Source organism: Tachyglossus aculeatus, chromosome 9 (assembly GCF_015852505.1).
Source record: "Tachyglossus aculeatus isolate mTacAcu1 chromosome 9, mTacAcu1.pri, whole genome shotgun sequence".
Classification (NCBI taxonomy): Eukaryota; Metazoa; Chordata; class Mammalia; order Monotremata; family Tachyglossidae; genus Tachyglossus; species Tachyglossus aculeatus.
Genome location: NC_052074.1, coordinates 21,222,647 through 21,277,809, shown reverse-complemented (window position 1 = coordinate 21,277,809; position 55,163 = coordinate 21,222,647). Strand labels below are relative to the sequence as shown.

At 44.1% G+C, this 55,163-nt stretch overlaps 1 protein-coding gene across 3 annotated transcripts; it reads right to left on the bottom strand.

Annotated features, from left to right (window-relative positions):
* Window positions 1–18,604: 18,604 nt before the first annotated feature.
* BANF2 (BANF family member 2) lies at window positions 18,605–40,031 on the bottom strand. 3 transcript variants are annotated; one of them, XM_038751756.1, is made up of 4 exons: window positions 39,962–40,031; window positions 31,285–31,347; window positions 22,920–23,048; window positions 18,605–18,844 (listed from the first exon to the last, which is right to left on the bottom strand). In XM_038751756.1, the coding sequence occupies exons 1-4, from the start codon at window positions 40,016–40,018 to the stop codon at window positions 18,698–18,700; spliced, it is 396 nt and encodes a 131-aa protein (XP_038607684.1). In that variant the 5' UTR covers window positions 40,019–40,031; the 3' UTR covers window positions 18,605–18,697. The 3 variants fall into 3 exon arrangements, with proteins under 3 accessions (XP_038607684.1, XP_038607686.1, XP_038607685.1); XM_038751758.1 differs by lacking the exon at window positions 18,605–18,844 and adding an exon at window positions 20,151–20,271; XM_038751757.1 differs by lacking the exon at window positions 18,605–18,844 and adding an exon at window positions 20,151–20,268.
* Between the last annotated feature and the right edge of the window lie 15,132 nt (window positions 40,032–55,163).

Genomic DNA, 55,163 nt, shown 5'->3' with positions numbered 1-55,163 from the left:
TCAGGGTGGCCTTGCCCCCACATCACGAGGAAGTTCAGGCCACTGGGCTCAGTGATGGGAAAGAAAAACACCCACCTTGAAATCATTCACACTAAAATTGGAGCGCTGGCACTTATTCCTCTACCAGTGTCCCCTTCTGGACTGTTCTGGCTTACTTCTCCCATAGTTCTGTTATAACACAATCTGCAAGTTGGCACAAGTCGATTCAACGTAGGAAGAAACAACTGGGCACATGTGAGCGGTGCCAGTCAAGGAGTGATGCTGTTCAGCTTATTAGCCTCTGCCTTATGGTTCAGTACCAAATAGTCCTTTGGATTTCCACGTGTTTTCATGATTTTACAGAATTTAATACAGTGAAATGGCTGAGAGGTAAGGGTGTCAGCAGTCTACTAGTGTTGGAAAGAGCGACAGAGAAATTCATCCTGAAAAATGTCAGTCATGGTGGTATCATTACCCCTTTATCTGTAATTTCCACTGAGTCAGTGATTACTAGAACATGATTTTCCCATAACACACAAGCCCTGCATTACAAGAGAATGCCATATATTAAAGACTTAAATCCAGGATTGCATGACTGAGAGGCCAAACAAAGAATTCATCTCAAAGACAAACTCTGGGTTTTCTTTTGGGTTCTATTAGATTAATGCCACACACACTTCAGGCCTCAATTTCCTCACCTTTCAAGCAGGCCCCATGATGATTCCCCAGGACTGTAGGGAAGATTAAACAATGAATGGTCATCTCAAATTTTGCAGATCGAATAACAGTTCTGGGCATAGTGGTTTTCAAACATCACTGCAAGGCCGTAGTAGGGCGTTTGGTCATTTGTATTTATTTATCGGAAGTTGTCTTACCTAAATGTGGGAAAACCAGTTTTGATCACCTGTCAACCCTACAGCCAAGCTTTCACTATCCAGTGGACACTGTTTCAGTAACTGTAGTTCAAGGAATCAGAATTGACCTACTACTTAAACATCAAATTTTAAAGTTTTGTTTTTATAATACTGCATGCTTCTTGGAGCCATCTGGAAAGCTTTACTTTCTGCAGGAAGGTTCAACCTTTGTAGAGAGTCCTTTCCTTGAGATAATTGGTTTCAAGTTTAAAAGGGAAGTTTCTTTCCTTTAAAACAGGGAAACTGCCTGAATGGAGACTAACCAGGAATATTGCAGTATTTCTAAGGTATATGAATCAGACTCTGCATTTCTAAAGTGATACTGAGTCCAATTGAAGTCCATGCAGGACTGATGATAATCCAAAAGTTTCCCCAGTTTTAATTCCTTAAATAAACTCAAACTCTATTTAGCCAGAAGATGTGATTGGAGCCTCATGTGAGGAAGAAATTGAGAGGGCAGTCAGAAGGAAGCAGGGGGGTCGGGGAAAGGGACCTTTGAGACAAACCTATGCTATATCCTGACAAGTTACTCTCCAGTTGTTCAGGCCTGGTTTCTTTCCCTAGAGTCTTGAACCCCTGAAATGCCTGGGATTTGCAGTCCTTGCCCTGACAGACAAGCCTCTGAAGGCAGGAACGATTTCCTAGAATGAACTCTCCCTTCCCAGCACCCATTTTGGTGAAGGCCTGTGGGGGACTTCATCACTGAATATGAACTCAAGCAGCCCTTCCTAGTAGGCAGCTGCCCCTGTGGGTGAAATCTCTTATCCTGTTCCAAAGACAGAGTGGGGAGGGATACCGGGCGGGGCTCCAAGCGATCCAGAGTCCTCTTTGCTTCTTTAGGGGAGGTGCTGGCTTCCCTGCCATGTGGCGGATGAATGGGTTTGAAGCAGACTGCCAAGCCATAATGGGAAGTGACTGACCACCTCTTGGCTCTCCTTGCTTTCAAGCCCCTGATCGGATCTGGCATTTAATCATGCCCTCCTGCTCCTGTGGTATTTGGTCTTTTCTGAGAATAGCTTTAAAGGATTTTGGCCCTCTGAGCTTATGGCTATGACTCTTGGGGCTTTTATGCCTAGATTTTAAAATGTGTCTTTATAATGATATGTGTTAAGTGCTTACTATGTGCCAAGCACTGTGCTAAGCCCTGGGGAAATGAGACCATCAGGTTGGCCACAGTTCTTGGTCCACATGAGGCTCACAGTCTAATTAGATGCTTGCTGCTTTTGGCTTTCTAAAGCAGCCAATGGACAGCAGCTTTGTCCCCTATTTTACTTTTCTCTTCTTACCCTGGCTCTTCAACTTCTTTTCACTGACTTCTTCAAGCTTCCTGGGCAAGTCCAGGTTCTTGTCTTCCCACAGTAGGCTTTCAGCATCTTTGCTCCTGCACCCTGCCTCCTCACCCATCTCCTACGGCCCCTCTTGCTCCCTTTAGATTGAGCCCACTTCCATTTACCCACCTTGCCCCCTTTTTATGTCTTTCAGTGCTGCACCTCAGGCCTGATCCATTCTCCCCCTACTACTCAACAGGCTCCAGAGCCTGCATATTTCATGACTCATTTCTTTTATGCGGCCTTCCCTGGGCCTCATGGCTATTCTGAGATGAAGTGGATGGAGGTGGGAGTTTGAGAAACCAAGAAATAGGATATCCTGATTTGAGAAGAAATTGAAGCAGTTGAAACCCAGTGCCCATTGCTTCTCAACCTCTCTCTCGCTCGCTCCACCTCTTTCTCCCTTCTCCCCCTCACCCCAATTTCCCCTTCTCTCCCCCTCTCCCCGCTCCCCACTGCCTCCTCCTCATTGAGACTATAACCCTTGTAGGCAAGGAGCTGGAGTGGGTTTCTATTCTGTACTGCACCTAACTGGTTAACTAGGCTCAATAACGGTTCATAAAAATGCTGGCCCTTAGACTTTTGTTGCTCTGACAAGACCTGAAAAATCTTTTGCCTTAGGAGCATTAAGGGAAGCAAAGTTTTTAGGTTAGGAAGCATTATTTCTTTAATGTAAGCCAGGCTGGTGTGGAAACAACCTTTGCAGCTGGAGAAAGTGAAGGGAAATAGAGCAGAAAGTTGGGGGAATGGGGAAAGATTTTTGTTTCTAATTGCATGGGTTAGCTGCAGCTGCCTCAGAAATGCATTTGAAAATGGGCGGCTCCTAGAAATTCTGACCAAAAACAGCTGAACAATGTAATCCCTCAATTAAAGCATTCCTGAGTCCCTCCAATCTAGAGTTAGCAAAATTCATCTATATCGGGAAAATTTGAGCAGATAAAATGAAGCAAAAATAGCCCAAGGTCCACTGGCTCTTGCCATTACCCATTTCCTCCTTAGAGTTACTTTTTTTTCAACTTCAGCTTGCAAGACTGCTTCTGGAGGTTGATTATTATTATTGTCATTATCACTATTTACTGTTATCATTATTATTACTATTAGTAGTATATTTGTTAAGTCCTTACTGTGTGCCAAGCATTGTTCTAAACCTGGGGTAGATACAAGTTAATCAGGTTGGACACAGTCCTTGTCCCACACAGGGCTCACAGTCTAAAGAGAGAACATTGTTGGCTGAGTGCTGTATACAGAATTCCTGGGAAGCACAGCTGGACATGGGTTTTTGGCAAAGAGCACAAGTGGCTCGGATTATTTTCTGGGTTTCAGAAACCTAAGTGTTCACAAAGACTTCATTGTTTTCTCCCTTAGAGATACACTGATAAACTGCTTGGAGAAGCAGTGTGGCCTTGTGGAAAGAGCATGGGCCTGGGAATCAGTGAGATCTGGGTTCCAATCCTGGCTCTGCCAATTGCTTGCTGTGTGACCTCGGACAAGTTACTTAATTTCTCTGTGCCATATGGGACAGGGATTGGGTCCAACCTAATTAATTTGTACCTACATCAGTGCTTAGAACAGTGTTTGACACACACATAGTAACCACTTCACAAATACCATAAAAAAAAGCAAAACACATAACTTTGGGCCAACATTTTCTGGCAATGGGAGTATCAGACACACTACCCAGTCCATTTTCTGACTCCACCTCTGGCAAACGATCTATCTCGATTAGGAGCTTTCATAGGCGTTCACTGTGGGCAGAGAATGTGTCAGTTTATTGTTATACTGTACTCTCCCAAGTGCTAAGTACAGTACTTAGCACACAGTAAGCACTCGATAAATACTACTGAATGAATGAATGATTGGAAGATTAGAACACTCCACACAAAAACTCAGAGTATCATCTTTGGTCTTTTTGTTCTTCCCTTTTTTTCTTCTCCCTCTTTCCTGTGTTTCAGTTTAATGGAGATTGGTCGGTTCTTGAGGGGAGGGGCTATGTCTGTTTTGATGTTACATACAGCACTGGTCAGAGTTTGGGTTTATGAAAGTGGGTAAATAATAGCGTTAGAATGTTGTCTGTTGGAATGCATTAGCAGTCTCCCACTTAAAAGGAAGAAGAGAGTGGAAAACCATTTTGGTTAGAATTAGACTCTAATCTTAGTGCTGACATTATGAAGCTGGGCGACGGTGCTCATTGGGCAGTAAATGTGTCTTTTGTTATGTTGTACTCTCCCAAACCCTTAGTGCAGTGCTTGGCCCACAGTAAGCACTCAAAAAATACGATGGAATGAATGAATGAACAATGGCCCAGTTTCCCCTCTGGAAAAATGAATGAACGCTTGGGCTTGTCTCCCCTTCAAACCCAGGAAGTAGTTAGCTATGTGCCCTGCTGGATTGATTGATTATCTGGATAGAAGGGCTGGTTTTGGATGGTAAACCAGTGAAGAGCTGCCTCAGGAGCACTATCCGAGGGGGCAGTCTGGGGGTGGCAGTGTCGGAAAAATGTGAACGTGAGGAGCCTCCCTCCACCCACCTTATAAACAGAGACCTGGGAGAGGAATGCAATCACTCTAGAGCAAGGGTGGGAGGGAGTCAAGGGATCCTCCAGGCCAAACACTCTAGATTTGAGGGTGGAAGATGTCCCCATCATATCATTATGCCAGGCTGTGTGACTGGGATATGCACCTGGTTTAATGCAATGATATCATGTAGAACAGGATGAGGTAGCATGTTTTTTTCTACCTCAGGGTGACCAAATATCTGATGCCAGTCCTGTCGGGGAAGGAGGTGTTACAGCACAGACCGTGTGTGATGCCTCATAGCTGCTAGGAGATGGGGATCAGCTTTACCCACTTTGAAGGGATCTCCCCCTCTAGACTTTAAGCTCATTGTAGGCAGGGAATATTTCTGTTATACTCTCCCAAGTGCTTGGTGCAGTACGCTGCACACTGTAAGCACTCAATAAATATGATATAACTGAGGGAGCTCCCTTATCATCTTTCTAGATTGCCTGTGTAGGTCCACTGGGGATTTGTGGAAAGAACATGGGCCAAGTTCTCATCCCACTTTGCCACTTTCCTGCTGTGGGCTGTCAAGAAGTCACCTAATGTCTCTTGACCCGGTTTCTTCATCTGTAAAATAGGATTAACTACCTGTTCTTCCCCCCTCTTAGCCTGTGAGCCCTTATGTCTGATCTGACAGCATCATATCTACCCCAGCACTTGCACATTGTAAGTGTTTTAACAAATACCTCAGTTATTACTATTATTATCATTATTAGTTCCTCCCAAGGATGTAGACAAATAGTATCAAATGTACACATTTCCTTAATATTATTTTGGAGGACCACCAGCTCAGGGAGAAAAACTTTTTCTCATAAGGATGAGAGAAACAGCATCATCTAGTGGAAACAGCACGAGCCTGAGAGTCAGAAGACCTGGGTTCTAATCCCTCCTCTGCCACTGTATGACCTTGGGCAAGCTACTTAACTTGTCTGTGCCTCAATTCTTTTTCTCTTCAATGAATATTTAATCCTCTTCCCTCTGACTTAGACTGTAAGCCCTATGTGGGACAGGGAATGCGTCCAACCTGATTATTTGGTATCTACCCCAGTGATTAGAACAGTACTTGATACATAGTTAGTGCTTAACAAATACCATTAAAATAATAATAATAATATAAATTCCTTTTACTAAGCTGCAAGAGGTCTCCAGATTTGCCCCCACTTAAAACATCTCTAGTTCTTCAAAAGAAGGTGCCAGCATGTTCCGGGTGACCCGGAAAAGGCAGGATGATACGATTCCCTCTGCAAACTCTGGCTCCTCTACCCTGTCTGCTGGTTCCCAACATCCTCGGGGAAGGCTTGGTGCACTCTGAAAAGCAGGGAACCAAGCTAAGATGCAAAAGAGTGAGAGAGAGAAGGGGACCAAGACATAGTGATGTAATGTGGCCCTGATGTTCACAAAGCTTTCGTGCCAGCGGCAGCTGATGGCAGGCCTGCTACATTTCCTCACTGCAGCTGGCCTCATGAAATGGAGATGCCTCACTGGCCTTCCCCCAGCCCAGCCAGTGCAATCTGAGAACATCATATTTCTTCGGCTTCTGGGATCATGATCATTTCATTTCGTTAAAGTTCCTCCGCTCTAATGGTCAGCGTGCAAACAGCCAGTGTAACCATACACGGCTCTGAGCCTTCACAGGGAGCTTTGGGCTGCTGGGTTTTGTAATCTTTCTCTTGGGAACTGACAGGCGGGTTCATGCAAAATATAGGAGGCTGGGAAGAGGTTATGCTACTCTTACTGGAGTAAATAATTGATAATGACACTGTAGGATTTAATACTCAATATTATCACTCTCCTTGAAAGCTCAGCACTCATGCTTCAGTGCTCCAGTGGGATTCTCCTTTGCACGGACTCAGCGTTCACCTCTTTTGCAGGGGAATTCCCGTCTTCCCCCATCTCTTGACGGGAGGAAGCTTGTCGCTGGGGCCTATTTTTAGCTTTCCTTTCATTTGACCTGCCTAAAACAATTTGAGAAGCAATCCTTCAGATACTTCTTTTCTACCAACCCACCCTTTCATCTTCCAAAGTCATCTGAACTAAGGGAAAGCAATAGATAGAATCTGTCTAGACTGCAGTGAGCCTTTTGAGTCTATTCCCCTCTCCCGAATGCCCTGTGGCTTTCTCATAGGCAAGCTGGGAAGGTTGAGGCTTGGACATTTACTGTGAATTAAACATATACTCACATAACCTAGTGAAAAGATCTTGGGATTGGGAGTAAAGCGACTGGGGTCCTAGCCTTGGTTCTGCCACTTTTCTGCTATGCAAACGTGGACAAATTACTAAACTTCTCTGTGCTTCAGTTTCCACATCTGTAATATGGGAATAAATTACCTGCCCTCCCACCCTCTTAGACTATGAGCACCATGTGCAGTAGGGACTGTATCCACTCAGATGGCCTTGCATCTACCCCAGTGTTGGGCACATAGTCAGCACTTAATAAATACATTATTATTCTAGAGTTTTACTCAAGGAGTAGCTATGAATGCTTCTGTTATCTTGCAGGGACATATCAAATGATATCTCACAGGGATTAATCCTGGGGCCAGTTCAGTTAAAAATCTTGCCTGATCCTCTGAAGGAAGGAATTGAAAGGATGCTGATCAAGTTTTCAAGAACCTATATTGGGAGGGGCTAATGGCGCTTTGTAAGATAGAACTGAAATTCCGAATGAACTTGGTAAATTAGATAAAACTTAGGAACCAGGATGAAATTCAGTGTAGTCAAAAACCAGGAAGTGAGTTTAGGGGCTAAAAGTGCCCCCCCCACCCCCCGACTTTAAGCTCTCTGTGGGCACGGAATGTGTCTTTGAACTCTGTTGTATTGTACTCTCCCAAGCGCTTAGTACAGTGCTGTGCATTGAATGATTTACAAAAATGGAGAAAAACTGAATGGGCACCACAGGACAGAAAAGAATAGAAGTTTTCTCCGAGCTGAATACAAGTCAGCAATGTACTTTCCTTATCAGGATTTCTTAACTGGATGATGAGGTACAAAACGAGGTTATACTTCCTCTGTTCTCTCCACTGATTAGACCTTACTTCACATACTGGGTCCAGTTTGAGAGGGTTTTTAAAATATATAGAAAAACTGGAGAGAGCCCACCAAAGGATGATCAGAATGATTATAGGGTTGGAAAATAAGTCCCATGAGAAAAGCTGAAATGTTTTAGGGCCATTTAGACCAGAGAAGAGAGGCTTTACAAGGACATCTTTGAGTATATGAAGGTTTTTTATGAAGTAAGTGGCTCTCTCTGGTCCACAAGGGGTTAGACAAGAGGGAATGACTTAAATTGCAGCAGAAGAGAGTTCAGGGTGGACTTCAGGAAGAACATTTTTCCTAGAAAGGTCCAAAAACTAAAACAGCTAACCTAAGGATATTGTGGAGGCTCTGTGCTGGTAGCACCGCAAAAGGAACAGGCAACTATTGGTCAGTTAACTTTGTTGCATTCCTGGCTGGAGCCAAAGGGCTGGACCAGAGGAATAATAACTTAGTACAGTGCCCTGTACACAGCACTCAATAAATACCGTTGATTGATTGACCAGGTGACTTTTGCCAGTGACCTCCTTAGATCTCTGCAATTCTGGATTCTAGGATTTAAGTTAAGTCGATAATCCTGAAAAATCACTGGCATGGATCCAAGTGATAGAAAGCAAATTAATTCCAATTTGGTGGGTTTTTTTCTGTATGTTTTTTGCTCTTTCTGCATGGGCCTTGAGCTGGTTAGGTAAAGCCATTTGAAAGTTTTAATATGGGAGTGTATAAAGCTGACTGGGGTTCCCTTAGAGAACAGTGATTTACATTATTACATAGGGCCCCGGGCCCTTGGGAATTGCAGAAGCCCTCAAAGGTTAACCCTGCTAAGATAGGTATGCAAATTACACAGTGATGCTATGGTTTGTTTACTTTTTAGAAAGCCTGTTGGTTTATATAAAGGGTGAGTTCAAATGTGTTACTGTGGCATCTGCTTCATTCAGGGTAAAAAGCAGAAGGGAAAAAGATCCATCTACTATAATCTACCCTGCATTGTTGCTTTATAGTCTTTAATTTATTTTCTTACCTTTTCTCTTTCTTCCTCTATTATATTCTAGTGGTGATATCTTTGGTGGAAGGTGAGGACTTTCAAACCATTTTATAGCTGGGAAACTGGAGGTATTCATTCATTCAATCATATTTATTGAGCGCTTACTGTGTGCAGAGCACTGTACTAAGTGCTTGGGAAGTACAAATCGGCAAATTTGTTCCAAAAGTCATGGAAAAGAACCCGAATGGAGGGCCAGAAGGATGTGAGGAAGCCAGCACAGAAAATTCTTCATCAACATTGAAACTATAAGCCCAGAGCCCTGCTACTCCCTCTTCCCAGATGGGTGATTGTTAAAAGTCCTGCACAGGGACCAGTGATGGGGAAAGTTTTGCAGGCTGAACCTTTGAACCTTTCAGGAAGGCTGGCTTAGAGGTGAAATGATCTGATAAGGTCACTCAGCACATCAGTGGAAGAACTAGGAGCAGAAACCAATCAATCGTATTTATTGAGCACTTACTATGTGCAGAGCACTGTACTAAGCATTTGGGGGAGAACAGAATTAGCAGACACATTCCATAAGCATACAGTTAAGAGGGGGAGACGGTCATTAATATGAATAAATAAGTAATTTATAATGTATCATTTAAAGTTATGTACATATGTCCTTTGGGGGTGGGTGAATGTCAAAAAGGTCGCAGATCCAGGTGCAAAGATGATAAAGAGGGAGAGTGAGCCCGGGGAAAAGCAGGCTTATTCGGGGAAGGCTTCTTAGTATTTGTGGTGTTTTTTAAGCTCTTGCTATGTGCCAGGCACTGTTCTAAGCGCTCAAGATAATGAGGTTGGACACAGTCTCTGTCCCACATAGGTCTCACCATCTTAATCCCCATTGTACAGATGAGGGAATTGAGGCCCAGAGAAGTGAAATGACTTGCCTGAGGTCACACAGCATACAAGTGGCAGGCCTGGGATTAGAACCCAGGTCCTTCTGAATCCCAGGCCCGTGCTCTATCCATTAATTAAGCCATGCTGCTTCTCTGGAGGAGATGTGACCTTTGAAGGTGGAGACAGTGGTGGTCTGGTGTATATGGAGTGGGAGGGAGTTTCAGGCTAGTGGGGGGGACGTGGGAAAGGGATCGGTTTCTGACGCTCTGTTTAGTGCATCTCTGGAGCCAGGTCTGGATCTCCCTGGCCTCGGTGGGGTGGGGATGGGGTGGGGGGTGAGTGGGAGTGGCCATGACTCACCCTCTAGCAATGGGGGTTTGATCAGACCCTGAATCATGATGTGTTCTACTGCTGGGCCTGCAAATGTCGGTGTGACCTGGGATCTGATCTTCAGGTTTCCCTTTATCATTTGCTGCTGTCTCACACAGCCTATTGGTATTCAGAAACGCCCTGGAGAAGAAGTTTCTCTTTGCCCTTCCTCTCTGAAGCATTCTGAAGCCCTGAAGTTATCCTTAATTGGGATTCCAGCTTTGCCTGTTCAATACCTCTCAGTTTTCTGGCCCTAAAGCCAAAATCCAGGTGTGAGTCTGGCAATTCAGCAAGGACAGAAAAGCAGAGTGCTGCCTGGGACCAGTTTAGTTCCATTCAAGCCTCCTCCGAAGGTAAAACAAAGCCCTGATTATTTCCCTGCATTTGGTGGGTTTCTTTATTTTCTCCATGCAGGAAACAATCCTTACATGCCAGAGCTGGAGTCTAAGCATTGCACTCTCTGTTTCTGTTGTTTTTTGGAAATGTTCACTAACGAAAACCAAAAGATTCAATTAGAGATTGTTGGTTTTCTTGGGTTTTCCCACCCTCAATTTCCCTGTCCCTACTTTGTTTCTGCTCTCACTATTCTTAGGGGCTGCAGAAATGAGATCCTTGAAGTCCTTCTCATATTGGCATTTCCACTGTTCTTTCCCTCTCCAGTTTCCACACTCCTTTATCTTCCAGGTCCTCTTCCTACCTCGATTCCGTCTGTTAATCACCCACCTAGAGCAGAGGATTTCTTATCTAAGATAGTAAGGCCCACTACCTGACCACCTGGTACACCCAAAAATCAATCGGTGGTTTTTATTGAGCACTTGACTGTGTACAGAGCATTGTACTAATTGCTTGGGAAAGTACAGTACTATAATGCTGGTAGAAACATCCCGGGGTCCACAAACAGCCAACAGTCTAGGGGACTGTACATCACACAATACCCCACAATTAGGCACTCACTCCATCAGCTAGCTTTGTTTCCACTTTCTGTGTTTAATTTTGAGACCCATGAGGTGGTTACAATGGAGAATGGTAAATGCTAGAGAGAAGACTCTCCTAATTACATTCCTGGTCCTTCTCTCCACTCTGACAGAGCCAATTGATTTAACATCCTTCTCACAGAACTCTCCCACCTGACATGGCCAGTTGTACTGACGATCCAACTAAACTCTTGAGCTCAACAGAGAGAACACATCCTACTGGCTTCTTTGTTCGACTCTATTTTTTTCAGCATAACCGTAGCCTTCTAACACATAGTTCCCCCCCCCCCAATATTACTCTTTGTTTCAAAGCTATTAAAGATTTTTTATTTTGAAAACTTTTTGTGTGTGGGTTTTTTTGGCAAAGCCTACAGTTGGTTATTCAGTTGGAAGGCTGTGAACTCTCCCAGATCACAGGAAGATTTTGAAGCAGATTTAGAGGAGTTCCTCAAGAGGGAAGGGACCAATGAAAGAATAGGACATTAAAAAAAGCCACCACCACAAACTGTAAAGGGCATTAAGCTTCCTCACCTGATACCTTCTGGGACAATCTTTAAGCCACTCATTAAACCAGTTTTTTGTTTTTCTTTAATAGAGAAAATAAATGTTTGGATTGCCTTTTGCCTTTTTTTCTTGTTCATCTAAAGAAGCCGGACTAGCCACCAAGAGAGTTATAGTGTCCCATAACTATGTCTTTAAACAGCTAGGGCTCAGAGTTGTACCAGGCCACTAAATAAACCGTTACTTTTGCAGCAATTTTTAACTAAATACATGGAAGCTATAATTACATATATCAGAAAATTATGGTCTTGAGCTCTTCTCTAAATGGACTACTTAATTAATACAATTTTACCCAAGGCTTCCCAGATGAAAGAGAGTGAGGAGTTTCAAGTGAACTGTATTTGGCCAAGAGGTAGCATGCAATGATATTTAGCAGCTTATCAGGCATTAAACCATTGCAATAGCGGATCAAGGTGTAAAAAAGGGTTTTGAAGTGACTTTCCCAAGCTCTTAGTACAGGGCTCAGCACTCAGTAAATGCTCAATAAATATGATCGACTGACTGACTGGAGACTTGGCCTAGGTGAGAGTCCTGTGATCTTATATAGGCCCAGGGGGACTTATATAAGACTCGACTAAACTTCTCCCTCACTCCTTAAAGGGGATAAATCAGCCTTGTAGATAAGTTCAAAAAGTGTCTCAGCCTAAAAGAGAGTTGGGTATTTGTGGAACTTTTCCCCAGCCTTCCCTACCTAGTTGGGGATTTGTCATTAAGCTGCCTTAGGTATTGAACGTCTTCAATCCCTGAGTTTTATTACAAAATTATCATATTTCATTATGAACTTAATTTGAAATTTGCCCAGCATGACTTGCCTTCCTTTCATCTGAAGAACTGGTGATGTCATAGGCGATTGACAGTAGTTCATTCACAACACCGCTCATTATGGGCAGAGAACATATCTGCTGACTCTGTTATACTCTCCTAAGCGCTTGGAACAGTGCTCTGAACCCAGTAAGCACTCAATACCATTGATTGATCTACTCACAGCTCTTATCTTATTTCTCCAGATTTATTTTTGGCCTTTTCTATTTGAATTCATGGATCAATAATTTTGCAAGAAGTAATGCTTACCCCCTGATGAAAACCCAAGTTTCTGCTTTGTAGCCCAGTGTCTCCCTCCTGTTTCTGTTGAAGTGGTGTAAACCCAGTATGATAGATTCCTACTATAAGACAGCAACAGTGCAGCCTATCGAAAGAACACAGGCCCGGGACTCCAGATCTGAGTTCTAATCCTGACTCTGCCGCTTGCCTGCTGAGTAGCCTGAACTTTGCCTATTCAATTCTGTTTTGAATTGCCTGTATACTTAGGTCTCTAATCAATCAGTCAATCAATCATATTTATTGAGTGCTTACTGTGTGAAGACTACTGTACTAAGTTCTTGGGAGAGTACAATATAACAGTATTGGTAGACACGTTCTCTGCCCAACGATCTTATAGTCTAGAGAGGGAGAGACAGAGATTAACTTAAATAAATAAATTATGGGTGTGTACAGAAGTGTTGTGGGGCTGAAGGAGGGGTGAAAAAAGGGTGCAGAGTTCAAGTACTAATAAGCAGGCCAACTAACCTTTCCATGACGGAGCTTTTTGGCCAAGATTAGGCATGTGCCCAATTAGCTGGGCTCTCCCAGAAACATCTGGGTACTAAACAACTGCACTACTTCACTGGTTTAAAAAAAGGGCACCTAATCCTATGTGTCTGGAGTCCATACTCCACTTCATAGCACACACCAAATGCACTAAATCTGCAAGCCCTGGAGATTCCTCCCAGCAGGGGCTGCTAATGTATTCAGCAGCAAGAGCTGATTCAATCAGGGGTCAGGTCCAGAATTATTGCCACAGAAACCCGGTGTTTGCTTCGCTGGCGTCCAGTCCCCAGAGACGGCCTCGGGCGGGCAACTTCCTCAGATATGATGATCATGGTGCCCTGGGACCGAGCCGTGGCTATAAATGAATATGCAAAACAAATTAAACCTTCAGGTCTTTGAGTGAGAAATTAGTTCTGCTTGTAGCTACCTCATCTGGTTTCTGTCTTAGTTTTCTAAGGAGCCAGGCCCAGTCAACAGGTCAGGCAGGTGTGTCAGCTGACTTTCAAGTGGCAGGGGAGGCTGTGGGATGGTTTGAACCATGGAAAGCAGCGTGACCTAGTAGAAAGAGCACAGCCCTGGGAATCAGAGCACCTGGGTTCTAATCCCCACTCTGGCACTTGCCTGCCGTGTGACCTTGGGTAATTCTCTGGGCCTCAGTTTCAACTGTAAAATGGGGTTTCAATACCTATTCCCCCTCCTACTGCAAGGCTCATATGGGACAGGAACTGTGTCTGACCTGATTAACTTGTATCTATCCCAGCATTTAGAGCAGTGCTTTAGGCAGTAAGCGCTTAAAAAATATAATGATAATGATAAAGGTGATGTAGCCATTTGGAGGGAGTTGGGGCAGGGACTGGGGGGGGGGGGGGGAATATGACTGATGTCTCTTTCTGAAAAGATTGTTCCTATTTCTACCACTGCTGTGGAGAATATAAATCTTCTTTTAAAAAGGCGAGCCAAATTTGACTGTGGGAGCCACTTCCAATCCAGTGTTTGGGGCAGTGCCTGTCACTCAGGAGTTGGCCCTTGGTGAACTAGGCAGGGCAGGCTAGGCAGTGAATTGTTACAGAAGGGGTTGTGGTTTTGCCAATGCAGTAATTGTGAAGTGCTTACTAAGTGCCAGGCACTGTTCGATGAGCTAGAATAGTTACAAACTAATCGGGTTGGACACAGCCCATGTCCCACATGGGGCTCATGGTCTTAATCCCCATTTCTCCTAACTGAGGCAGAGAGAAATTAAGTGACTTACCCAAGGTCACACAGCAGACAAGTGGTGAAGCAGAAATTCGAACACAGGCCCTTCTGACTTCCAGCCCTGTGCTCTTTCCACTAGGCTGTACTGCTGCTCACAGTCTTGGCCAAAAAATGTCCGTCCAGGGCTCTCAAAACTCTCCCTACACCAAGATCTGGTGCAGTCTTCTCCAGATCTCCAGAGAAACAGACACTGTACCTTGTCCAGGGAGTACAGAAAATTGAGCAATAGAACTGTGATTAGAGCACAGTTGTAGAAATTCCCACATGTGGGACCAGGCACAGTCCACGAGGGGGGAAAATCCCCTTGTCCTTTTGCTATAACCCTGACTATTTTAGAAGCAGTGGGCGTGTGATGGAACACAGGTGGCCTGATGATTAGGGTGGTAATTGGAAAGGCAGCTGAACGAGAAGCTTCCAGGAAGGAATAAATCCTGCTGACAAGAGCTGGATGGAAAATAAGCGTGGCCTAGTGGATAGAGCATGGGTGGAGTCAGAAAGACCTGGGTTCTAATCCCGGCTCTGCCATTTGTCTGCTGTGTGACCTTGGGCAAGTCACTTAACTTATCTGTGCCTTAGTTATCTCATCTATAAAATGAGGATAAAGATCATGAGCCCGCTCTGGGACAGGGAGTATGTCCAACCTGATTAACGGGTATCTACCCCAGGGCTAAGTACAGTGCCTAGCACATAGTAAGAGCTTAATACCATTAAAAAAAAGTGGGATGATGAGGTGAGCCTAGGTAATCCTGGTGTGACCTTTGATCCTGTTTCTGTCGGGGCAACAGTATACTTCACTCCTAGGTCCTGGTCCCTCTCCGTGGGTGTGCGGGGATTTGGTCCTGGCCGGCTCTGGCAGTAGCTACAGCTCTAGGACACTCAGGGAGGAGCGATAACTGGAACAGGAAGCAATAAATGGTAGCAGGTAGGCCTGGCAACTGAGCAGCCAACTCCCCTGAGTTCTTGCCTCTGCCACCCCCAGGGAAGGGCTGTACAAGTTTCCGTGCTAAGCAGCGCCACTGCAGCTGCTGTTCCCTTTTTCCTCCTCACTTTCCTCATCCCACTGCCTCTGGCAAAGTGTACCTGTCTAGGTAAACACGGATGCCGATGAGTGTGAGTGGATGGGGATACATCTCAGTGCATCTGCCTCTCCCTCTTGCCCCCTTTCCCAGAAAATACAGCCATGTAGGTGAATCTGTGGCCCCCTTTTGAAGAAGTTCCCCGGGAAGCCCGAATTAGAAGGGTATGTCAGGTTGAGGCATCTGGAGAGCTGTAACAGGATGTCCGGCTAGGACTGCCCCAAGCCCTGCTTGGGAAAGGGAAAGGCCACTGGTGCTTGGATACCCTCCATCTCAGGTAGGGATCAGCCTGAGAACTGGTGCCCGAAACCAAGGAGCGATGGGTACAGACCCCAGGTTTACAGATGAAGGTAATATTTCAACCTATGTGATGAATAAGACAGCCCCAGTAGGAATGGGTGTTAAATGTATTGATTTCCTGTAACGTTCTGCCTGCGAGACTGGGGAGGGAGACAGGCTGGTAAGACTTGGATGCTTGGTGACACATAAAGGCTTTGTAGTTAACTTTCAAATCTGTACTAGACTCAAGATGTAGGGATTCTTACTTCAAAGCTTGAACCAAAAGACCTCTGCTTCATCTTGGAGAATTGGGTTTCTTCAGAACACAGAAAGTTATCCAAACTCCTGTTGAAAACTCTTTGGCGTGGGCTAAATGCAAACCTAGCTTGGGAGACTTATAGTCGTGCCAAGTTAAATATCAAAGCATTTTTTTTCTCTCTCCTCCCTTCCCTCCTACCACCCCCATTTTGCTTTGGATTCAAAACATGAGAGAAGGTAGCTCGGCTCAGAGCCTGGTGACATGAAGGAGAAAATGGAGTTTCTTCACATGGCTGAAGTCCCCCTGCCTATTTTCCCTTAGTCTAAAAGAGTCTGAAGCAGCTCCTGAATCCTGAGAAGCTGTGATACCAGCTTAGACAACAGCATTTGTATGACTCTAGTGATGAAGGCCACTTTGGAAGCTGTCCAACTAATTCCTTTCCCAGATCCCCCCTCACTGCTTTGTCATCTGCTTCCGATCTCAGCCGTGCTGCGAGCTTATCATAATAATAATGACTGTAAGCTGTGGGAAGGGATCGTGTCTCCCAACTCTGTTGTACTGTACTTCTCCAAGCACTTAGTACAATGTTCTGCGTGCTATAAGTGCTCAATAAATTCTGATTGATTGGCATTACCATGTGTTAAGCACTGGGGTAGATGCAGATGGGATGCGGTCCCTGTCCCACCGGGGCTTACAGGCTAAGGGGAAGGGAGAACAGGTATTTTATCATTATTTACAGATAAGGAAACTGAGGCATTGAAAAGTTAAGTGACTTGCCCAAGGACACGCAGTAGAAACGTGGCAGAGCAGGGATTAGAATCCAAGTTTCCTGAATCCCGGGCCTGTGCTATTTCCCCTAGGCCACACCGTTTCCATCTCATGGGCAGACTCTGGCATGCTGAGCTTGTACCACGTCAGCAAAAACAGGAGGGAGACACTTGACTGTGAAGTAGAAACTTACGTTTTCATCATGGAGCAAACATTACACCCTGCAAAATGACTGATCTATGGATTCAAATAGAAAAGCCCCAAATAATTCTGGAGAAATAAGGTAAGCGCTTTCAATAGAACAGTTATTTCTGTTGTTTTCCAAAGTTGCCTAATCAGCTGTTATCATCAAAACCAACACCAAACTTCTTTACCAATTTTTCTCAAGTGCTATTTGATGATGATGATGATGGTATTTCTTAAACACTTATTATGTGTCAAGCACTGTTCTAAGTGCTGGGGTAGATCCAAGCGAATCAGGTTGGACACAGTCCAGGTCCCACATGGGGCTCACATTGTTAATCCTCATTTTACAGATGAGGTAACTGAGGCCTAGAGAAGTGAAGTGACTTGCCCAAGGTCACACAGCAGACAAATGGAGAAGCTGGGATTAGAACTCAGGTCCTTCTGACTCCAAGGCCCTGGCTCAGTCCGCTGGTACTCAGGGACACTATTGTTTTGAAACATTTGACAAGTTTGTCTTCTGTTGTCATGAAAATTTTGCTTGTCACTTCTCTCTTGGGGGACTGAAACTGAAACACCGGTATGAAAGCCTGCTTTACGGGTTTGCAGTTTCTCACAGTGAAGGAGAACATTCATGGTTTGAAACAATAGTCACCCTTGGCCAAGCAATTAAAACAGGATTGGGTGCAATTAAAAGAATTTGTGTACACTTTTATCAATCAATCAATCAGTAGAGTCCCAAGTCCATGATCTATCCACTAGGCCATGCTGCTTCTCTAATCTCCTTCCTAAATCCAGGTCTGGAAAGAGGGGAGAATGCCAGGTTAGGAGGAAAAGGGCTAGAAACAGGCCATTTTTCTCACCCTGTACATTATGAAAGGCACAGTTCCTTTTTTTAAAGGAATTTCTGAAACACTTACTATGTGCTAGGCACTATACTGGGCACTGGGATAAATACAAGTTAATCAAGTTGGACACAGTCCATGTCCGACATGGGGCACACAATCTTAATCCTATATATATGTATATATGTTTGTACATATTTATTACTCTATTTATTTTACTTGTACATATCTATTCTATTTATTTTATTTTGTTAGTATGTTTGGTTTTGTTCTCTGTCTCCCCCTTTTAGACTGTGAGCCCACTGTTGGGTAGGGACTGTCTCTATATGTTGCCAACTTGTACTTCCCAAGCGCTTAGTACAGTGCTCTGCATACAATAAGCGCTCAATAAATACGATTGATGATGATGATGATGATGATCCCCATTTTATAGAGGTAACAGAGGTCCAGAGAAGTGAAGTGACTTGCCCAGGGCCACAGAGCAGAAAAGTGGTGGAGTCAGGATTAGAACCTAGGTCCTTCTGATTCCCAGTCTCTTAAGCAGGGGCTCCTTCCTGTGCTTAAAGGGAAACTAGAATTTGATAAACAAACATTACCATGGTCAAAAAGTAGCTAAAGCAGAGGCTAGGAGAAGCAAAGACCTGGTCAGTCCACTACTAAATAACTTGTCTCTGAATAATTGTCTCTGGAGAATTGCCAGAATTTAACATCGACTTGGGCTTGTACATGAGGATTCACTTTAGGAACTGAGCTCCTTAGGCACATGAAAGTTCTGGGGTGAGTAGTTTAATTCCATGTCTAGGAGAGGCCTGGCAATTAGCCAAGAGTGGCTCAGGGGCAGTGTTGGGAGGGTGGCCCGGTCTTTACAAGAAAGAATGACACCAATTTTTTAAACATCGACAGGCCTGCTGGGCTTCGTCTGGGGAGGCTCCACACTTGGTCATGATCCAGTCTTGGAAGGTTCTCTCATTCTTGTGGAGGAGAAGGAACTGACCCAACAGTATGTAGGCCTAAAACAGGAGAGGAAGGAAAGAAAGGGGTGGAAGGGAGGGTGAGAAAAATGTATGTATTCTCCTTGACCAAAAGGGACAGATTCAGGCCATACATGAGGAACTTCCTTAGCATGTGTTAAAATAAAGATGGGTTTGGAATAATAACAACACTAATTGTAGTATACCGCTCTTACTCTGTGCCAGTCTCTGTACTAAGCACTAGGGTAGATAGAAGATAAACATGTTGGACACAATCCCTGTACCACACGGGGCTCATAGTCAAAGTATTCAATCTCCATTTTACAGATGAAGAAACTGAGGCACAGAGAAGTTAAGTGACTTGCCCAAGATCCCGTGACAGGCAAATAAGAGAGCCAAGATTAGACTCCACATCCTCTAACTGTGGTACTCGGTAAGCATTTACTATGTCATGGCTACATTCTCTTACTGGAGCCCTATTCTGGTGAGGTCTGGTTTTTTTCCAGCACTGGCCATAGCTCAAGGCTGCAAGATGCAAGCAGCGTGAGGAGCTCATTGCTCACTCTTGGCATTCTCTGAGTTCTGAAGGAAGGATCCGGCTTAACCCAATGATCACGAGAGAGTATTCAAAGACTCAAAGGTGCTACATATGCACCCTAGGGTTCTTTCTGAGCAAAAGCGACAGTGAAATCCCAAATCCACTTTAACCAGGCATGTCAAACGCAGATTGCTCATCATATGCTCATATATGCTCATCAGAGAAGCAGCGTGCCTCAGTGGAAAGAGCACGGGCTTTGGAGTCAGAGGTCATGGGTTCGAATCCCGGCTCCCCCACAAGTCTGCTGTGTGACCTTGGGCAAGTCACTTAACTTCTCTGAGCCTCAGTTACCTCATCTGTAAAAATGGGGATTAAGACTGTAAGCCCCACGTGGGACAACTTGATCACATTGTATCCCCCCCAGCGCTTAGAACAGTGCTTTGCACATAGTAAGCACTTAACAAATGCCATCATTATTTTTTTATTATTATATGCTCTCTCACATGTTTTTGAAGCAAAAGGAGTGTGTTTGTACAGGGCTGGAAATGTGTTTTAGGAGAAAGCTGCAGTATTAAAAAAAATACAAGGTCAGTGCACTTTCTACACTAGGTGTTGTGAGCTCAGTGAATTTGAATTTTCCTCTGCCCCATTCATCCCTAGCATCTACTCTTGAGCTCGAAGTTCTGTTTGTTTTTGGAGCCATGGTGCAGGGATCAGACTGGCCATCATAACTAAAGCCTTCATTTACTCAACAGGACTAATCAATGGGGAAGCGGGAACATGTGCGGTATGCAAGATGAGAGGAAAACTTTCCAAGAATGTCCCAGGATGAGGAGACTCATTTTGCAGTCTGTGAAGCCAGTTTGCAATCCGACACTTTTTTTCCTTTTAAATTTCCGTCTACATATCCAATCAGATGGCTCCCCTACTGAAAGGGAAAGCAGTGCTTGTTTACAAGTTCATCACTAAGGACTGCACCTTGATTCCTAGAAAGATGGATTCTTTGGCTCTGGATATGATTTAATTATTTCTGTGCAGATGCTTTAAGACACTTTCCTAGCCAACTACTCAAAGGCAGGCCAGAGTCTTCTTCCCCCTGGGAGAAGAAGTAAGACTTTCCTTCTCCTCCTTCAGAACTTGGAGTTCAAATCCAGACATAGTAATAAATGTGGTATTTAATTGCTACGTGCCAAGTCCCGTAATAAATTCTGGGGTAGGTACAATAGAAGCAGATTGGATACAGTTCCTGTCCCACATGGGGCTTGTGGTCTAAGGGGAAGGGAGTACAAATATTTAACCCCCACTTTGCAGATGAGGGCTCAGCCTGGAAAGTGGAGATGAGTAAGGGAACCTAATGGAACTAGCTCCACGAGCAGCCCCAGGGCAGGTTGGGGAGAGCTGTTGATGTGGGGGCAGATGCCAGGGCTGGCCTCTCCCTCCCCTCTCCTCCCTCCACACCTCCTTCTCCCCTCTTTTAACCTTTTCTCTCCACTTTCTGTTCCTCTCCTTGCCTGGGGCTCAGGCTGTAAAGTGAGGATGGATAGGGCAATATGATGGAGCAAGCCTCCAAAGCTGCAAGGACTGCTACTGTGAAGTTTCTGCGGTTTCAGGGTGCAGCATGACATAGGATGTCATCACACTGTGCCACGGAGCATCATTTTGTGTGGCTCTTCTGTACAGAAAGATGGCCCACGTCTGCACTAGCCACAGGGCTCCATAAAACAATGCAGAGCCAAGATGTAGATAGCCAGCCTACCATAGCTAATGGAAGAGTGACGGGGGAGGTTCTGGAGAACCTCTAGACTGTAAGCTCATTGTGGGCAGAGAACGTGTCTGTTCATTGTTATATTGTATTCTTCCAAGTGCTTAGTAAAGTACTCTGCATATAGTAAGCACTCAAATACAATTGAGTATCTGACTGGCTGACTCTACCCGAGTCACCTGAAAGGCCAAATATTTCCGATTCCAAGAGTTAGACAGTGAGTTTTCAACCCTTCCTTCCCACAGCAGTCAGGGTTGACCAAAGATTAATGTTAATGAACCATTCACTTCCACGCTTTAGATGAATGCAATCTGGTAGTTTTATCGGGGCAAACATTTGTTAATGAATAGCTAGCTTCCTTTGTCTTCAAGACAAGCAGACTCAAACAAGTGATTCGGGAGTCTCAAATTGGGGCTTTGGAACATTGTACTGAGCAGTTCAGTTCTGTTTACTTTAGGTATGCTGAACACAAAATGAACTTTACTGATCCAAGATGAACTGAGTTGATGCTAACCTCCTCGACCATCCTGTAAATACCCATTAGTCCCCCAGAGCCAATCAGTGGCATGTCGAAGAAACACCGAGGCTAGGGTTTCAATTCCCTCCCTATCACTTGCCTGCTGTGTGTCCTCAGGCAAGTCACTTAACTTCTCTGGGCTTGTTTCCACATCTGAAAATGGGGATTCTATCCCATAGCCAGCTCTCTTCCTCCCTTCAAGGCCCTGCTGAGAGCTCACCTCCTCCAGGAGGCCTTCCCGGACTGAGCCCCTTCCTTCCTCTCCCCCTCGCCCCCCCTCCATCCCCCCATCTTACCTCCCTCCCTTCCCCACAGCACCTGTATATATGTATATATGTTTGTACATATTCTTTTACTCTATTTATTTATTTAATTTATTTGTACATATCTATTCTATTTATTTTATTTTGTTGGTATGTTTGGTTTTGTTCTCTGTCTCCCCCTTTTAGACTGTGAGCCCACTGTTGGGTAGGGACTGTCTCTATGTGTTGCCAGTTTGTACTTCCCAAGCGCTTAGTACAGTGCTCTGCACATAGTAAGCGCTCAGTAAATACTATTGATGATGATGATGATGTCTTCTCTTGTTTTATGCTGTCGAGTCATGTCCTACCCAGCGACGCCATGGACACATCTCTCCCAGAATGCCCCAACCTCATCTGCTATCGTTCTGGTAGTGGATCCATAGAGTTTTCTTGGTAAAAATATGCAAGTGGTTTACCACTGCCTCCTTCCGCATAGTAAGCTTGAGTCTCCATCCTCGACTCTCTCCCATTCTGCTGCTGCCCAGCACAGGGGAGTTTTGACCTGTAGCAAATTGCCTTTTCCTCTCTAGCCACTGGCCAAGCTAGGAATGGAATGGGTATGCCTCTGCTTGACTCTCCTTCCCATTGTCGAGACTGGTAGAGTACTGAAAACTATCCAGGTGCAACCCTGAGAGGGGAGCACTCATGCACCTATTTATAATTTAATATATTTAATGTCTGTCTCCCCATCTCGACTGTAAGCACGCTGTGGGGAGGAAATGTCTGACAACTCCGTTGTACTCTCCAAGCTCTTAGTCCACTAATCTACACACAGTAAGTGCTCAGTGCATACGATTGATTAATTGAGCCTCTTTTCCCCCCAACTTGGATCGCAAACCCGATGTGGGACAAGGACTGTGTGTTCCATCTGATTATATTGTACCTACCCTAGTGCTCAGAACGGTGCTTGGCACATAGTAAGCGCTTAACAAATATCATTATTAGTATTGTTCAATTTAGCTATTGGAAAGGAGGAAAGGAAATGAGAGTATTACCTTGTCAAAGCCTTTGGCTACCAAGTGTTCACCAAGGGTCGTAGTAATGCCATCCACTTCAGTAATGTCCTTTTCTCCCATAGGTTGAGATTCAAAGATGCTTTGCATTTCTGATGCGCTTTCCATTTCCTGAAACATTGTGAATGTGAGGAGGTAGGGGTGGGGGAAGGGGAAGGTAGGGGAAAAGGTCAAAGGATCATGAGGTTTCATGCTAGCAAATTTGAGTTCAGTTAATCCCTTTCTTTCAGGACACCTACCTCTTTGAGCTGGATTTCAGCCAAACTTGCAGGTTTAAATGGATTTATTTATTTCTGACTACAGATTTTGAGTTCTCAAATGAAAAGCATGTGCTTGGTGTAAGACTTCCCATTTTATTCCTTACAATTCTTCCCAACCCATGTATGTCTGCAGTAATTTCTATGGTCACCTCTTTGAAAAATTGGGCAGATAATGGCAATTCTAAGATGGTCAGCAACAAAATAGAAATTTAATTAAAAAAAAAACCACTTCCTTTGGCCAGAAGTAGTGTTACTACAATATGCATTGTCTAGACTTGAGTGGTGGAATTAAGAAATCTTCTTGCCATGCCTCATGGTTTTGATTTTGTGAGTGAAGTAGTTGCTAAGGTCATGGGGGAGAGAGGAAGGTGAGGTGGGTGTAACAGGGCTTTCAAAAATGAGTTAAGGCTATGAAATAGTTGGCGGGAGCAACAGACAGGGGAGTCAAAAGAGAAGTGCTGTTGCTGTTCTATCAGCATCAGCCAATCCTCAAGCCATTTCTCAAAAACTATATTAGCTGCCATTGTGCAGATGGTTGTTTAATACCCATTTTACTTGAGAAAAATCTATTACTTTTTGTACATTATTCTTGGCTCCCTTTACATGTCAGGTGTAGCTATCATACCTCATTCCTGTGCTCCTTCACTACAGTTTTCCCAACTTGGTCCCTTTAAAAGTTTGCAAACCACTTCTTTCCAGCTCCTATGCTGACAAATGCACAAGTCAGTATGGAAATTAGCACACAACTCATTTCCACTTTCTGAAACATTAGCTGGGGAAACACACATTAGCAACTCAGACCTGTGAAAAGCTGATTGGATTAAACATCACTAGAATCCATCTATATCCATTTGTGTGATAATATCCATCCTGTAATTACAACGCAGTACATATTAATGTATTCAAACTGTAGAAAGCATGGGGTTACAAAGCAATCAGTTCAAAGTCATGAGAGTACCACCACACCAAAGTGAGTACATGGAGGGAATCAGTGCCTTGATTCCTTGTTTATTTTCGGACTCACCAAAAACATCACAACCCTAAGCGACCAGCTTCACCAAGGATAAAACGATAATAATGTATGTTATTAAAATGGTATTTGTTAAACCCTTACTGTGTGCTAAATCCTGTACTAAGCAACTGGGGTTGAGACAAGACAATCAGGTTAGTTAGAGCCCCTGTTCTCCAGTCTAAGGAGGAGGTAGAACAGCTATTTAATTCCCATTTTGCAGATGAGGAAACTGAAGCCCTGGGAAGTTAAGTGACTTGTCCAAGGTTACATAACAGGCAAGTGGTGGAACCGGTATTAGAACTCAGGTCCTCTGACTCCCAGCCCATGATCGTTCCACTCCATGTTCTTTCGACTAGGCAACATTGCTTCTCACACCTCCTCTATGTCCCTATGATAAAGACAACTTTTTTATTGGAAACTACAACTCACTTCCCAAATTTCATCAGTGGAAAAAGAAAACAAGTCGCCTTCACTTTTATAGGTGGGAGTAGGGGGGTTTGGGCCAGGGTGATTTTAGTGCCTATAAGATTCCCACAGTGGGTCAAACGAGGAATTAAAATCAACATCTTATTTGACTAAACCCTCCCCCACCACTTCCATCCAGGGAGAAGATCCCAACCTTCACTTCCTGGATGCCTTCTCATTCAAAAGCAGACGAAAAGAGATTTTAGTATTTAGTATAGTCTGAATCATAATCCTTACACTTCATCCTGTTTAGATTAAATTCAGCATTGATAGGAAAAGAGTGGTTGGGTCAGAGATGGGAGCTTGCTTAGAAATAGAGCCTATGGAGCCTCTGGGATGCAGAGGACTTTCAGACCCCTTGGGACCCCCAGACTCATTTAGGGGAAACTCAGTGGACTAATACCTCCTGACCCTGTCGTCCAGTACAACACTTGGGATAAATAGTGGTGGGTAAAAGGAAATGAAAATGATTCACTCTGGAAAGCTGACTGTTTTACTACCAATTTTTTTGCTTACTGGTGCCGTGGAAGACATTTCTCTCTACTCTGTTCCCAACCCCCATTAAATTTCCACCAGCAAGAAGGATAATTCCTTCCACTTTACTGCCTGTATCCAAGGGGATGATGCGAGGACTGGGTGAGATCATGTTAGTAAAGTGTTTAAAGTTCACTGGAAGATAGGTGCTATGTAAATACAAAGTCCTGATGGCGTTTTAAGCATGATTATCATTTTACATCTATTAAGCCAAACTCTTTCTATTTAGGGAGGGTAAGTGGGCTGTTGAAAGCTGCAATGTTGACTTCCAAGAAAGTACCCAGATCTTTCTGGAGAAGGGCCGTGGCTCAGTGGAAAGAGCTCGGGCTTTGGAGTCAAAGGTCATGGGTTCAAATCCCGGCTCCGCCAATTGTCAGCTGTGTGACTTTGGGCGAGTCACTTCACTTCTCTGTGCCTCAGTTAACTCCTCTGTAAAATGGGGATTTAGACTGTGAGCCCCCTGAGGGACAACCTGATCACCTTGTAAACTTCCCAGCACTTAAAACAGTGCTTTGCACGCAGTAAGTGCTTAATAAATGCCATTATTATTATTATTAATTATCTGCTAGGTAGTTGCCCTGGCCTAAGAAATTACACATTTTCCTCCCTTTCTCCCTGCCCTCCAAGGGCCATAGGAAGGACAGAAACAGTGTGGCCTAGCAGAAAGTCAGTCAATCAATCACTGTATTTATTGAGCGCTTACTCTGTGCAGAGCACTGTCCTAAGCGCTTGGGAGAGTACAGTACAACAGAGTTAGAAGACACATTCCCTGTCCACAACAAGCTTACAGTTTAGAGGCAGAGACAGACATTACTATAAATAATTTATAATATATCATTTAAACATATACACATAAGTGAGGTGGGGTTGAGGATGGGGTGAAAGAACACAAGCTTGGGAGTCAAAGGACTTGGGTTTCAATCCTGTTTCTAATACTTGCCTGCTGTGTGATCTTGGGCAAGTTACTTAAATTATCTGTGCCTTAGTTTCCTCATCTGTAAAATCGGCATTCAATACTTGTTCTACTTCCTCCTACTTAGATTGTGAGCCCCATGTGGGACAGAGATTTTCTCCAAAGTGATTATCTTGTATCCACCCCAGCACCTAGTACAGTGTTTGGCACAGCGAAAGCACTTAAGTACCACAATTATTAAACTCCCTCCATCATTTCTGGGCTGCACCCACCAACTTTCCTGCGCCTCCAACTTTGCAAATGACCAGTTAAAGCACAGAGTGATTTTCACTTAATTCTCCCATTCTCCCATGAACCTTCTACCATGAACCTGGACATTATGGAGTGAAGGGAGCTCTTCTTCTTCCTTTTCTGGGGAGGGAGAGAGTTTTAGGGCCCTCTCAAGCTCCAAAGGGGAGAATTGAACAGTTGGGCACCCATAATGTAATAAGGTTTGTCAATGTCTATAAGACCTCTTTTGGGTAGGAATTTACAAGGATTTGGAGAAGCAACACAGCTCAGTGGCTAGAGCATGGTCCTGGTTGTCAGAAAGACCTGGGTTCTAATCCTAACTCTGTTGTGTGACCTTGGGCAACTCACTTAACTTCTCTGTGCCTCAGTTACCTCATCTGTAAAATGGAGGTGTAGGACTGTGAGCCCTATGTGGGTCATGGACTGCTTCCAACCTGATTAGTTTGAATCTACCCCAGCACTTAGTACGGAGCCTGGCACTTAGGTAAGGGCTTAACAAATACCATAAAACAATGATGGCATTCTACTACTTCTGTTAAGTGTAGGGGAGATAATAAACACCATTAGGTGCTCCAGACATAGTTAAGAAAAGGGAGGCCCAAGAGAACAAACATCTAGATGAGAAAAAGGTGGAGAAAAGAGGGTTTTTGGAGAGCCAGCCTTCCTCAGTTACCACAGAGCGGTTGTTTTAGAGGCTCCCAGCTCTGGGCTACAGAAGCAACTTCATCAAGAAATTTTACCCACCTGTTGACGTCTCACAGGTAGGGTAAGATAGGATTTCAGAAATCAACTATTCCTGGGAATATGCTGGCAGGAAAAGAACTGAGCTACACTATTTTCTGGCTGAAACAGAAAAACTCACCAAATTATTTATCAACTCCGTAGAGTGGAAATGGATGCCATGGGGGGTGAGGTCTTTTATGTTAGACTGCACTGGATTCAGATGACCTGCTGCTGTTGTCTGGAATCTTTGTATCTTGACGCTATATAGCAGTTTACACTTCCCATCCCCAGTGACCATAGGGTCTGCCTATATAAATGTGGGATTTCTCCTATTTATGGCTATCCATTTCCACCTTACCTAGGTGCTTTCACAAGTGTTAGACTGTACCTTCTCATTTTACCAAGAGAAGATTAAATGATAGGCCACTGTCCTGCTATATAACAAATAGTGGCAAAGCAGGATTAAAGTTTAGGTGAGGATTCTGAGCCTGTTGGGTGGGTGATTCCTGATAGGTTTAGAAGGCCTCCTTTTTCACTTTATTCCCCCCTTTTCATTTGCCTAACCTAATGTGCATTCATGGTTAAAGACTGGGCAGAGATAATAGGCAGCTGAGATGATAATTGCAGGGAAAATATTTCATTCAAAGTCAAGCATTGGCCAGATTGTTAGCAATGAAATCCTGGAGTACAAGGGCTCAGACCTCAATTGAAGAGCTTGTGATCATCATCATCATCATCAGTGGTATTTATTGAGCACTTACTGTGTGCAGAGCACTGTACTAAGTGCTTGGGAGAGTACAATACAACAGAGTTGGTATATACACTCCCTGCCCACAATAAAACAGCTGTATGTTTGCATGTGACTGCCATCAATCTTTCAGTGGTATTCATTGAGTGCTTACTATGTGCCAAGCACAGTACTAAGTTCTTGAGAAAGTATAATGCAATAAAGTTGGCCAACACAATCTCTTCCCTGCAAGGAGCTAACAGTTTACCCTCAACCTGTCATTGAGTTCACCTATTGTAAACATTGATATCTATGTCCCTCTGAGTCTGGAAAAATACCCCCAATTTATTTCTCTTAATTTGATAGTCTCCTTATTTGATTAAGCTCTGAGTCCAGAAAATTGATTGGGTCCACATATTTTCATAAGTTTAAGAAGTAGTAGGTAATAGCATTTTTTGAGCATCTCCTGGTGCCGTGCACTGCAGTAGGTGCTTAGGAAGAACAGAATATAGAAATGACATGTTCCATGCCCACGAGGCACTTACACTCTAACAGGAGAGACAAACATAAAAATATTTACCACATAAAAATTGCAAAGAGAGTGGTGAAAATAAATGAGAACACATATATACATTGTTTTTAAGGAGGGTGTAAAAGGTGAAATGACTCAGGGTGATGGGGAAAACTTGTTGGTGGAGGTGGGATTTTAAGAGAGGTTTTGAGTGTGGAAAGGGAGGGAGTTTTAAGCCAGAGAATGGCCTGAGCAGGGTGAAGGAGGGCTGTGGTGCCCTGATACCACTATCAGTGTGGTGGTGGAGTAGGGAAGGGAAAGGAAGCAGTGTGGCTCAATGGAAAGAGCATGGGCTTTGGAGTCAGAGGTCAGGGGTTCGAATTCAGGCTCCACCAATTGTCAGCTGTGTGACTTTGGGCAAGTCACTTCACTTCTCTGTGCCTCAGTTACCTCATCTGTAAAATGGGGATTAAGACTGTGAGCCCCCTGTGGGACAACCTGATCACCTTGTAACCTCCCCAGCGCTTAGAACAGTGCTTTGCACATAATAAGCGCTTAATAAATACCATCATTATTATTATTATCAGTATTAAAGGAAAGGGCAATAAAGGGTACCCAGTGAGACAGCTACACAGAGACACATTTGTTTACTCAAACCTAAGCCCCTGGCTGAGTTTTCTGCCCTTGATCATGGCTTTCTATTCTGGCCACAGAAAGGCTGGCTCTGAGTCCGCATTGCAACACATGAATGCTTGGGGGCTGAAAAGTTCTTCCCAGGGGACCAGAGGAGGAAGTGCTCGTTCTCAGCTTCCTATCTCTTGCTAGCCGCACAATCAGTGCAATCGGTGTCTCCTCCTCAAATCTGCCAAATTGGAGGTACCTCCCCATTACTTAGGGATTTAAAGATGGGAATACCAGACTGTGTCTCCCTCACCAGCCCCTCCTAGGGCGCTTCATCTACTAACGGTAATGATAACTGTGGCATTTAAGTGTTTAGAATGTGCCAACTACTGCACTAAATGCTGGGAGAGGTACAAGATAATCAGGTTGACACCATCCCTGCCCCACATGGGGTTTACGTTTTCAGGAAGAGGGAGACCAGAGACCAGGAGACCAGGTCTGGAAGCCCCATTTTACAGACGAGGAAACTGAGGCACTGAGCAGTTAAGTGACTTGCCCAAGGTCAGGCAGAAAGCAGGCAAGTGGCAGAGATTAGTTGTCAAGTTCCCTGACTCCCAGACTCTTGTTTTTTCCACTAGCTCACGCTTCTGCTTCTTCTTTTGTAGCAAAGGAGAGGGAAATTCATAAGCTTTCTCCCAAGAGCAATACCGGAATTGCAAAAGCTGAGTTTTTATTATCACTCCTTCTGGCTCCTGTTTGAGGTAGGTAGCAGCAAAAAAGGGGAAAGATCACATCAGGCGAAACCAAATTTGTGGCAGCTCCAGCTCCAGAGCATAAGCCAGGGAATCCTCCAATGGCAACATCTACCAGAAACTCTAACCAGTTGCTTTGGCAGAATCTCTGCATTCTGTCAGTGAGCATCTTCACCTGGCTCCCTGCAGTTTCATGAAGCTGAGACACTTCCCTCCAAGAACCATACTTGAAAGTAGCTACTTGGGGCAGTTTTGAGGCCTTGCTCCACCTCACTGGGGCCATGGACTGTGGTACATGAATGGTGCCCATATATTACAAAAATGCTTCGGGGAAGACATGAGTAATTCATTTACTGGCTGGAAGGTGAGTCCAGATTGCTAGTTCTGTATTTAATTAATCTAAGCCCTGCCAGAGTTGTGGCTTGGGGAGAGGGCCTGCGCAGACCTCAGAAAGGGCATGAGAAGCAGCGTGGCTCAGTGGAAAGAGCCCGGGCTTTGGAGTCAGAGGTCATGGGTTCAAATCCCGGCTCCGCCACTTGTCAGCTGTGTGACTTTGGGCAAGTCCCTTAACTTCTCTGTGCCTCAGGTCCCTCATCTGTAAAATGGGGATTAAGACTGTGAACCTCCCGTGGGACAACCTGATCACCTTGTAACCTCCCCAGTGCTTAGAACAGTGCTTTGCACATAGTAAGCACTTAATAAATGCCATCATCATCATCATTATTATTATTACAGGGTATAGGAAGCTGTTAACACATTATAAAAGCAGCTGTCTTCTCCCTGTTCCACTATAGGCCGGACCAACATGAAATGGAAAGCAGATTTCCACTTATTCAGTGGTATTTATTAAACCCTCTAGACTGTGAGCCCGTTGTTGGGTAGGGACTGTCCTCCATCTGTTGCCAAATTGTACTGTCCAAGCGCTTAGTACAGTGCTCTGCACACAGTAAACACTCAATAAATATGGTTGAATGAATGAATCAATTAAACATCTCTAGTGTGCAAAGTATTGTACTTAGTGCTGGGGGGAGAAATACAACTTTGAGAATTAGATTTGGTCTCTGGCCCCCTATAATCTAACAGTAATGGGGTGCCTGCAGAGGTACAAATTTTTATTTTGAGCCCAGAGAGGAAGAGGGGCAGGAATTTTAAGAGGGATGGGGATTGGAGAGGACAGTCTTCAAAGAACGAATGTCAATCAACCAATTGATAGTATTTATTGAGCACTTACTTTATGCAGAGCACTGTACTAAGCTCTTGGAAAAGTGCAAACCAGTTAGTAGACACGATCCCTGCCCTCTAGATGCTTTAGGCCAGGAAGCCCCATTTTGGGGGTGTTTTCAGCCCTGATTGGAAACTCAGATCTCAAGATCTGGTGTGAGCAAGTGTGCGATCAAAAGCCATGGGACAATCGCCCCCATGGCCCACAGGACTTGGGCACCCATGGGTGCCAATGGGGTAAATACAGATTTGGACTCTTCAACCTTCCATACTTCTCTGATAAGCTCCAATGCACCTAGTGCATTTTCTCTACTTACTCCCATGACCTGCGGCACTTCTTGACATTCCTGAAGATCGCATGTTGACCCTGAAGTCAGCACCTAGGTAGAGAGGATTTATGCAGATTTAGAAAATAAAATCCAGGCTTCTCGACTAACACTCCAGTGCTGCTCTCCAACTTGCTCTGGCATCCAATTAAGCACCCGCTCTTCCAGTTCAGTGAATGCAGGCCCCAGGGTCACCTGCTTCTTACAAAACAACAAACTTTTCACACTGCAGCCATGGAAAACTCTCCACCACTCCTTCTCCCTCTGCTGTCAGGGTATGTCAAGGTTTGAGAGATATGCAGAGCACTCACTGGACATCTAGAAGTTGGGGAGATATCACAGGCCAGCCCAACCTCCTGATTATTTCAGTTATTCAATTGTCCCTGTCTATGGGCGTTTTAAGCAGATACCATGACATCTTGGACCAGTGGAGCTCACTTCTTCCCTTAACAAAACACTAATGTATAAGGCATAAATTCATAAAGAACTCCTCTGCCACAAGATCTGTTCACTAGGTCCCCCTGAGTTGTTTAGACTCCTGGGCTAGTGGCTAGATGCCTTCTCACCCTCTCTGTCTCTGAATTTGTCTGCTAACTCTGTCGTATTCTCCCCAAGAGCTTAGTATAGTGCTCTGCACACAGTAAGCACCCAATAAATCCTCTTGATTGATTGATTCTCTCCGCTGTAGGCAAAGAACCACCGCACAGATTCCACCACAGATTTTCAAAGTGAACTTGGAGTTCCTTAACTCCCTTCTGTCTCTTTGGTTGCTCACTTGTCATCTTTCTTTCACACCTCTCAGATAGGTAGGGTGGAGTCCTCTTCAATTGTCAGGCTAAACACCTTGGCATTCCTTACAGTGCTCTGCTTCTTGGCTTCATTAGCAAATTCAAATATGCCACCCTGCCATCCTTGGGGTCCAGGGTTATGTGTCATTGAATTACAACCTCAAGGCCCTATACGAAGTAAATTTTAATGGACACCCCATAAGCACCTATATGAGCTCTGATTCATCTCTCCCAGAACTCCCACTAGCATGCACCTGCATGCTCCTGTCCTCCTAATTATCCTGATCCCACATAGACTGGTTTTCACCTCCTAGGCTCAGAGGGAGACCCCAGTTCCTCAAACCTAGGACCTAATCTGGCCATGAGCCACCCACCCTGCGGCTTCTGGCTCCTGTTCACCGCCCTCTGAATTATCTTAGGTGGTTCACCTTCAGTGAAACCCAGGCCGTGTATTTCTTGGCTCTCCAGTGTTGGAATAAATCAGCTGACCTCACCAGCAATGTGTCTCTTCCTGTCCTCTTAGGCAATATAGGTACAGTACAGCATAGTATTCTAAGATTTTACTGTGCTCAGAGCCCAAGACTCCTAAGAAAGGCAAAGGGTGGCTTGGCAGCCACTTGACCCATGTGCAGAAAGCAACAAATAGAAGAGACTGTATGGACTTGCATACTTTATGTGTACTTGTGTAGCTTAGTGGAAAGAGCATGGCCTTGAGAGGCAGAGGACATGGGTTCGAATCCTGGCTCTGTCACTTGTCTGCTGTGTGACCTTCAGCAACTTCTCTGTCTTGGTTACCTCATCTGTAAAATGAGGATGAAGACTGCGAGTCCTACGTGGGACAACCTGATTACCTTGTATCTACCCCAACACTTAGAACAGTGCTTGGCACATGGTAAGCACTTTATCAAATACCATAATTAGTATTATTACTGCCTTACTCAAGCATCTCCTCCCCTTCAGGCTTTTTTGAGCTAATTGGTTGTACTTATTAAGCAGCTACTGTGGCAAAGGAACTAAAGACACTGTCCCTGTTCTCCTACTGGCAATGGTGGAGGAAGCTCGGTGGGGAGAGAAGAGTCCACAGAGAAACAGTGACTTCCACCCGCACTGATCCCCATACCGGTACCTCCCCTCTGCTCCCACCTGCTGCTGTCACCAGGGGAGTTCTGATGGTTGGAGGCTGATAGGGATAGGAGCCTGAGTCCCATTCCCTTTACAAGCCCCTTTCCTGCTTACCCCTAGCAGCAGAAGTTGGGATTTTGCTCTGGAGATGTGGCAAAAAGGCATTTTCCAGCACACCTTGCTCTGGGACTGACTCTGGCCGGCTCTACTCTTCTCCACATCTAGCAGAACCACAACATCTCCACTATCTGGGATAGTCATAAGTCCACATCCAATCACAAATTATGGTGTAAATGACATAATGGCTCATTTAACTGCTCATGTGAAAACACAGTTCATCTCTCATAGAGCGGTAAGAGCAATCGACTAGCCAGTATCTCCTGTTTGGCTGAATGACTATGAAGCCAGGAATCAAGACATATAAAATCCACCTCCCATTATTGCTTGGCTCGCAGATTACTTAAGAGCCTCGTGGCCTAGTGAGAAGCAGTGTGACCTACTGGAAAGAGCCCAGGTCTGGGCGTCAGAGGACCTGGATTCTAATCCTGGCTCTGCCTTTTGCCCACTGGGTGACCTGGGCAAATCACTTAACTTTGTGTCTGTTTCCTCATCTGTAAAATTGGGATTCAGTACCTGTTCTCCCTCTTATTTAGGTTATGTGCCCCATTTAGGTCAGGGACTCCGTCTGACCTGATTATCTTGTATCTATCCCAGTACCCGGTACAGTGCTTGGCACATAGTAAGACAGAACAGATACCACAATTATTATTATTAGCAACAGATACTACAATTATTATTATTAGCCCCACCTAAGCACTCACAACCTCCTTTTATACATATTTTACATAATCTATTACTTAATCACTGACTTGTGCATATCCTCTTTTTCCTCTTCCTCCTATCTCTAATTTGCTTTAGTCTCAAACCTTAATTAGACTGTAAACTCCTTGAGGGTGCAGATGATGTCTACCAGCTCTAGTATACCACACTCTAGTGTACTGCACTACTTAGCACAGTGCTCTACACACAGTAAATGCTCAGTAAATACCATTGATTGATTAATTATGTGTACTAATTTTATTGTACTCTCCCAAGCGCTTAGCTCAATGCTGTGCATGCTGTAAGTGCTCAATAAATACTATTAATTGATTAATTGTGACAATTTCATCTTATTATAAAGAATTATTGTCCAATTAGGACCTCATCAAAATCTGACAATCCAATGTACCATTCTAACCTGCTGAAACATGCCAGTAGTAGTGGTAACTAGAGAATTTGGGCAACTAATAACAAGCTGGATAATCAGCTCCTTGACTATACTCTGAACCAACATTCCCGAAAGCTGTAATAATTAAGTAAAGGAAATGAAAGTTAGCAGAGATGGGGCCTATTTCAGGGTAACTCCCATAAGGGAAGTAAAGCCGATTATCCAAACTGCTTTCCTAGGTATTATTTTTTAACGTGGCTTGTCACATCTGCCTGTGTGGGGATGAGTTTCTTGTTTGTGTTGTCACTGGAGTGAGGTGTACCAGGCAATGAGCAGCGAGTGACCTTTTGACAACTTCCTTCAGCCTTGGGTTCCAGCCAAGATCTCAAATGTAGAGGTGCCATGGAAAGAGCACTTGTAAAGCCAGAGTGAGGAACGTGAGAGCCAGCCAGCCAGCAAGTATGTACCGTGTACAAAGCGGGCAGCCGGATTCTCTCCTTTGCCTCTGGGAAGGCTCAAGCAACATGTCTTTCCAAGTGGAAAGAGGGCAAATGCCTGTCTTCAACCCTCCCCTGAAATAGAAGCTGACTTTGACCTGCTTAATTACCCAAGTCTGTTTCCTCGTCAGTTCATTTCTTCCATTCCTCCGCACAGATTCTCGGCCCAGAAGGCTCAGGCCAAGGCTTGTCCGTCATTCTTGATGGGCTGCTCCATCACCCTCATCCACCCATCCATGGATCAGTGCTCACTCTGTGCAGAGCACTGTACTAAGTGTACGGGAGAGTACGATAGGGTGAGCAAACATGATCTGAGGAGCTTACAACCTAGCAGGAATAAGTGTGGTATTTAAGTGCTTATGATATCAAGCACTGGAGTAGAGACAATACAATCAGATTCGACACAGTTCCTGTCCCACCTGGGATTCACAGACTAAGGGGGACAGAGAACAGGTATTAAATTCTGATTTTACAGATGAGAAAAATGAGGCACAGGGAAATTAAGTGAGTTGCCCAAGGTCACATAGCAGACAAATGGCAGAGTTGGGATTAGAAACGAAGTCCTCTGATTCCCATGCTCTTTCTGCCAGGCTATGTTGCTTCTGTTTGGTGTCTTCCCAACCTTAATATGCCTCCTAATCAGACAGCTAATCAGTAGTATTTATTGAGCTCTATTCTATGCAGGACACTGTCCTAAGCTCTGGGAGAGTACAACAGAGTTGATGCAACCATCCCAGGCCTCAAGGAGCCAATAATCTTTCTTTACACACTAGCTCTTGATTTCCATTCCAACAACTGCGTGTACTCAGAATGCTTTGTTTACTGGGTAATTCTAATTCTACCTCAACATATATGTGTGTCCATATTCGAAGAAGGCCCTAATGGTGAAATTCACCTACAAGTGTGTGTGTAACTGAAAAGCTCAGTACAAGACCCTTGGTTCCAACTTCCTTGTGCACACACAAAGACTGTCCCTTGCCGTGTTGTCAGACTTATTGTTCGCAGCACTCGATACCGTTTCCACCTTTGCCTCTTTGTCTCAGTGCTTTTAATTAAGGGCTCTCGTGCCTCCTCAGTGTGACTTCCCACTGGTCTGAGGAACTAGTTATCCTTTGTTTCTCTGCAATGAATGTTACCTTTAACTAGCGGCTTCTGTTGCTCAAACCCCTTGACAGTGCTGCTGGGAGAAAGGAAGGAGAGGGAAGCAAGGCCAGTGGTTTCCAGAGTTGTGGTTTCTCTCTCCCCATAACCCATAGAACCTCCTCTCCCACCCCAAGAAAACTGGGGTTTGCCAGTCACCTGTAGATCACTGTTTCCCAAGTGAAGCTTTGTTGCTCGCCCAATGGACCAGGCCCTTCTGCCCAGGACAGAGACCAAGCAAGCCATCTAAGCTAACTGCCTTTCTTGCACCCCTACATGCTTTCAGTCAAGGAGCATGGAGCACTGGATCATTTCCAGGGGCAAGAAAGTAAGCTAACTGCCTTTCTTGCACCCCTACACGCTTTCAGTCAAGGAGCATGGAGCACTGGATCATTTCCAGGGGCAAGAAAGTAAGCTAACTGCCTTTCTTGCACCCCTACACGCTTTCAGTCAAGGAGCATGGAGCACTGGATCATTTCCAGGGGCAAGAAAGGCAGTTAGCTTATTGACTTGCTTGGTCTCTGTCCTGGGCATTAGGGCCTGGTCCATTGGGTGAGCAACAAAGCTTTGCTAGGGTAACAGTGATCCACAGGTGACTGGCAGGTGACTGGCAAACCCCAGTTTTCTGGGGGTGGGGAAACACTGTCGCAGGGGGCTGGATTTTCTCATTTTCCTGCACTTGGGGGTTCATAGTCTAATTAGGAGGGAATAAGAGTTAATCCCCATTTCACAGATATGGTTACTGAGGCACAGAGAAGTTAAGTGACTTGTCCAAAATCACACAGCAGATACCTGGCAGAGTTGGGACTGGAATCCAGGTCCTCCAACTCCCTGGCCTGTGCTCTTTCCATTAGGTGATGCTACCTTTCATGTTGTGCTTAGTGTGAGGAAGAATTGACTTCCAGAAGTGAAAGGCTCACCTTTCTCTGAGACTTCGCTCCCTCTCTCCTCCTGATCACGTGGATAGACAAGTGGCAGAACTGGTATTGGAACTCAGGTCCTCCCGACTCCCAGGTCTACTAAAACATGCTGCTTCTCATCTGCATCAGTTGCAAATTCCTCGCAACCGGTCTCTAACAACAGCACTACTCCAAACGTCCTCCTTGTGTGGCTGAATTTGGCATTTTTGTATCTGCTGCACAATCCTCTACATGGAAGGGCCCTTTTCCTCTTTCAAAAATGGCCCCAGTCTAAGGCTGCAGGGACGCGGTGTTCTTTTACAAATTCCAGAGTGCTGTTAATTCTAAGGGGAGGTTGTGCTTAATCTTGGCAACATTTTATAACTGCACTGCCTTGTCCTTATATATTGTACAGTTAGCAGGTTGCTCCTATTCCCTTTGCCTTCCAAAGTCTGGATGCTGGAGTCAGAATAGCCTAGTGGGAGAGTGAGGGACAAGACAAAAAATTTTTTTACAAAGGTGATGACTAAGTAACACAAGGATTCCTCTTCTTGTCCTGCATGAACAGGGACCTAGAGAAGTAGCATGGCCTGCTGGAAAGAGCACGGGCCTGGGATTCAGAGGACGTGGGGTCTCTAATCCCAGCTCCACCTGCTGTGTGACCTTGGACAAGTCACTTAACTTCTCTGCGTCTAGTTCCTTCATCTGCAAAATGGGTAATCAATACCTGTTCTCCCTGCTACTTAGATGGTGAGCCCCATGTGGGACCTGGTTATCTTGAATCTACCCCGGTACGTAGTAAGTGCTTAACAAATACCGCAGTTATTAATTATTATTAACTAGTCTTTGAGGGGAATATTTGAGGGTGTTGGCATATAGTATGGCATTAGTGTGGCGTAGCACCAGGAAAATTTTCAGGAGTAGTTTTTCGAGAGGAAGAATGTCAAGCCACTAGGTAGCCTTGAAAAATGTGACTAGCATATGTGCTGATTCAGTATCCATCTCTAAGGAGATAACCTCTAACCTTTTTCCCTCACCTGGAATGCTGATTCCACCCCACTTCAAAGACTTACTAAAATCCACCTCTTCCAGGAAGCTTTCCCACGCAGACCTTGGGAAAGACGACCACCCCGCTTTCTTGAGTAATCGGTCTACGTTTCTAAATTAGATTTGCATATTTTAATTCTTTAGAATTTGAACCTTTAGGCCCCAGAACGTGAACTTCTTTCAGAAATTGAGTATTTGTGTTTTTATGCTTTCCCATGAGCTTGTCAGCTTCTTCAAAGGCAGGGACTATTTCTTTGTGGTAAATTCCCCCCACTCCAAGTACCTGTTTTAGTACTTTACACAATTGGGAAGTTCAAAAACCCTGCTGTTGAGATTCCATAGGCGTTTAAATCATTAAATCAGTTTGTTAATGTGGTCTTGGTCTATCCTCCTCCTACTATATCTACAAGGTGGTCGCAGATAGATATTACTAACAATGTTTTCAAAATGAGAAAGCAGAAAGCCTAGAAAGGTGAAGTAGCTTATCCAAGGTCGGCCAGTGGAATTGCCGGCAGAGAATCCATTTGATTCTTGATCTGTTTAACAGCTTTCAAGATATAGGGACCATAAGGGCACATATGGTCCAATTCTTAGGTTAACTCATTTCTGGGGCAACTATTTTCTGGCTCTGTTTGGACAAGCGATCGTCAGCAAAGCCAGCTATTGAAGACATTTCTACGGCATACATTGACCCTGTGAGTCAAATATGCCCAAGAGATATTCTAAGATTTATCGAGCAGCCAAGAAAATGATTCCCCAGGGCTTTACTATTTGGAAGCTGTGAAGCATTGTGACATTCTACCCTGAAATTTGGATGCTGGACTTGGAAGAGACCAGAAGGTGTGTGGCTTGGTGGAAAGAGCACAAGCCTGGGAGTTGAGGACTTGGGTTCTAATCCTGGTTCTGCCACCTGCCTGCTGTGTGACCTTGGGCAAGTCACTTCATTTCTGTGTCTCAGTTCCCTCAACTGCAAAATGGGGATTCAACACCTGTGCTCCCTCCTACATAGACTATGAGCACCATATGGAACCAATGAACTTATATTTACTCCAGCACTTGGTAGTACAGTGCTTGGCACATAGTTAGCACTTGTCAGAAAACACAGTTATTAGAGGGTCTTGGAAAGGAGAGGGGCTAATTAGTGACCCCCTACAGCTTCTGATAAAGCTGAACACAGACAGCCTCCCTCCACTCAGCAGGCCACGCAAAGTCCCAGGATGCCACACCAGTGGGGAGAGCTTTTAAAGATTCGTGCTGTCTTACTCCTTCTCCTCCTCCCTGACAGCCCTAGAAAAGGAAGAGAAGTTTAATATGGAGGAAGAATGCCCGAACATCTCATGAGGTAATTCTACCTTAGTCCGAAGGCATAAGGGAAAGATGCTGATGAAGCTGAGGATTTGAATGGTAGACTCTAAACTCCTCTAGACTGTAAGCTCATTGTGGTCAGGGAACGTGTCTACCAACTTTGTTATGTTGTTATACTGTACTCTCCCAAACAATACAGTGCTCTGAACACAGTAGTTGCTCAATAAAGAAATGCAATTGATCATCAATTCAAACTCTGGTTCATGAAAATAATTTGGGTTGGAACAGCCTGGCACCTGTACAACCCAGTGAAGATTCTGTATCCTAGTGAAGATCATTCCTGCCAAGACTTTTCTTGTGGAACTGGGCCAAAAGTTGGTTGGAGGACTGTCAACTCACGCACTTACCTTGGAAAGAAATAAAAATGAGAAGATGACAATAGAGGCTACTTACAGATATTTGAAATCCCAAAATATGCTGAGGACTGGATTATCTTAACCCACTTGGGGGCCTGTTCCCAACTTGGATTTTCCAAATTTTGTTAGCAGTAGACTCAACATTGACCGAAGCATGCCCAATGCGCAAGAGCCAACTGAACGGATCTAAGGTTGGTGACCGGGCCTCCCTCCGGTTCCACAGGTGTGCTAAAAGTTGGGAACTCACCTCCGATTTCATTGGTGTCCCTGGGGTCACGCTGTTGGTGTCGTTGCTTTCGGCCATTTGCTGAAGGATAGGAGTAATGCGTATCCGGGGGAGGGCTCTGCCACAAGACACTCAATAGCTGACATTATGATGTCATTACATAGGCACGGACTCTTGCTTCCGGATAGACTGTCACTTTTGGCTTGCTATAGCTGGAGTGTAGAGAGCCAGATGTTGTGGGTGCTTTTATCTGATCACTCATGCCTACTGAAAGAACCTTGTGTCCAGCTACCAAAGGTCTTTAAAGTCCTTTAGGAATGTCTGTAAAATTATGATGGATTCCTCTTTAATGTTTCTAGCCTACTTTGAATCATTACTGATTCAACCATTTCGGTCTTAGAGTGACTAGATTTTTACATCCTATTGTTAATTTGTTAAAGCCCACAAAGAAATTCCCAGTGCAAACTGTTTCTGGACTATTTGAGATAAATAATAATGATGGCATCTGTTAAGCGCTTACTATGTGCAAAGCAGTGTTCTAAGCACTGGGGGGGATACAAGGTGATCAGGTTGTCCCACGTGGGGCTTACAGTCATCATCCCCATTTTACAGATGAGGTAACTGAGGTTCCGAGAAGTTAAGTGACTTGCCCAAGGTCACACAGCAGACATGTGGCGGAGCCGGGACTCAAACCCATGACCTCTGACTCCAAAGCCCGTGCTCTTTCCACTGAGCCACGCTGCTTCTCTAATGAGATAATATTCATTAAGGTTCACCCTGATTTATAGTTTACAGAGTTTAACACATGACAACTTGATATTTCTCATTTAATCAACTCCATAAGGAATGCCAGGTGTAAAGTGTGCCAAGTCTGTGAAGGCAAAAAGGATTTTAGAAAAACTCTTGAGCATCTCTTTCTCTCTCTCCCTCTCTCTTTTTAAATGGTACTTGTTAAGTGCTTACAATGTGCCGTGCACTGTTCTTCCTTTCCCTTGCGCTGCGGGAGAGGTTTCAGCAGGACTGAAAGTTAAAAAAAATATATATATATATAAGTGGAACACGGTGTGAGAGGACATTGGATAGGGGTTAGGAGAGTCTGGATCAGTCTTTCTCATTTCCTGGCCAGCAGAGAGCAAGGAGTGGAGCTGCCACGTGGCCCCAACTCCAACCCCTTAATCCTTCCAGCTTCCTGCTGCAGCTGCTGGCAACAAGGCCCATGTGGGCACTGCCCTCTGCTGACGGGAAGGTCTGCGGCCACAATAATAATAATAATAATAATAATAATAATAATAATAATAATTATTATTATTATTATAACAACAATGTAGTTCATTCATTCAATCATATTTATTGCGTGCTTACCGTGTGCAGAACACACCTCCTCCAGGAGGCCTTCCCAGACTGAGCCCCTTCCTTCCTCTCCCCCTCGTCCCCCTCTCCATCCCCCCCATCTTACCTCCTTCCCTTCCCCACAGCACCTGTATATATGTATATATGTTTGTACATATTTTTTACTCTATTTATTTTATTTGTACATATCTATTCTATTTATTTTATTTTGTTAGTATGTTTGGTTTTGTTCTCTGTCTCCCCCTTTTAGACTGTGAGCCCACTGTTGGGTAGGGACTGTCTCTATATGTTGCCAATTTGTACCTCCCAAGCGCTTAGTACAGTGCTCTGCACATAGTAAGCGCTCAATAAATACGATTGATGATGATGATGATGTACTAACCGCTTGGGAAGTACAAATCGGCAACATATACGGACGGTCGCTACCCAACAACGGGCTACTGTATTAAGCCCCGGGATGGATACAAGCAAATGGCATTGGACACAATCCACATTCCACGTGGGGCTCACAATCTCCAACTCCATTTTACAGATGAGCTAGCAGGCACGGAGAAGTGAAGTGATTTGCCCAAGGTCACAAACCAGACAAATGGCAGAGCCGGGATTAGAACCCGTGATCTTCTGACTCTTAGGCCCGTGTCCTATCCACTGTGCCATGCTGTTTCTCCATCATAGCCAAACAGCTTCCATACTGGAGTAGCCATTCAAGAGCAGAGTTCCCTCTTGTTCTGGTTTCCTTCTAACAGTGGACTTCAGGTGGAAAGTTATAACGAATAACTTGTATTGAAACAAATGAATTTTATGACCTGACTTCAGGTTTTAGGGGGCCAACTGTACAAATAAAGTTCAAACAGTGGGCTTCACACTGAATTAGAATGTTGTCTGCTGCATGACCTTGGGCAAGTCACTGAACTTCTCATTGCCTCAGTTCCCTCATCTGCAAAATGGGGATTCAATACCTGTTCTCCCTTCTTCTTAGACTGTGAGCCTCATGTTGGACCTGATCATCTTGTCTCTACCCCATCCCTTAGTACAGTGCTTGGAACATAGAAATCACTTAACGAATATAATAATAATAATGATATGGCATTCTTCTGAGGAACAGAAAACTGTGAATGATTGGACATTGTCCAGGAGCAAAATTTAACTGCAATCCCCAGATCTTACTAAAGTTAGAAACCTCCGTGAGCTTTTCTGAGGGTGTCAAACTATATGTGAGCCCATCCAGGAAGTCACTCAAACCATCTGCTGTTCGGATCTGAGCACAGAGAAGTCATTTGGAGGAGTATGGGAACACTGGTGGGGTCAACCCTCATGGTTGGGGGTAGGGTGGGAGGAGGTAGACAACGAAATCCTCTCAGAATGTAAATTCCTTTAGGGCAAAGACAGTATTTACTGCATATTACCAGACCCCCCGTACAGTTCTCTCTGTAATAATAATAATAATGGCATTTATTAAGCGCTTACTGTGTGCAAAGCACTGTTCTAAGTGCTGGGGAGGTTACAAGGTGATTAAGACTGTCCCACGGGGGGCTCACAGTCTTAATCCCCATTTTACAGATGAGGTAACTGAGGCACGGAGAAGTTAAGTGACTGCCCAAAGTCACACAGCTGACAATTGGCGGAGCCGGGACAAGGTGTCCAGTAAATGCTTTTGGTGACAGTGAAAGTTTGACCAAAGTGTTACCCTTTCGGCACATTGTGGGGATGGTCCAGGACTGTAGACGTTTTTGCCCCAAATTCTATACCAAAAAGAAAACCAAAAGGACAGATTTATTCTTTTCCTCTGGGCCCATCCGACCCCGAATACCTAATAATGGATTGGATTCTCCCCAGTACCTATGCTACCAAACTGTCCCCAGCTTAGCGAGAACGTTGCTTTCGAAGAAGCTAACTTCCTGCTAGGGAGACCTGGGGAGAATAGAGTCTATTGTGTTTGCAGGCTTACAGCAATATTAACTCTATTAATGCCTCTGAGCATTCAACATGGGTTCAGTTAGCGAACACCTGCTGTACATGCCTCTGTGCATGGGGATCGGACTAATGGACAGGAAAACCAAATCACTGATTCCAGTGGAACACTAAGTGATGAAAGCTGATGAACCGGCAATATTGATCACATGAAACCTATATCTAGCACTCAGATATTTGCCATATGTTTTGCAGCCATTTTTATTCGGCATTTCTCTCAACCATCCCGGAAGACAGGTTCCTATTGTTACCTCTGTGGAACAGAGGAGCCAACTCAAGCTAATGAATGGACTCGTCCAAGGTTACATTACCAGTGACATAACTGGAGTTAACCTGCAGAGCCTATGAGTGGTCTGTCAGCTAGCTAATGCACTGAATCAACTGCCTGGCACAAGAGAACCTTGTACAAGGAAGCCATTGTCCTGCTAATAAAATAGATTCATTACTTAGAACCACTTGGGAAAGTACCATTTCTAAATTAGACACACCTTTCACTATCCAAGCCCTTCCCCCCCACCTCCCCCTTCTTGGTTTCCCCTCAGTTTGCAATTTCAGCTTTCCAGAGTCATTTTTCTCTTTTATTTCAAGTTCTCCTGTTGGTGTTGGGGCTTTGAGTACCACAGCAAAATGCTATATCCAACTCATAGGTGGATCTCCTTCCACCCTCTCCCTCTTCCCTTCCTCGCCCTCCCTCCCCCCCCAAAAAAAATTGAACATTATTTTTAGGAGTGTTCACAGATCCAAAATTTCAGAGTGGAATCCTGCGTCAGTTTAATGTAATCTTGCCAAATAGGTTTTGGACCATATATGCCTGCAAAAATGTCGTATCAGTTCACAAGAGATTTCCCAGACATTAAAAGGTAATTTGTTTGAGAGAAAAAAAAGAAAGGCACTGCCCAGCTGTTCTCCATCTCCAGGGACAACAGAAAGGTAGTGTGAAAAAAGAACATCATTGCGTTCAAGAATCCACTGATCCGAAAATTGGATTGATCCTCTAAGGTGACTAGCAATAGCTAAAAGCCTGGTGGTCAGAATTTATCTGTTTTTGCCTCCATGTTTGCCTCTTTACTGATCCCCAAGCCTCTGCCTTCCCTATCTCTGCCTGCCTCTCATCTGTCTCTCTCCTGTCAACTTCTTCCCCTTCTGTTTCTTTCCCATTCATTTGTATGTGCATCATTTCAAGAACCTTGATTGGTATAGGTTCTGAGCAGCCCCTAGGTCTCTCTTTCCCAAGGACTTCTCCCTTTCTACATTTCTTTTATCTGTCTCTATCTCATTTCACTCCACTATATCCCTTCCACCTTTTTTCCTCTCTTCCATCTCTCCCTGCTCTTCTTTGGCCTGCCTCTTCTCCTTTACCTTTCTTCTTTTAGCACAACATTGCTATGCTTTTTATCACAGGATCCTACTGTGGAAACCAAGGAATAAGTGTTGTTCTATGTTTAGAGTTGAGAGTTGGGGATGGGAGTCGATTATTTTGAATAGGAAGGGGCTTGGGTGGTCTTTCTTAAATCTTGTTTTGGGACTTAGTAATCTGCGTCTCTTATTATTTTGACATCAAGCGAAGTCTTTCATAGTTCTCCTGGGTAAGTAATCAATGATGCTCTTAGCTTGTCCTACCCCCTCATACTTTTATTCTTCTTTGCACAAAAGAGCATTTCTTATTATTCTTTGGGTTTTAAATGTGACATTCTGTCAATCTTTTTCCGTTGATACAGGGCCAGTTGAAGGCTTCTGGACAGTTGAAATGAGGGGGGCCATCAGGATAAAAGATTGTCCCTTCCCTATCTTCCCCAGAGGATTCTTTCTGCTGTTTTCTGGAGGTGGTTTTAGAAAAATTCTCCATCACGTCTGTATCTTCTAAGGCATTTTATTTTTTCCTCTGGTAATTTTCTGTCGGCACTATTATTTTTAAACTACTGCCACCCTGTCTTGTACTCTTTCCCCCCATTTTTCTGTTAATTATTTTAACTCCTTTCTTACCTCCTGACTATCTAGATGGTCAGCTCCTCCCTCTAGACTGTAACCTACTGGTGGACAGGAAACAGGTCTGCCAACTCTATTGCATTGTACTCTTTCAAACTCTTAGTATAGTATAGTATGCACACAGGAAGCATTCGATAAATACCAATGATTGTTCGATTGATTCATTTAATCTTCTGATTAAACTTTCTCTTTCTTCCTATCCCTTTTCTTCCATTGGACACCATCTTTCAGCAGGGGAGGGACTGTGTGTTTCAGTGAAGCTGAGAGTGCAGCTGGTCTAAACCAGGCAAATGAAAGCCAAAGAGGCTGATGAAATGTTTCTCATCACACCGTGTATGCTAAGAATTAACTTGATAATAATAATAATAACAATGATGGCATTTATTAAGCGCTTACTATGTGCAAAGCACTGTTCTAAGCACTGGGGAGGTTACAAGGTGATCAGGTTGTCCCACGGGGGGCTCACAGTCTTAATCCCCATTTTACAGATGAGGTAACTGAGGCCCAGAGAAGTTAAGTGACTTGCCCAAAGTCACACAGCTGACAATTGGCAGAGCTGGGATTTGAACCCATGACCTCTGACTCCAAAGCCTGTGCTCTTTCCACTGAGCCATGCTGCGTGATAGGATAGTTGTCTAGAGAGGGGTGGAAGGGTTTTGGAGAAAAGTACTTGTCTTTATATTGTTTGTCTCCCCCCCTTTAAACTGTAAACTCACTACAGGCAGGGAACGTTTCTGCAAATTTTGTGGTATTTACTCTCCCGAGCACTTAGTATAGTGTTCTGCACATAGTAAGCACTCTGTAAGTAAATGCCATTGATTGATTATGAATGAGAGATACACGGAAACTGGAGTAAAGGCTGTGCTGCCCCCTTCTTCACGTTGAATACATGCTGAAATAGAATAAAGGTTGAAGACTAATCCCTGTTAATTCAGGTGATTGATCATTGATGTAATAAGGAACTGTCAGGATTAAAAATGGAATGCCCAGGAGCCTTCTCACTCATTTTCATCACCCATGCCCCTTTATTTTCTGTGGTAAATTGTATTTTCCATAAGTGCTGGTAAAATTGATTAGTGTTGGGAAATATGTAAAATTGCCCAGACAAAGAGATTAGGAATAAACAGGATACAGAAGGAAGGGGAAGTGATTTATGGGTAACACAAACACCAAAAATTAATATTTGAATGAATCCCAGGGGACCCTAACTTTTGCAGTTGCTAATGTGGAAAATTTTTCATATTGAAGCTGGCTCGGGTTAATTTTGGAATACACTTTCAAAAAGTGTTCTTCAAAAAAAAAATTAAAAATGAACAGGCTGAATGGGTTCATTCACTTTAACTTCCCCACATGCTTCTCTGGATTGTTTCTGTTTGACAAAAAGAAAACCAAAGCGGAAATTCAAACACTTATGAAACACGATAATATGAGATTAAAAGTGCAACTAAAATCAAGGACCCAAAAGCCTCCTCAAATTGTAAAAGAAGTCAGTGGAAATGGAGGGCAGGGGGGAGTGGGGAGGGAGACAGTGACAGAGACAGATGGCTGGAAAGAGCTGAGCTAATAAAGGGGAACTTGGGAGAGTGGGGCGAGGCATTTCTCCCCAAGGTCCTGCCAATTGGTCTCCTCCATGGCCGTTCTGTCACCGAATTCACATTGGCCAACTTGTACTTCCCAAGCGCTTAGTACAGTGCTCTGCACACAGTAAGCGCTCAATAAATACGATTGATTGACTGATTGGCCAGAAACTCTTTTAGACTGTGAGCCCACTGTTGGGTAGGGACTGTCTCTATATGTTGCCAATTTGTACTTCCCAAGCGCTTAGTACAGTGCTCTGCACATAGTAAGCGCTCAATAAATACGATTGATGATGATCATGAAACTCCTGATGCCTCTGCTGGAGTTTCTGAAAATCAATCAACATCCATGCTGGGTTAATATGGTAAATGATGAGTTACGTAGAAATAAATACTTTAACCTTTTGCACACTCAACCACGATCTTTTCAAAATCTCTCCATTTCTAATGCATCCCCCCCCCACACTTTGAATAACTTTTCCTTGCTGCCAGGAGCAATCTCAGCAACCTCGGAGATAGAGCTTTGGCCTATCTGACTTGGGTTCTAATCCCTGCTCTGCCACATGTCTGCTGCGTGACTTTGGGCAAATCACTTCACTTCTCTGCGTGGCTCAGTGGAAAGAGCACGGGCTTTGGAGTCAGAGGTCATGGATTCTAATTCCGGCTCCGCCACTTGTCAGCTGTGTGACTTTGGGCAAGTTGCTTAACTTCTCTGGGCCTCAGTTCCCTCATCTGTAAAATGGGGATTAAGACTGTGAGCCCCACGTGGGACAACCTGATCACCTTGTATCCTCCCCAGTGCTTAGAACAGTGCTTTGCACATAGTAAGTGCTTAACAAATGTCATCATTATTATTATTATTCTCTGGGTCTCAGTCCCCTCATCTGTAAAATGGGGATTTAGACTGTGAGCCCCATGTGGGGCAAGGACTGTGTCCTGCCCAAGTTGCTTCTCTTCACCCTGGTGCTCAGTACAGTAACTGGCACATAGTAAGCACTCAACAAACACCAAAATTATTATTATTATTATTAATAATAATAGATTGAAGCTCTTTGAGGGTAGGAATCAGGTCTATTAACTCTACTGTATTCTCCTAAGAGATTAGTTCAGTGCTCTGCGTAAAATAAAGCACTAGGTAAATACTAGTAATTTACTAGTACTACGAGAAGGAGCGTGGCTCAGTGGAAAGAGCCCGGCCTTTGGAGTCAGAGGTCATGGGTTCAAATTCCGGCTCCCCCACTTGTCAGCTGTGTGACTTTGGGCAAGTCACTTCACTTCTCTGGGCCTCAGTTACCTCATCTGGAAAATGGGGATGAAGACTGTGAGCCCCCCATGGGACAACCTGATCACCTTGTAACCTCCCCAGCGCTTAGAACAGTGCTTTGCACATAGTAAGCGCTTAATAAATGTCATCATTATTATTATTAAGTGGGGACAGGTTTCAAAGGGCTAGAACTTTAACTACAATTCCTTTGCCACTTTTCATTCAGACTTCTTCAAAAACTCACATTTAAACAGTGACAGGAGGCTTGGGGAGGGAAAGGGGTCTAATAGCAGGCGCTTAGTACAGTGCTCTGCACATAATAAGCGATCAGTAAATAGGATTGAACGCATCCTGCCTCTCCTGCTGCCTTGTACGGCGGCGGGCGGGGCGGCGCTTTGCTAGACGCCCAAGGGTGTTGCAAAACGTGGCACGTGAAAACTTTCAAGCTGTGCTCTCTTCCAGGAAAAGAAAAAAGTTCTACATCCGTTCCTTTTCGGGTTCAATCTAGCTAAGGGTCTTGCAGGAAAGTAATACTTAATTTTTTTTTTTCTTCGAGGCAACCGTGTGTTGCAGGCAGGGCAGATTTTTTTTTTTTTGAAGGCAACTTTTCCAGGTATATATTTCTTCTTACCCCCATCTTACCTCCTTCCCTTCCCCACAGCACCTGTATATATGTATATATGTTTGCACATATTTATTACTCTATTTTACTTGTACATATCTATTCTATTTATTTTATTTTGTTAGTATGTTTGGTTTTGTTGTCTGTCTCCCCCTTTTAGGCTGTGAGCCCACTGTTGGGTAGGGACTGTCTCTATATGTTGCCAACTTGTACTTCCCAAGCGCTTAGTACAGTGCTCTGCACACAGTAAGCGCTCAATAAATACGATTGATTGTTTTGATTTTTTTTAATGGTTTTTGTTAAACTTTTACGATGGACTAGCCCCTCTACTAGGCCTTCTCAGACTGATTTATCTATTTTACTTTGTTAATATGTTTTGTTTTGTCGTCTGTCTCCCCCTTCTAGACTGTGAGCCCACTGTTTGGTAGGGACTGTCTCTTTATGTTGCTAACTTGTACTTCCCAAGCGCTTAGTACAGTGCTCTGCACACAGTAAGCGCTCAATAAATGCGATTGATTGTTTTGATTTTTTTTAATGGTTTTTGTTAAACTTTTACGATGGACTAGCCCCTCCACTAGGCCTTCTCAGACTGATTTATCTATTTTACTTTGTTAATATGTTTTGTTTTGTCATCTGTCTCCCCCTTCTAGACTGTGAGCCCGCTGTTGGGTAGGGACTGTCTCTATATGTTGCCAACTTGTACTTCCCAAGCTCTTAGTACAGTGCTCTGCACATAGTAAGCACTCAATAAATACGATTGATTGATTAATTGATTCTTAGCCTCGGTGGTCACTCTCCTGTGCTCCTCCTTTTATGGTTTCTTAACGAGCACCCAGATCAGGCTTGTTACCACCGCCATTCCAAGAAAAAACGGCCCCCTGGACAAAGCTGTGTCCCTGGGGAAAAATTCCTTTTCAGAAAGGGATGCCCCCCCACCCCAGGGCAGGAACTGTGTCTTATTTCATTCATTCAATCGTATTGAGCGCTTACTGTGTGTAGAGCACTGTACTAAGCGCTTGGCAGCACGTAGAGACGGCCCCTACCCAACAACGGGCTCACAGTAGGAGGAGGTCAAACAATATGGTTGGTCTGACATAGTCTATAGCTTGGATTCTTCCCCAAAAGGATGCAATCCCTCTTTCTGATTTAGAGTTTGGGATGATATTTTGGAGACAGCTCATTTGGTGGATTTTGCGCAACGTGTTTCAACCTCAGCCCTGTGTTCACCGCCCTGCTCCAAGACCCTAAAATTGCTCCACTGCTGAGGGGGCTTCAGAGGGCCCAGGGTGGAGAGGGAGTGGAGGGGGGAATTATTCATTCATTCGATCGTATTTATTGAGCGCTTACTGTGTGCAGAGCACTGTACTAAGCGCTTGGGAAGTCCAAGTTGGCAACATCTAGAGACGGTTCCCTACCCAATAGTGGGCTCACAGTCTAGACGGGGGAGACTGAGCCCCCTCCTTCCCCTCTGCACAGCACCTGTATATATGTATATGTTTGTACATATTTATTACGCTATGTTGTACATATTTATCCTATTTATTTTATTTTGTTAATCTGTTTTGTTTTGTTGTCTGTCTCCCCCTTCTAGACTGTGAGCCCGCTGTTGGGTAGGGACCGTCTCTAGATGTTGCCAACTTCGAGACTGAGCCCCCTCCTTCCCCTCCCCACAGCATCTGCATATATATATATATATATGTTTGTACATATTTATTACTCTATCTTGTACATATTTATTCTATTTATTTTATTTTGTTACTATGTTTTGTTGTCTGTCTCCCCTTCTAGACTGTGAGCCCGCTGTTGGGTAGGGACCGTCTCTAGATGTTGCCAACTTGGAGACCGAGCTCCCATCCCCACAGCACCTGTATATATGTATATGTTTGTACATATTTATTACTCTATCTTGTACATATTTATTCTATTTATTTTATTTTGTTACTATGTTTTGTTTTGTTGTCTGTCTCCCCCTTCTAGACTGTGAGCCCACTGTTGGGTAGGGACCGTCTCTAGATGTTGCCAACTTGGAGACTGAGCCCCCTCCTTCCCCTCCCCACAGTACCTGCATATATGTATATATGTTTGTACATATTTATTACTCTATCTTGTACATATTTATTCTATTTATTTTATTTTGTTAATATGTTTTGTTTTGTTGTCTGTCTCCCCCTTCCAGACTGTGAGCCCGCTGTTGGGTAGGGACTGTCTCTAGATGTTGCCAACTTGGAGACTGAGCCCCCTCCTTCCCCTCCCCACAGCACCTGCATATATGTATATATGTTTGTTCATATTTATTACTCTATTCATTATTTTATTTGTACATACTTATTCTATTTATTTTATTTTGTTACTATGTTTTGTTTTGTTGTCTGTCTCCCCCTTCTAGACTGTGAGCCCGCTGTTGGGTAGGGACCGTCTCTAGATGTTGCCAACTTGGAGACTGAGCCCCCTCCTTCCCCTCCCCACAGCACCTGCATATGTGTATATATGTTTGTTCATATTTATTACTCTATTCATTATTTTATTTGTACATACTTATTCTATTTATTTTATTTTGTTACTATGTTTTGTTTTGTTGTCTGTCTCCCCCTTCTAGACTGTGAGCCCGCTGTTGGGTAGGGACCGTCTCTAGATGTTGCCAACTTGGAGACTGAGCCCCCTCCTTCCCCTCCCCACAGCACCTGCATATAATGTATATATGTTTGTACATATTTATTACTCTATCTTGTACATATTTATTCTATTTTATTTTGTTAATTTGTTTTGTTGTCTGTCTCCCCCTTCTAGACTGTGAGCCCGCTGTTGGGTAGGGACCGTCTCTAGATGTTGCCAACTTGGAGACTGAGCCCCCTCCTTCCCCTCCCTACAGCACCTGCATATATGTATATATGTTTGTACATATTTATTACTCTATCTTGTACATATTTATTCTATTTTATTTTGTTAATATGTTTTGTTTTGTTGTTTGTCTCCCCCTTCTAGACTGTGAGCCCGCTGTGGGGTAGGGACCGTCTCTATATGTTGCCGACTTGGACTTCCCAAGCGCTTAGTACAGTGCTCTGCACACAGTAAGTGCTCAACAAATACGACTGAATGAATGAGACAGACAACAAAACATTCGGAAACCTCCCTTTTCTCCTTCCTTCATTCATTCAATTGTATTTATTAAGCGCTTACTGTGTGCAGAGCACTGAATGAATGAATTGTATTTATTGAGCGCTTACTGTGTGCGGAGCACTGAATGAATGAATTCATTCAATTGTATTGGGCGCTTACTGTGTGCAGAGCACTGAATGAATGAATTGTATTTATTGAGCGCTTACTGTGTGCGGAGCACTGAATGAATGAGTTCATTGAATTGTATTTATTGAGCATTTACTGTGTGCAGAGCACTGAATGAATGAATTGTATTTATTGAGCGCTTACTGTGTGCAGGGCACTGAATGAATGAATTGTATTTATTGAGCGCTTACTGTGTGCGGAGCACTGAATGAATGAGTTCATTTAATTGTATTTATTGAGCACTTACTGTGTGCAGAGCACTGAATGAATGAATTGTATTTATTGAGCACTTACTGTGTGCGGAGCACTGAATGAATGAACTCATTCAATTGTATTTATTGAGCACTTACTGTGTGCAGAGCACTGAATGAATGAATTGTATTTATTGCATGCTTACTGTTTGTGGAGCACTGAATGAATGAATTGTATTTATTGAGCGCTTATCGTGTGCGGAACACTGAATGAATGAATTCATTCAATTGTATTTATTGAGCGCTCACTGTGTGCAGAGCACTGAATGAATGAATTGTATTTATTGAGCGCTTACTGTGTGCAGAACACTGAATGAATGAATTGTATTTATTGAGCACTTATTGTGGGCGGAGCACTGAATGGATGAATTCATTCAATTGTATTTATTGAGCGCTCACTGTGTGCAGAGCACTGAATAATAATAATAATGGCATTTATTAAGCGCTTACTATGTGCAAAGCACTGTTCTAAGCGCTGGGGAGGTTACAAGGTGATCAGGTTGTCCCAAGGGGGCTCACAGTCTTCATCCCCATTTTACAGATGAGGTAACTGAGGCCCAGAGAAGTGAAGTGACTTGCCCAAAGTCACACAGCTGACAGGTGGTGGAGCCGGGATTTGAACCCATGACCTCTGACTCCACTGCCTGTGCTCTTTCCATTGAGCCATGAATCACACTAGACACAGTCCCTGTCCTACAAAGGGATCACACTCTTAATCCCCACTTTGCAGATGAGGGAACTGAGGCCCAGAGAAGTGAAATGACTTGCCCACGGGCACCCAGCCGACAAGCGGCGGAGTCGGAATCAGAACCCAGGTCCTTAATAATCATAATAATAATGATGGCACTCACTAAGCACCCACTATGTGCAAAGCACTGTTCCAAGCGCTGGGGAGGTTATAAGGTGATCAGGATGTCCCACGGGGTGAAATGTATTTATTGAGCGCTTACTGTGTGCGGAGCACTGAATGAATGAATTGTATTTATTGAGTGCTTACTGTGTGCGGACCATGAATGAATGAATTGTATTGAGCGCTTACTGTGTGCAGAGCACTGAATGAATTGTATTTATTGAGCGCTTACTGTGTGCAGAGCACTGAATGAATGAATTGTATTGAGCGCTTACTGTATGCAGAGCACTGAATGAATTGTATTTATTGAGCGCTTACTGTGTGCAGAGCACTGAATGAATGAATTCAGTCAATTGTATTTATTGAGCACTCACTGTGTGCAGATCACTGAATGAATGTATTGTATTTATTGCGTGATTACTGTGTGCGGAGCACTGAATGAATGAATTTATTAAATTGTATTTATTGAGCGCTTACTGTGTGCAGAGCACTGAATGAATGAATTGTATTTATTGAGCACTTACTGTGTGCGGACCATGAATGAATGAATTGTATTGAGCGCTTACTGTGTGCAGAGCACTGAATGAATTGTATTTATTGAGTGCTTACTGTGTGCAGAGCACTGAATGAATGAATTGTATTGAGCGCTTACTGTATGCAGAGCACTGAATGAATTGTATTTATTGAGCGCTTACTGTGTGCAGAGCACTGAATGAATGAATTGTATTGAGTGCTTACGGTGTGCGAAGCACTGAATGAATGAGAAAAGGGAGATTTCTGCATGTTTTGTTGTCTGTCCCATTCATTCAATCGTATTTGTGGAGCGCCTACTGTGGGCAGAGCACTGTACTAAGCGCTTGGGAAGTCCAAGTCGGCCTTTGAGAGCCCTGGAACTGAATCCAGCGCTTAGCACATAGTAGGGTTTAAGAAATGCCGTCGTTATTGGAGCAGAAGGAGGCTGGGGAGGAAAGCTAGCTCTCTTCTTCCCTTCAAGGCCCTACTGAGAGCTCACCTCCTCCAGGAGGCCTTCCCAGACTGAGCCCCTTCCTTCCTCTCCCCCTCGTCCCCCTGTCCATCCCCCCATCTTCCCTCCTTCCCTTCCCCACAGCACATGTATATATATATATATATATATGTATATATGTTTGTACATATTTATTACTCTATTTTACTTGTACATATCTATTCTATTTATTTTATTTTGTCAGTATGTTTGGTTTTGTTCTCCGTCTCCCCTTTCTAGACTGTGAGCCCGCCGTTGAGTGGGGACTGTCTCTATTTGTTGCCGACTTGTACTTCCCAAGCGCTTAGTACAGTGCTCTGCACACAGTAAGCGCTCAATAAATACGATTGATGATTGATATCTATTCTATTTATTTTATTTTATCAGTATGTTTGGTTTTGTTCTCTGTCTCCCCCTTCTAGACTGTGAGCCCGCCATTGGGTGGGGACTGTCTCTATGTGTTGCCGACTTGTACTTCCCAAGCGCTTAGTACAGTGTTCTGCACACAGTAAGCGCTCAATAAATACGATTGATTGATTGAAAATATTTATTACTCTATTTATCTTACTTGTACATATCTATTCTATTTATTTTATTTTGTCAGTATGTTTGGTTTTGTCCTCCGTCTCCCCCTTCTAGACTGTGAGCCCGCTTTTGGGTAGGGACTGTATATGTTGCCAACTTGTATTTCCCAAGCGCTTAGTACAGCTCTCTGCACTCAGTAAGTGCTCAGTAAATACGATTGATTGATTGACTGACTGATTGATTGGTTTTGTTCTCTGTCTCCCCCTTTTAGACTGTGAGCCCGCTGTTGGATAGGGACTGTCTCTATCTGTTGCCGACTTGGACTTCCCAAGTGCTTAGTACAGTGCTCTGCACACAGTAAGCGCTCAATAAATACGATTGACTGACTGACTGATTGATTGGTTTTGTTCTCCCTCTCCCCCTTTCAGACTGTGAGCCCACTGTTGGGTAGGGACTGTATATGTTGCCAACTTGTATTTCCCAAGCGCTTAGTCCAGCGCTCTGCACACAGTAAGCGCTGGCCCAGTGGAAAGAGCCCGGGC

Bases quoted from the DNA above. Each gene is read 5' to 3' on its own strand.
- BANF2 (XM_038751756.1), bottom strand. From the start codon at position 40,018: ATGGCCGAAAGCAACGACACCAACAGCGTGACCCCAGGGACACCAATG. The intron at 23,049-31,284 runs GTAAGTAGAGAA...ACAATGTTTCAG, and splicing joins AAGTGCCGCAGGTCATGGGA to GAAATGGAAAGCGCATCAGA. The intron at 18,845-22,919 runs GTAATACTCTCA...CTCCTGTTTTAG, and splicing joins TAGCCAAAGGCTTTGACAAG to GCCTACATACTGTTGGGTCA.